Source organism: Benincasa hispida, chromosome 1 (genome assembly GCF_009727055.1).
Source record: "Benincasa hispida cultivar B227 chromosome 1, ASM972705v1, whole genome shotgun sequence".
Classification (NCBI taxonomy): Eukaryota; Viridiplantae; Streptophyta; class Magnoliopsida; order Cucurbitales; family Cucurbitaceae; genus Benincasa; species Benincasa hispida.
The window spans coordinates 85068654-85140742 of NC_052349.1; the positions used below are offsets into that span (position 1 = coordinate 85068654).

A 72089-nucleotide genomic window follows, 5' to 3' on the forward strand; every position below is an offset into this window, starting at 1 on the left:
AAATGTAACTTTGCACCTAGGTCAAGAAAAACCATAGCGTAAAAATTAATTTTGCACCGTGGTTAATAAAATTATAGTATAATGATTAAATTTGCACCACAATCAAGAAAAATTATGGTGTAAAAACTAACTTTCCACCATGGTGAATAAAAACTATGGTGTAATGATTAAATTTGCACCACAATAAAAAAAAAATTATGGTGTAAAAATTAACTTTGCACCATAGTAAAAAAAACTATGGTGTAAAAATTAACTTTGCACTACGACCAATAAAAACTATAATATAACAATTAATTTTACACTAGAGTCAATAAAAATTATAGTATAAAAAGTAACAATACACCATAGTTAATAAAAATCATGGTGTAAAAACTAATTGTACTCTACAGTCAATAAAAATTGTGACGTAAAAATTAATTTCATACTACGGTCAATAAAAATCATGGTATAAAAGCTAATTATACACTACAATCAATAAAAATTGTGGTATAAAAACTAATTTTATATCACGGTCCATAAAAACTATGGTAGAAAAACACATTATGAACTATAAGTATATAAAACCATTGTCTAAAAATCAAATATACACCATGATTAATAAAAATTGTGGTTTAAAAATCAATTATAGACTACTATCAACTTAGAAAGTCTAATATTAATTTTATACCACAACAAATGTGAATTGTAATCTATAGTTAAATTGTGTTGTTTTACTTTAAACTATAATTTGTTAATACTATAGTTGAATATATATCTTAATACTATACTTAAAAAATACTACGGTTGAAAATTAACATTTGTACCACAAAAATAAAATGGTCTCTAAATGATATGTCAAACTAAAATTAAATTTATTGGTTAAAATAGTGGTCTCATATTTTCAAATACTTGATTTTTTTTTTCACTTGAAAAAATCACACCAATTGTAAAAAAAATAAAAAAAAATAAAAAAAAAGGGAAAAAGAAAACCACCAAAGTGATTGTGGTGTTCGAGTAACCCATTGTTCAACCATTTTTATGCTAAAAATATGTGTTTTTATTTGTGGCTTAAAATCAAGACCTTTAATATTAATATTGTTGTTTTCAAAATTTATTAGAGAAATATTGTTGTTTTCAAAACTTATTAGAGAAATATTGTTGTTTTGAAACTTATTAGCGAAATATTGTTGTTTTGGGAGTTCTATACAAAGAGTTTGTATAAGATCGGACTACGAGATGACTAGACTCTGTATATAACACCGTTGATACTAGAGATTTTCATCTTACCTAAACGACCATAGGTGACAGCCTTAATCCTGAGTGTTTTGGGAACTCCTGCCTTTAAGGGCGGTCCTTTGATTAGTATAGATGAGAGTAGCCAGATTGCCATTTCAACATGCCTACCTTTTTAGGGACTTGTCTGATCTAGGAGCTGGGAACTCACTTACACAAAATGGAATTCACTCATTCCTCGAAGCAGGGGTAAGTAGAGAGATTTCTCCCTTAAGGGCTTATTCCGGGGCTTGAACTTAGTGGCCACAACTTCTCTTTGGAAGAGAGTACTCAGTCATAGTAGGACTATGACTTATATTTATTAAAGATATCAGTGGTACTTAAGGAGTTAGATGTAACTATAGTGGCATAATGGTTATTGGCCGAGCTGTACTTACGAGCGATCTGTGAAGGGTTGTCGCACTACTGATTGGTTAAGATAGACTGATAATATATCTGTGGTAAGAAGAGTTCAATTGTCGGTCTTTAGTGGAATGTCTGGCAGTTAACGGATGGTAGATCCCGTGACTAAAGAGTTTAGTCAGTTATTCACGTACCGTTGGAACTTCAAGCTACAGGTCCATAAGGTCCCCTTGGTAGCTCAATGGGTTCAAGCTAAGGATTAGTTCTTGGTGTTGATTTGAAATGTTCAAATTGACAAGAGGTAATTCGATCATATATGATATGATCAGTATGGTGTATGAGATACATCAAGTGGAGGAATAATGTAAATGAGATTTACATTAAGTGCCATGGAATAGAAAAAGAGCTATGGTTTATATGTTTCATGAGATGAAATATTAAAACTATAGGTTATAAATATATTATGGTAAGTTAGTTATCATTTATATTTATAATAATATTAATTATTGGATAATTATCTCTTTTTCTCTAAAAAAAAAACCAATTGAGTGGGAGGTTATTGGTGATTTTATGGTAACCGTGAGATAAAAGGAAAAACATTTTCTTAATTTTAGGAAGTAAGAAAAAAAGAAAGAAAGAAAAAAGAAAAGTTGTTAATTTACTCACGGAGAGTTGTCAAGTAAATTAGATTTACTAAGCGACAGCTTGGAGTAAGCTAAACGATCGTAGAGTGTTCTTAGGCGATAGACAGTAAGCTAAGCGATGAGCTAAACAATCACATAGCTTTTGCTAGACGATCTCATAGCTTTTCCTAAACAATTGGGCATCGACCTATACGATAGGTTGTTCTTTCTCCCACTTTCTCAATCGTTTATAGGATTGTAATTCCTCCAGATTTCTTCCTCAAACCAAGTCCACACAGAGCCCACCCTCTGGATTCCCACTCCGAGAATACCAAGGCAACCTTCTTGGTGGTGTAATACTCAACTCAACACTGTCGAGGTTCTGTGGAGGTTATTCGCTGTGTTCAGGGTGATCGTGACCTTGGCGATCGCTTAGTTCGAGTACGCAATGTTCGTGCAGTATAGCGGTCGTGTTGGACGGGCGTTCGTGTGTTGCTAAGATCGAGCGTTCGTGATCAAGGAACTCGAAGATGAGTCTACAAAAATGTGTTGATTCTTATCCTTGATCTTTTGTATAACATGTTGTAGTTTATGTATTTCGCATAACTGTATGTTTCCGTTTGTGATTGTAATTGTAATGTTCATATACGATGGAAATTTGAAAAGTTCATTTCGCTGCTCATAGAAATCTTCGCTTTTGATTTCCTGTAATATGTAGACGATATCCTACTCATTGGGAATGATGTAGGTTTATTGACTTCAGTTAAGAACAGACTAATGACCCAATTCCAAATGAAAGATTTGGGAGAGACTCAGTTTGTTCTTGAGATTCAGATCTTTCGAGATCGAAAGAACAAAGTGCTAGCACTGTCTAAAGCATCATACATTGACAAGATGTTAATCAAGTACTCGATGCAGAACTCCAAAAGGGGCCTTTTGCCTTTTCGTTATGGAGTTACATTTTCTAAGGAGCAATGTCCTAAGACACCTCAAGAGGTTGAGGTAATGAAACGGGTCCCCTATGCATCTGTCTTTGGTAGTTTGATGTGCGCGATGTTATGTACTAGACCTGACATCTTTTATGCTGTAGGGATAGTCAATAGATATCAGTCTAATCTAGGACAGGATCACTAGACTACTGTCAAGAACATCCTCAATTATCTTCGAAGAACAAGGGACTACATGCTTGTGTATGTTTCTAAGGATTTGATCCTTACAGAATACACAGAGTCTGATTTTCAGACTGATAAGGATTCTAAAAAATCCACTTTAGAACCAGTGTTCACTCTTAACGGAGGGGCTGTAGTATGGCGAAGCACTAAGCAAAGGTGCCTTGCTGACTCCACCATGGAGGCCAAGTATGTAGCGGCTTGTGAAGCTGCTAAGGAGGCCGTTTGGCCCAGGAAGTTTCTGACTAATCTGGAAGTTGTTCCAGACATATCTAGACCCATCACATTTTATTGTGATAATAGTGGTGCTATGGCAAATTCCAATGAGCCTCGGAGTCACAAGCACGGCAAGCATATAGAGCGAAAATACCATCTCATCAGAGAGGTTGTGCATCGAGGGGACGTGATTGTCACGAAGATAGCTTCAGAGCACAGCATTGCAGATGTGTTTGAGGGTCATAGACAGAGCATGGGTCTACGGGACCATCCACGACTAGACTAGGGCAAGTGGGAATATTATTGTACTGGGCTTTTGTGCCCTAATTTATTGTTTTGTACTTGTAATTTTCTTGTACACCCCACTAGCTTTAAGACAGGTGGGAGATTGTTGGGATTGATGCCTAAATCTCGTAAGGTTCTGTAGTTTGTGAACACTTGTATGAACAAATATTTTATGATGTAATAATATGAGATATTTTATTCACTACAATCTATGAAATATGAGATATTTTAGCTGCATTAACCATAAACCAATAAACTAAGAACCCTGGTTTTCGTTATAACTTAAGCATGTATGTGGAGACGTACAAGTGGATCGTGCTTTAAGTGATAACCTAAATGGTCTGTAGTATATGGATAAAGGAGGGAAACTTTGTCCTGATAATGCTACGAGTATGGCCCACTTTGTAGATGTTACAAGTGTTGTAAAGTGCTACAAATGGTCTAATCCTGACCATTCATGTATTAGACATGCGAGCGGGGATGCTCTATATAAAAGAGTTTGTATAATACCGGACCACGAAATGTTTAGTCTTGTTATGTAACGTCGTTCATGACAGAAACTTTTATTTTACTAGGATGACCATAGGTAACATGACCTTAATCCTAAGTGAATTGGGAACTCTTGCCTATGAGGGCGGATTTGCATAGGTGTGAGTGGCAAGATCACCGATTCAAATCTATGACTTTGGGGATTCATCTGATTGGGGAGCTGGGAACTCAGCTACACAAGAAGAAATTCACTCCTTCCCCGAAGTAGGGGCAAGTAGATAAATTGCCCCCTTAAGGGGCTGATTCCGGGGCTTAAACAATATGGCGTCGCACCTTCTCTTGGCTCGAGAAGGGTTTACTCATAGTGGGACTATGATGTATTGTTCTTTAGAGGAATCAGTGGAACTTAAGGAGTTAGATGTAATAACAGGGTGAAAACGGTAAATTGGTCCGGCTGTACTTACGAGCGATTTATGAAGGGTCATCGTACTGTTGATTGGTTATATCCAATGGACATAGAAATAAATCTGTAGCATGAAGAGTGCAACTGTCGGTCTTTAGTGGAGTGCTCGATAGTTAACAGATGGTGGATATCATGATTAAAGAGTTTAGTTAGTTATTCACATATCGTTGAAGCTTCAAGTTACAGGTCCATAAGGTCCTCTCGTAGCTCAATGGATTCATGTTGAAAATAAGTTTTTAGGTTTATTTGAAGTGCTCAAATTAACGAGAGGGAATTTGATTATATATGATATAATTAAATTAATTCAATTATATGTGATATAATTGATTTGATGTATTAGATACATTAATTGGAGGAATTAATGTTAAATGCCATGAAGGAGAAAAAGAACTATGGTTTATATATTGCATGAGATGTGATATTAAAACTATAGGTTATGAATATATTATTTATTTATAATTAAATAAATTATGGGATAATTGATTTCGGTTTTTTCTCCTAATAACCAACTTAGTGGGAAGTTGTGATCAGTTATGGTAACTGATGGATAAAACAAAAATCGGTTTCATTTTTTCAAGATCGAATGATAATCGTACGCATAAAAAGAAAAAGGCATATGATAGCTTGAGAGCATAAACGATCGTGTATCAAGTTGTTCTATATGCTAAACGATCGAGTACCTAGTCTACACGATAGACTCTTGTCTTCTCCCACTTACTCGTCATCTACATGATCATTCAATTCCTCCTTCCCTCTACCAAATCCATACAGAGCCCACAACTCCTGGATTCTCACATCGAGAATCCATGGTAGCCTTGTGGTGGTGTCTGCATGTTGTTCGATGGTCGAGTATTACTTGTTGCTATTTGAGGATATTGCTGAGGCATGACGTTCATACTGTTGAACATTTGTATTGTTAGATCGAGGGATACGAGAAGAAAAGTTTTTCAAGGGTATGTTCACTCGATCTTTAGTATTTTCCTTTAGAAGCATGCTGTAATTTCAAGTTTATGCATAACTATTGTTGTTTGATTGTAAATGTGTATGTTCTGTCACAATGAGACTTGGTACGATCTGCTTCCACTCATTGGTTCTCTTTAATCAGAGTTCCTTCACTTATGAGCTAGATTAACAACTTTAAATTCCTTCTTCCTTTTGCCTCTTTACTAAGAAGTTCTTGCCAAATGAGTACTTTCTATTCTATCTTGAGTTAATCTTTTTTTCTCTTGTACACAATAAGTGATGAGCTTATTGAGAGTCCATTCATCCTTTTCACAATTATAACTAACTTTAAATTGGTTAAACTGTATAGGAAGAGAGACCAATACTAAATGCATGAGTAAACCATAAGATAGGTCAGACTTAAGTGCTTTCAGTTTTGATGTCAGATGAGACATTTCCATAATGTACTCTCTAATATTTCCTTTTTCTTTATATTTCAGTGGAATCAAGCATTGTAACAACATGCTTGTTTGAGCCTTATCGTTTTTAGCAAAACGTTTTTCTATTTCGACAAGGAAATCTTTGGCATTGGTTATCCCTTCAGATACCGCACCCCTAAATGTCTCTGAAATGTCACATTTTATGATCATTAGACACATGAGATTTTAGTGGTCCCATTTCTAAAAACATTTTCTTTCATTACGAAACTTTCATTTGAAAGGGAAGGAGGTTGCTCAATCCTTTCTGCAAGGTCTAGATCCATACACCCTAAGACTATAAAAATATTTTTCTTCCAATCTTTGAAGTTTGAAACATTAAGAATAGAAATATTGTTGTGGTTAGTAGATATTGTTGTAATGTTAGCTGTTAAGAAAAAAACAAATTGAATGTACAAGAATGCCCACTGATACATGCTATAAAATGCATGTTTTTAGGTTTTATTTGTGCATTTTTACATATTAAAATTGACTCTTGCATGTATTTTTCCCTAAATTTAGTCTTATTTGGTTAAAATGATCTTATGAGGATTTGATTGAGCTTAAATGATATATTTGCTGATTTAGAGTTATTCTTGGGAATTTTTGCAGGAAATTTAGGCTAGACTGCTAATTTTTATCTGATGCGATCACATCAACCAAAGCACCGCGGTCACATCAGTGAGCCCTAACTTCCCACAATTCAACCCAATCAAGGGAGTTGTGATTTTTACATTCTAAGCAGTTGAGCAGCCCCAATTTCACCTGGTAAACCCTCTGAGCATGGAATTCAGCCCTTCCCAACCGTTTTGGGGCCTATATAAAAAGAACAAGACCTTCATTTCAAAAACAACTCTCCACCTCTGAATTCACCACTTTCTTCCCAACGTTTTTATTATTTGCAACAATTCTTTTGGACATATTTTCAACTTTTCAAATCAGTAGCCTTAAAAATAGAATTTCCTTTAAGGCATGATGGCTCTAGGTCCTTCACCTTGTGAAAACGTGTGGTTGGACACGATTCCACCTTGGAAAAAGGGAATCGCCCTAGGGAAAGACTAAGGAATTGAGGGCTTGTCCGAAGGTCCCCCTTGAGTTGTTTTTTTTTTCCCATTATTTTCATTTCAATCGCTCATTGTAATTATTTATTTTTTCAATCAAACGATATCTTGTAGCTATGAATTATGGTTTAATAAAAATGCTTAGTTTGTCATTTACCATGAGCTAAATTCTTCTAGGGATTCAACAATGTGGATGCCCTAGGGTTTTATAGATTAAGCAATGTTGCACTCCCACCAACATGAATTATGCATTCTCTTTGTTGAACTTAAAGTTAGAATTGGTAAATTAATTTGCCAGTTAATTTAATAGTCTAGTAGAGCTTTAATACTAAGAAGGCTAAAGTGCAAACAAATCTCACAACTGGATATGGGACTAAGAGCCTAGGAATAAAGGGTCACGCTACTTTAGTAATAAGAGACGCCATATGGTAAAAAATTGGACTTTAATTAATAAAGGATTCAGCTACCCATGGGAACATTTGGATTAGCTGCTTAGAACTCCTAAAGGAACTAGACTCCCTGAATAGGTGTAGCTTTATGCCCATGCATATTTGATTGTCTTGGTGTGATGTGGCCGCATCACTTTTAACATAAAACCCAAAAAGCTGAAACATTGTTTGCCGCTATTTGATTACTGTTATTTATCACCTTTTAAGATTCCTTCATTAATTTCAATCTAATCTATTACTTGGTTATCTCGCCATATTGATTCATAGTCAATTAACTTAAAAAGCAATAGAGTCCTGTGGGATTCAATACTTGGAATATCTCGAGTTTATTACTTCATTGTCGTGTATGCTTACACTTAGACCATATTTGTTATCATTCCCATCACTCATATACATTTGGTTGATCACCCACATTAGTAATGACTGGTATCAAAACAATATCTCTAATTCGTAAATAATGATTATTCACATTCCAAGAAATTTAATATAATATCAACATTAAGTCTTTGGCCAATAATATTGATCATAAGCAGTAGTCTGGATGAAGTCATCAAATATTGACAATAAATGCATGTTATATAATAAAACTATCTTTGGATCCATTTATTATTTAGACACCAAAAGTCCTTATAATTGTCATATATTATTGCTCTAGTATGTTTGAAATTCACATAAATATTAATCTATTTTTGGGTCGATCAGTATTTGCATAAACATATAAAACTCAACAATAAACAATCTCTTGAATAATTTCTAGAGAAGTTACTTTAGCCACATCAATATTTCAATTACACATTCTAATGTTTAACATGACATTAACCATAAAATTAAAGATAACGAAATATGAATTTATTATCTTCCTTGATTTATTTCAAAAATCAATAAAAATAAGTATTAAACAACATGAATTAGAAACGTTAATGGTTTCTTGCCATTAAAGGTCAAAATAATTATGGACAAAATGTAAATTTAATTCTTTCTTAAGTCATTTAATAAGATATAAATACAATAAGAATTAATTGCCACTAAATCAAATTCACATTACAAAATCACGTCAATATGTAATTAAGAAAAAATAACTTATTTGAAGTGAAAACGTAAGTGAGATATAAAAAGCAATAATCACATAATTTATCGAACAATGCTTTAATTAATGCATATTTCACTACAAAATTCTTGGAAGATGTTGTATTTATATATTATTATCCCGGTATACATGAAATCACCTTAGATACAACCCAAAATGCATAGATACTTGTAGTAAAAGTTATTGAAAACAAAATTTCTCAAGAATCAACGATGGGTTGACTCCAATACCACTTGATGGAAGTACTAAAAAATTCTAAATTAATAAACTTAAATCCATCGATTTATTTCTCATGTTGAATTCAAGAGAATTAAACTTTAAAAGCGAACGCCTACCTGAATCTATTACAAAACTGAAATATTAGGTAATTTTCCAGGTCTAGATAGACCATGTTTTCTTTTTATGTTTGATCTCTTTAGTTTTTCCTTCTTTTATAGGTAGAGAAAGAATTCTCTCTGATGAAATAAAAGAAAACGATATAATTTCTATATGATGTTGGGGACCATTCATACGATCTATTTAATTCTAATTCATTCTATCATTAAATTAGAATTGTTGGGTTTTATACCCTAAAACTCGTAGATAGTAAATGTAATTTTTGGCTGTTCATTAATAAATTATTATTGATGTTTTTCAATAAAGTGTTATTGTTTATATTATGTTAATCATGCTTAAATAACTCTAATTCAATAAACTAACATCTTGGGTTGTTGTTTGAGTCTTGAGATGTATGTGGAAACATATGGGGATCAATGTTCAAGATACAACCTAAATGGTCTATAGTATAAGGATAAGGTTGGGTACCTTAACCTGTAACACTATGGATACGACCTACTTTGTATTTGATACAAATACAATGATTCAACATGTTCGTGTAGGAGACATGAGAGTGGGGGTATCTCATGCAAGGAGTTTGTATGAGACTGGATTGTGAAATAGTAACCCCTAGCTGTAACACCGCCGACTAGTTAGGTTTCTATTTCACTAGGATGACCTAAGCAACTTAGTCTCAATCCTGAGTGAGTTATGAACTCCTGTTCACGAGGGATTGTCCTTTGATTTGTATGGGTAAGAGTGGCTAGCTCGTTGACTCAATAGGCCTACCATTTTGGGGACAAAACCGAGTGGATAGCTAGGAATGTAATTTCATAAGATGGAATTCATTCCTTTCCTATTTTAGGAAAGTAGATGAGTGTTCTCTTAAGTGGTGTTTTCGGGTCTTGAACATAGGGTCATGCTCACTCATTGGCTTGAGAGGGATCTTTGTTTGTTGGTTGGAGCACAAACAGGTTGTTCATTAGAGGAACATTAGTACTTAAAGATGTAGAAGTAACCCAGGGGTAAAATGGTAATTTGACACAATTGGTGTTACGAACACTTGTGAAGGACTAACTTGTTGTTATTGGTCTATATCTGTGGACATAGTAAATTATAAGATTAAATTAAATATGTGATACTTAATTTATTGATTAATTAATTAGAGAATTAATTATTTTAATTTAATTATATATTAATTAAATATGATTTGATTAAATTAATTGAATTGAAACTATAAGTGATGTGAGAGGGGTGTATTAGAATATGATTCTAATACACATATATTAAATATAGGAGATATTTAATTATTATTAATTAATTTGATTGATTAATAATTTTTTAATTTAATTTTTTAATAAATTAAATTCGATTTAATTTATTTAGTTAGATTAAATTCGATTTAATTTATTTAGTTAGATTAAATATATTTATTATTATTCAATTAATTAAAATTAGATTTGTTTATTTTAATCTAATAATTAATAATTAATAAACAAAGTTAAATAAATAAAAAATAAAAATAAGGTAACTCCCCACGTTGGGGAGTTATGTTTTTTATGGGGAGAGGGAGTCTTCTCCCTGATTTTCTCCCTTTCCCTCAGACTCATGCAAAAAGGTATAGTTTTTCACACACACACACACAAAAAAAAAAAAAAAAAAAAAAAAAAAAAAAAAAAAAAAAAAATCTCTTCTCTGAATCTGAATTTTTTTCTCCCAAATGAAGAAAGGGGATCCCACTATTCCGCCTTAGAAAACCCAATAGAGGATATCGGTGAAGGTCTTTTTGGGAGTGTCATTGATATCCAGAGATTTTTCAACAAGGTATGATTTCCTCTTTCTTTATTTTGTTGAAAATGTATGTTTAGCCTAGATTTATTTTCCAATGCTATTTTTTTTATATTAAATTAAAATTAGATCTGATTTTTTTCCGTTGTGCGAGCTTTAATCCTGGCAAGGACAGCATCAAGATGAGGCTTTCTTGGTTGAACAATAAATTGGCTAAGCTTATGGATAAAAAAGAATATGTCAGGACGAGATATAGTCAACTATAATAAACGTCCAATAAGTCTTCAATACATTGTGGCATCAAATAAAAGGGTTCCACCTTCAGAATTTAGCTTTAAATTTGGATCAAGGGGCAATTAAGCTAGTTTACATGCCAGAAGACCATTATCCTCCAAAAGTTGTAAAATGTAATTGCACTGTGATAAAACAATACCTTTTGAAGATCTTCATATTTTCAGCCCCAAGAAATATGGAAGAGAACCCAAATCTTTTAACTTGAAGGTACTGTAAAGATGTTCATTCAACTCATTCAACATAGGTAATGAAGCACCGATAATTATTATGTCATCCACATATACCAGTAAAGCTATAAAGGAATCTCCAAAGCCTCGAATGAACAACGAATAGTCTTATTTAGACTAAGAAAATCCAAGGCAAATGAGAGCCTTTGAAAATTTGAAACCACTATCTAGTGGCTTGTTTCAGCTCGTAAATAGACTTGTGTAGACGACAAACTAAATGCTCCCCCTGATTGTGAACAACATTATGTTTGTATCCCAATGGTAATTCCATGTATACTTCTTCAACTAGATCCCCATGTAAAAATGCATTGTTGATATCCAGTTGAATCAAGGGCCAATTTTTGGATTGCAAGGGTAAGGTGAACCTTGACAGTTATAAGTTTAGCAATAGGGGAAAAGGTCTCAATGTAATCAAGTCCCTCTTGTTGTGTATACCCTTTTGCTACTAAACGTGCCTTGTATCGGTCAATGCTTCCATCTGCTCTATATTTGACTTTATATATCCATCTGCATCCAATTGAGTGTTGCCCAGCAGGTAAAGGAACAATAGGCTAAGTCTTATTAGTTTCCATTGCAAAAAGTTCATCTTTCATAGCTTTGCGCCAGTATTCATGAGGTACTGTTTGATGATAAAAGGTTGGTTCATAAGTAGCAGAAACATTAAGTACAAAGTGTTTATAGGATGGGTGCAACTTATCATAGGACATGACACTTTGTAGTGGAAATTTTATACATGTTTGTGTAGGTTGCTTTTGTAATAGTAGGTTACAGTGGTAGTCACAAAGGTATGAAGACTGTCTGATTATTCTTGTAGAACGTCTAGGTTGGGAGGGCTCACTTAGGCTGTTAGGATTGGGAGGATTTGAGAGACGATTGTCTTCTACATCACTCATCTCAAGATAATTATCAACTAGGTCATTCACCTTAGAATGATTACCAGCAACATCATTCGTCTCATGATGATCATTACCTGGTTCATTCACCTCAGGCATAATGCCACTTGATGATTGATCAATGGTCTGATTAGAAAAATTCCCTGAAAAATTAAATGGTACTGGTAGAACCAAGTCAGGAAAAAGGTCAATTACTTCCTCTTGAGAGCTGATCTGATGGAAAGGAAAGATGTCTTCATGAAAAAAAAACATCTCTAGATATAAAAAAAAACTTCTTATTTTCAATATCATATAGTCGGTAGCATTTGACCCAGTAGGATATCCCAAAAAAATAGATAAAATGGCTCTTGGTTGAAACTTTGTTCTATGTGAAGATAAGGTAGAGGCAAAACAAAGACAACCAAATGTGCGAAGTGAATGATAATCAGCTTTTTTACCATTTAACTGATAAAAGGGAGTTTGTCAAGACAAAATATTGGATGGAATTCTGTTAATTAAGTAAGATCCAGTAAATATACATTCTCCCCAAAAAACAATTGGTAACCTAGACTGAAACAGAAGATATCGTGCAACATTTAACAAATGTCGGTGTTTTCTCTCAACTACTGAGGTCTTTCAACACAAGAAAATTGATGTAGAATACCTTTGGATGCAAAGAAATCAGTGAAAGCTAACTCTAGTGCATTACTTGATCGAAAGACCTTAATAGACTGACCATATTGTGTTTCAATTAGTTGGAAAAAAGTGAGGGACAATAGTAAGAGCCTTAGGCTTGTTTTTCATAAGAAATACCCAAGTATATCGAGAATAATCATCAACTATTGTTAAGAAGTATCGATATCCAACATGAGTAGGTTCATGATAGGGCCCTCAAACATCACAATGTATGATGTCAAATGCATGATCAACAAGTTTATTATTACTTTAAAAAGACAGACGTCTTTGTTTTCCTAATGGACATATCAAACATTTATTACAAGTATTATCTAATTCAACATGTAAAATACCTTTTAATGAACTAAGATGCTTGTAGGATGGATGCCCAAGATGATTATGCCAAGTAAACCTAGAATGTATAGTAGTAGAAGAGCAAACAACTTTTGTTGACACAGTAGAATTCAAAATAGGGAGATTTAGTGACTTATCAGTCTTAGCTTGCAATACGTATAGTCCTTTCCACATGCTAGCCTTATGAATCATCTTTAAAGAGAACTTGTCCTGAATTTGACAATAATCACCACAAAATTTAACTGTCACAGACAAATGAAAAATTAAAGAGCTTATGGAAATCAGGTTGAAACGGAATGTTGGTATGTTTAAAACATTCTTCAACATAATCTTTGTACTAATTTGTATATCTCCTATAAATGCAACAGAAATCTGAGACTGATTTGGTAAAGAAATAGTTGCTTCTTTAATAGGACATAAGGTAATAAACAAAGCTCTATTATAACATATGTGAGTAGAAGCGCCAGAGTCTATAATCCATTGATCAGAAGAAAGATCAATGATAGAACAAATACCTGATACATGAGCCTTAGTATTGGATGATTCTGCTATAGTGTTGGATGTCTTGGACTTGTTTCAGTGAGATTGAAGCATGGCTAATAGGTCTTGGCATTGCTCAGTTATAAGAGATGACAGAGAACCAATAGGCTTTGTCTTTGTTGATGACTCAAAGGATTTATAAAGTCTATGGCCGGGAGGATATCCATGGAGCTTGTAGCAACGATCTACAGTATGCCCTTGAAGATTACAATGGGTGCAAATTGGTTTCTCTTTCTTTTTGTGTTGATTGTTGTTGCGAAAACTATTCGAGTTATTTTATGATGTGGAGACAAAGGAATTATTTTTCATAAGAAGAGCAACACCAGAATTTGTTGACGATGCACTGAGACTAGGGGATAAGTAAAGTGCTTTCTGATCCATTTCTTGTACAACCAAAGAAAAGGCACGGTTGTTAGAAGGTTATGGTTTCATCAGCAACAATTGAGACCGAATTGGAGCAAAGGTTTCATTTGAGCCTATGAGGAACGTCATGACATATTCCATTTAAAAGTAAGTTTGTAAATTCTTAACTCCTCCATAGGTACATTTACCACAAGAGCAATAAGGGTGATATAAAACCAGTTCATTCCACAGTGTTTTCAACTTTGCATAGTATGTAGTAACAAAGTCTTGGTTCTGAGTTAGATTTGAAAGTTCACGTTTGATCTAAAAAACTCTCGATCGCTTCTTGTGCTAGTATCTTTTTTGGAGATAGGACCAGATTTCTTGTGCAGAATAAAAAAAATTGATACTTGCCGAGATTTCTTAAGAAAAGGAATTAAAAATCCAAGCGGTAACTACTCCATTGCATATGATCCAAGAGTTGAGTAACTCACCAGAAGGACAAGGAATTTCTCCATTGATGAAGTCGAGCTTGTTCTAGACAGTAAGTCCTATTTTCATCGCCGACTCCATGAATTGTAGTTTGATTTTGTAAGAAGATTGGAAACGAAAACAATACTGTTACTGTCAGAGGGATGAAGGAAATAGGGGTTGTTGTAACGTTCAAGAATAGAGGAATTTGGAGCTCAAGTATTTTTCATGGAGTTTGAGTTTTTTGAAGAGGTAAGGTTTTCATTTCCTAGAGGGGGAAAAAATTTAGAGGGAAGATTTTATTTCATTTATTTCTCTAATACCATATTAAGCAAGAGAGTAAATAAAACTTGCTTATCTTATTCATGTATCAGAATGCCTTTATATAGGCAATTACACGTGGAAGCAAGGTAACAACTTAACAACAACAGATTTCCTAACCAATCTTAAGTCTAATATTAGGCTCTATATTTAAGAGCAATGTCTACATATGGTAACAATGGGAATGCAATTGGCGAACCTAATAGTAATAGAAAGAATTATAGATTTGGTTAATAGTAGGAAGAATGGTAGGTGGTATGGTTTATAGTTTTTGGGTTAACGTGCAGCTATGATGTATAGATACAGATATGGTTACACGATACGGATATGATCGGATATGGCGATTCGTCAATTTCTAAAAAACTAAGATACGGATACGTCAATTTTTTTTAAAAAATATATATATATATATATATATATATATATACATATATATATATTTCTAAAAAACAAGGATACTAACACGTTGAAGATACATTTTCTTTTTCTTTAAAAAATCTAGGATATAGATAAATTTAGTATATAAATTAATAACAATAGCACAAAATAGAATACAAACACTGAAATACAATATAAAAAAAACATCTAAGATGTTGAAGTACAATAGTTGATGAAATGCAATAGAAAAGTGCTCATATTACAAATAAGAAGAAGATTAGAGGGAGAAATATGAAGATAAATAAAGAACTTCTTCATAGAATTGTTGAAGATATCCAAATGATTTATATTTTGGTGGACTTTGTGGGGACTCAAATGTGAAGATGAAGATTAGATGATTCTAGAGTTTGGTTATTTATTTATTTTTTTCCTTTTAGTTTTGGACTCGAGTAGTGAGATTTTTAAATAGGTTGTCTAGTTTTAGATTGGAAAAGATTAGATGAGTTGCTTGTCTTTTTTCTTTAAAAAAAGGTACGCGTAGAAATAGATACGTCAAATCACGTGTTAGATACGTATCTTATCTGGAAGTATCGATATCCGATACGTGTCTGATACGGATTCTTTGCCTCACATGAAGTATTTGTGCTTCATAGATGTGCGCACATTGTGTTGTGTTTATGGTATGAGTTTTAGTTTTTGGTATTTCTCTATTATCGAAAAGAAATTCGATTCTTTTTTTTTTTCCAATCGTATCTCTATTTTTTCTACCAAAAAATTGTTATTCGCTTTTAGTTTTTGTGCTAATATTTTTATCGTTTAGTTTGGTTTTTTAAAAGTTTAAATTTAATTTAGTTTTCAATTTATTTGATTTTTTGAAGTAGATTTCATTTTAAATACGCTCTAACAATATATATTTTCATATTTTTAATTAGGAGGGGTACATTTGTCTGTTTAAAAGTTAAATAAATTAAACAATTTATGGGTTTAGACATTTGGAAATTAGGATTAGACATTTGCAAAAGTATTTTTTCAATTTAGACATTTGTTCAATTTAATCCAAAAAGAGAAATTGCAAAGAAAAAAAAAAAACTTTAGAAGCAAGGGAATCAAATTTTGGAAGTAAATTAGAAATTTGGAGACATCACACCACAGCCCATGCCCAATCAAATGGGCCACTGTGGGATGCCTCCAAAGTAATTCTAAAATCCTACTACCCACATCTGATATGGTATACCCATTTTTAAGGGGGGGAAAAAAGATTGTACCAAAATTTTCTTGTTACACAATTTAATACAATTTTAATATATATGTTACACTTTTATAATTTCAAAACAGTTTTATCACAATTTTAGAATTCATCTAGTTTTTAATTTAAAATAGGTTTTGAATGTATATTTTATAACTTTACTATTTATAATCGTAAGAGTTTATTAAGATGTTAATATAATATTAATTTTTTTTCTAAAATATTAACTTATACTTTTAAATTGATTGTTGATTTAACAAAGTCTCAAACATATGTCAATACAAACCGATTTCTACAATTTAAAATATAAATGTATTAAAAAAACTAAACATAACATATTTTTAATAGAGTACATAATTTATGTTTTTTTACTCAGTTTATTTTATTATATGAACTATTATGGACTGTTGGATTTCAGATATTATTTTATGGATATGGATAATTAATGTTTATGTTTGAATTTGGAGGATAATTAATGTTTCGAAGTTAAATGAATGGGTTTATATAGAAACTAAAACTAAACAATTATTTAGACAAATTTAAGAGAAGTAACATAGTCATAATTAAATTTAATTTATATATTGTTATATCGATTAATTATTTAATCATTTAAAATATCAATAAATGAATATTTTTTGATTAAATATTATTTAAATTATTTTATTTAATTAAAAAATTATAATAAATAATTAAGATAACATAATATATCAATAATGCAAGTTGAATTCATGAAGTTTAAATAATATAATTATTTTAATAATTAATTAAAATTAATTAATTTCTTAATTAATCAGATTTTATTTATCTCCCTAATATAAAAATCCCACAATGGAGGATATTAAAACACATGTGATATGAATTTTAAAGTTTATTAGATAATAATATATTTGGTTTTAAAATAAATATCAATAATTTTCACTTTAAAAAAGAAAGGGAAGGAATAGGAAGGCACCGTCATTGGGTGACACGTGGCATGTTAATGTGATTAAGGGGGAAATGGCCCCGTCTGATCAATGAGAGACACGGACAAGATCCCATGTTTGCGGGGCCCACATTAGGGATTTGATTTTATTTATTTATTTGTTTAAAAATTTTTAATACTTGTGTTTAGTGTCTTTATTTAAAAAAGGAAAAAGAAAAAGAAAAAAAACGAAAAATGATAATGTCAGTATGCCCTTTTGCTCATTCTGTACGATAAAAGCCAGTCTGGTGTTTCACGCCCCCGAAAAAGATATTAATAACAAATTACCTTTATTCGTTTTCTCCAATATTATCATAATCTATATTATATAGATAGGGACCTTTCTAAATACCAAAAATATTTAAAAATATTTATATTTTTTAGCAAAAAGTTTCAAAAGTTTTAAAAGTGAAATGGGATAGTGTAATAGACATGCAAGTCAAAAAGATCGAGAGTTGGAATTTCGACAAAGAAGATCGAGTCTTGATCCAAGTAACAAAGCACAAAATCCCTATTATTGGTGTGGCAAAAAGATGATTTTAATAGCAACCAGCCTATGCACAACACTAAGGCATGGTCCCCAAAACTACCATTCATATCATCAAAACGACTAAAAAGCTTTAATAACAAGGGAAGTTTACCACATCCAAAGCAACAAAGCAAGTGAAACTAAGACTATATTACAAACAAAAGGACATAATAATTTGATCTTCCATAATGTACTATGTTTCTCTGGCTCTTAAATTCCCGAAGCTAGGTAAATTATTCTTTTATATATCTTTAGTATATTTTTGTATTTAAATTTTACTATTGTATCCATTTATTGGCATGTTCACATTAAATATGGTTAATATGTAAGTAATTGATAGTTGTTTCACCTTATGATATTATTGGTAGATATATTTGATAATCTTGATGTGCAAGTGCTAGCTAATTTCATATATGTGATTCAATGTTGTTGTCCTTCTTTAGGAATTATGGCTTCTCTGCTTTCTTTGGAACGGTGAAGTACATTTTCTACTGGGCAACAAAGTGAATAATCATGGTTGTTGGAGCAGAAAGTTTGTGCCCTCAATACAATATGGGAAGAAATAAGCTAAAGATGTTCATTGCCACAATGTGAGTAAACTATAAGTTTAAGTTCTATTTGTATCGGTATGAATTTAGGTATATTTTTATTTCAAGATCCTTATGCTCAGTTAGACTAAAAATAAGGTTTTTGTACTCGAGTAATTCTTTCTTTGGGTGTGAATGTATAGTTTAGAGATGGGATTCAAAAACAGATAGTTTGGATTTTAAATTATTAGTTGTTCTTGGAGTCACTTTTGTGTATTGTAACAACTTTAAAATTCATGTCCACTATCCCATTTTTCCTTCTTTCTCTACATTTTTTAATTTTTTTTATTTGATTTCATTTTTCCTTATTGAAAAGATATTTGTTTCTGGAACCTTTGCATATATAAGAGTTTAAATATTTACTCGTCGAATAGGTATTTGATTGGCTTTTTCCTAGTTAATGACATGATATTAAGTTTCTGGAACCTCTTGAAGACTTTCTCCAAGAAAATCCTTAAACAAGATCGTACACTACCACGAATGTTTCCTCGATATTCTCAAGGTGAGAACTCAGGAGTGGTGGACTTTGGCTATTTTAGTTTTAAGGGAAAACTAAATGTAAATGAGGAAAGATTGAGAACTCTCTCAAAAACTCAAACACACGAACTCTTCTATCGTTTTCTCCTTTCTCCAAATCGTTCAACTTCCAAAAAGAAGAAAAGATTTCTTTTCTACTTGCCAAAAATAACCACCACCCACTTGCATGAGTGGAGAGAAAAGAAGAGGAAGAGAGTTACAAATCCCTTCCTTATTATTTAAAAAAAATAATTAATATAAATATAAATATGATAACTAACTTATCATATTATACATATCTATGTTAAATTATATATTATATCAAATATAACATATAAACTATAGTTTATTTTTTCTTTTATATGATATTTAATAGAAATCATATTTATATTAAATTTAACAACTATGAATCCAATTCATAGAAATTATATTTGAATCTCAATCAAATATTTATTTCCTCCCATTAAGCTATAATATATCAAATACATTATGACAATTATATTATATATAATTAAATCAACTTAATTATATCATATATAATTAAATCCCTCTTTTAATTTGAACAATTCAAATTAATCCAAAAACTGATTCTCAATTAATCATATTGAGCTACCAAGAAGACCCTATGGACCTGTAGCTTGAAGCTCCAATGGTAATGAATAATTAATTAAACTCTTTAATTACATGATTCATCATCTGTTAACTGTTGGGCACTCCACTAAAAACCAACATGCACTCTTCGCACTACATATATATTGTCCATTGGATATAACCAATCAACAGTACGATGATCCTTCACAAATTGCTTGTAAGTACAGCTAGTCAAATTACCGTGTTGTCCCTATAGTTACATCTAACTTCTTAAGTACCACCAATCCCTCTAATGAATAATAGATCATAGTCTAACTATAACTAAACCCCTCTCAAGTCAGGAGATGGTGTGACGTCACATTGTTCAAGACCTGGAATCAACCCTTAAGGGACCAATTTATCTACTTACACCTGCCTCGGGGAAAGAGTGAATTCCATCTTGTGTAGTTGTGTTCTCAGCTTCTCAATCAGATGAATCCCCAAAATGGTAGGCTTGTTGAGTCGACGATCTGGTCACTCTCACCCATACAAATCAAAGGACCGTCCTCATAGGCAAAAGTTCACAACTCACTCATGATTTAGGTCATGTTACCTATGACCATCCTAGTGAAATGTAAGTCTTTATTATGAACAGTGTTATATAATGAGACTAAACATTTCATGGTCCGGTCTTATACAAACTCCTTTGTATAGAATATCCCCGCTTGCATGTCTATACATAAATGATCAGGATCATATCATTTGTAGCACTTTACAACAATTGTAACACTTACAAAGCGTGTCATACTCGTTGTGTCACCAGGATAAGGTACCTAGCCTTATCCATCTACTATAGACTATTTAGGTTATCACTTAAACATGATCCACCCGTATGTCTCTACATGCATGTTCAAGTTACAAAGATAACCTTGAATGTTAGTTTATTGGTTTATGGTTAATGCAATTAAAATGTCATATATTTTATAGACAATTAATAAAATATCATATATTTTATTAAATACACAATGAGTTTGTTTAATAATGTATACAAACTATAGAACTCTATGAGATTTAGGGTATCAATCCCAACACGGTTATCATATGTCCAAAAAAGCATTAAGAAATGACTATTATATAATAAAGATAGCATTGAGAGCAAACTATTATATGTTTAGCTTTATTGACTAATGTTATTGGATGTTTTATAGCCATGTATATGTGCTATATATTTATATTTTACTATAGCATCTATTATAGCTCTACAAAAAAACTATAAAAAGTCTCAGACTTTTAATAACATAGGTTGTCAGGACCTTCGAGAAAGGCGACAAAATGTCTTTTATAGTTTTTTTTCGTTAGCTATTATAAGCATTATTTCTTATAGTGTGATACTTTCATGAAAATTTAGGGACCAAAATTGTTTTTTTAACCTTTTATAAAGTATCTAAAAATTTATACAATTTAACTTTTGTGTTTAGTAAGTCTATTATTATTATTATTATTATTATTATTATTATTATTATTATTTTGTGTCTAAAAGATATCTTTTACATCTATATCTATCTATATCTATCTATACCATCTAAAAAGGGTTGTGGAGGAGAAAAAAAATTTGATTTCTTCTTTTACCCTTTTATTTTATGGTCATTGGGATCTTACATAATTTCACATTTAAATCATTAAAACAATCTAATTTTATCACTAATAAATAATTTCTTTTCCAAAAAATCTCATTTTAACTCTAAATTGTGTTTTTTTTTTTAAAGTATGTATGAGAATGAGATTTATTCAACGTTATGTGTAACACGTGCAACACACGTAGTTCCAACTAATACTATCTAAAAAGGGCTATGGAATCTATCTACATCTATACTATCTAAAAGGGGCTATGGGAAGAAACATTCGTTTCCCCTTTTACCCTTATTAGAGGATGGTTATAAGTTTATCTCGGGTAATTTAACAATTAAATCAATTAAAAAAATCTCATTTTAAATACTTTACTTTATCATTCACATGGACTTGGTTTAAAAAATCTACCAAATTTGGTTAAACATCCATTTTATTTCCACACAAAATCTAATAATTAAATACTCTTTTTGGTATGAGAGTTACATGGAGGAAATAAAATGTATGTGCGATTAGGGGTGTTCAAAAAAACGGAAGACCCGAAAAAACCAAGCAACCCAACCCAACCCAGTTGGTTTGGATTGATTAAAAAAAAATGGTTTGGTTTGGATTTTTTTTAATGAACCTGAATAGGTTGGTTCGGTTCTTGGGTTCATAGAAAAATCGTTCGGTTCGAACCGAACCGACCCAGGAAGAATAGGCTAGATAGAATTTATTTTAATTTAATTTGTATGTACTATGTAAACCCAACCCAGCTCACTGCTCAGCCCAATAACAGAAGGCCCTAACCAACTTCTCAGTTCCCACTTCTCGGTAGGCTGAAGGATGAAACGGTGAACCATTCCCTTGTCGACACGTGGCTTATGGAGATTGGATGCCTTTTTTATTTCCTTCTTCTCCACGTTTCAACTTCCCTAGACGGTAGATGGTACTACATGGCTCGGACTCAGCGCGGTCGCGACGCCATTTTTCCTTCTTCATCCTTTTTTTTCGTCACGCATGACGCACACCATTAGGCATCGGCCATTCGACTTCGTCACTCGTCCGTTCCGTTGAGTCGTCGCTCAAGCATCCCTTTCCGCTTTTCGTTTTTTGTCAATTGGCCATCCTTTTTTTCATTTTCATCACTCGGGCATCCCTTTTCCGCTTTCGATTTTCGTCACTCGAGTTGCCGTGAGTGTCATATTAAACTATTATATATATATATATTTAATTATTTTATTTATTCCTCATGCTTCACCTATGCTCACATTTTTTTTATTTTTCTCTATTTGTTAATATTGTAGATGAAAAATAGTGAGTTGATCGACATCGACAATGAATCACCACCTATAAATATTTTCATCCATGCATGTTCTAAACCATCGGAAGTCATTGGCAAGAGAAAACCAACTAGGTCATTATCTTCAGTGTGAGATCACTTTACAAAGATGGAAAGATTTAACACTGAAGGTATAAGATGCAAATGTAATTATTGTGATAAAGATTACACTTGTGACACTTCTTCATATGGAACTAGTACCTTATGGAAGCATTTACGAAAACAATGCAGAAATTATTCATTTAGAGAGAAACCTAAAGGGTAAACCATACTAAAATTTCAACCAAATGAAATTGATGCAAAAGGTGCTATCAATATGACTTTTTTGTCTACTGCCTTTAGTCAACAAAGAGTTAGAAATGCATGTGCTAAGATGCTAGTATTGTCTGAGGTACCATTTAGATTTGTAGAGACAGGGGGTTTAAAGAGTTGTAATATTTCATATCCTAAGTTTGACATTCCTTCAAGAATCACAATTGCTAGGGATATTTATCAGTTGTATGTGGATGAAAAAAAATTGTTGAAATGAACTTTAATCAAAAGTGGTCAAAGAGTGAGCCTAACAATAGATACTTGGACTTCCTTACAGAACATCAATTATATAGTTCTTACAGCACATTTTGTTGATTCATAATGGAATTTACAGAAAAGAATATTGAATTTTTGTCAAGTGCCTAATCATAAGGGAGAGACAATTGGTAAAGTAGTTGAATGTTGTTTATTATTTTTGGGTATTGATAAAAATTTTTCAATTACTGTTGATAATGCAACTTCAAGCGATTCAGCAATCTCATATATGAAGAGAAAACTAAAGATTTGGAGTTCTCTTATTTTGGATGGTGAATTATTGCATATAAGATGTATTGCTCATATTATGAACTTGATTGTCAATGATGGATTGAAAGAATTGCATGATTTGATAGCTAGTGTATGAAATGTTGTAAGATATGTTAGATCTTCTCCTAAGCGATTGAAAATTTTTTTAGATTGTGTTGGACATGAAAAGATTGAATCTAAAGCCCTTGTTTGTCTGGATGTGTCTACAAGATGGAATTCAACATATTTGATGCTTGATCATGCTTTAAAATTTGAAAAGGCTTTTCAATGCTTAGAAGAAGAGGATGAAGATTTTGTACATCACTTTATTGATGATGAGAATGGAAAGAAAAGAAAGGGACCACCGACCTTAGCCGATTGGAACCATGTTCAAACATTTGTCAAATTTTTTAAGATTTTTTTTTATCTTACATTGAAGGTTAGTGGCTCAACTTATATCACTTCTAATACATTGTTTCATGAACTTTGTGGGATTCAACGACGTTTAATAGGTTGGAGCCAAAATGTAAATAATGTGATATATACCATGGCTTCCAATATGAGAATGAAATTTGATAAGTATTGAGGATCTCTTGACAAGATGAACAAAGTGTTGTTTCTAGCTATTGTGCTTGATCCATGATATAAGTTGGATTATGTGTCCTTTTGTTTCATAAGTATCTATGGGGATGGAGTTGCTAGAACAATGACTGATGAGGTAAAAGTTAGTTTGATGCAATTGTATGAGTTTTATAAGACAAGTGATTCGAGTGGTCATGTTTTTGAACAACCATGTCACATAGTTGAAATAAGTGAGGATTGTGATGACATGGAAATGGATTTACAGTTGGAATACAAACGAAGAAGAAAAGAGAAAAATTTGAATGAAACAAGAAATGATATGGAGAAATATTTGTTAGAACCTGATGAAGATCTGATAGAAAATTTTGATATTTTGAATTGGTGAAAATTAAATGCTCCTAAATACAAAGTTTTATCATAAGTTGCTTGAGATGTCTTACCTGTACCAGTGTCAACAGTTGCTTTTGAATCAGCATTTAGTACAGGAGGTAGAATACTTGACTCTTTTAGAAGTTCTTTAAGTCCTAAGATGGTGGAGGCTTTAATATGTACACAAAATTGACTACATGCAAAGCCAACGTTATTAGATCTTACTCCACAAACTGAAGAACTGGAAACTTGTGATCAAGTTTTATCAGGTAGTGTTATCTTTTATATATTTACTCTATAATCTATATTAATATATTGAAATTATGATAGTATTCTTATATAATTTATTGTTTAAATCTTGTTTAGGGTTCTTCAAGGAGCAAGTTTTGTCAGGATCATGAATGGGTCGTTGAAATCTATTGGATTTTGAAGACTTTTGTAGACATTACATTATAGTCTTACTTATGGATTTTGTAGACATTTGAAAACATTGTTGCCTATATTTTGAATTTTGTAGACATTATGATCTTTCTTGTGAATTTTGGAGACTTGTTTTGTTATAATAGATTTTGGATATTGTTCTTGTGGCTTGTGGAATCTTATGTGTTTTTTATTGGTGATTCCAAGTTTTTTTTTTTTTAAGGGAATCGATGGGACCGAACCAACCCAACCCATTTTTTTTTTTGGGTTGGTTTGGTTTGGGTTCATAATTGAACAAGGGTTAGTTTGGGTTAGAAAAATGTACAAACCTAAGCATAGGGTTGGGCCTAAAATATCCCTAAATCCAACCCAACCCAACCCACGCACACCCTCTATGTGCGATATACCTATTGCACCCCCACCTAGGCATAGGGGACGTGCTTGAATATAAGTTTGATGAGGTTGATCACAATGTGGAATAATTGTCTTCTATGACGTAGACTCGTGGCTAGACTAGTTATGCTGGTGTGATGATGATAATGTCAGTCTTTGGTTCAAGATTGTATGATTCAGAAGCTGGTCCATTAAGTTTACCTTATTTTACTTGAGCAATAGGTATATTGTACATATAGTGTATTTTAAGAAACTTTAATAAGTATTTTCATTTTTTTTATTTCCTCATATATTAGATTTTTTGTTGTAATTTTATAATTAATATTACTTAATTTAGATATTACATCGATGTATTTAATATATAAATATTAAATTACAAGTTTAGTATCTAAAATTTCAAAATTGTATTTAATAAATCTCTAGAATTTTAGTTTTGTATATAAAAAGATATAATTATCTAACACATCCATGAACTTTCCATTTTGTATATAATAGGATATTTCCATTTTGTTGATGAAAAAATTTGTGTGTATATATATATTTTTTAAATTCATGGAGGACATGATCATGAAATTAAAAAAATAATGATATTTTGGTTAAAAAAGTTTGAAACTAACCAGATTAATAAAATTATTGAAATCCGAATAAATAAATAAATCCATAGATTTCAAAATGTTACAATTTTACCTTTGACATTTGAGTTTTCTTTCAATTGGGTCTCTAGATTTAAAATTTTATATTTTTAACATTAATTTTTCATTAAATACTTATTTTTTTCCGTCTATAGTGTTAATGTATATTAATAAATTTAAAATAATTAAATCAATTATAATTAATTAAGTTTAACTAATTTTCATCACTTTTAAAGTTGAATTTAAAATTTCACTTCATAATTATTTTAGATTATTCGTGGTTAAAAATGTAAATCGTTTAATCTAGGTACCAAATTGAAATAAAACTCAAATCTGAAGTGTAAAATTGTAATATTACTAATTTGAGCTTTTATGTTTATATAAGTATTACAAATTTAATTAGTAATTAGTAATTATTGAAATGTATATTACCGTTTATTTTTAATTGTACCAAACCATAAAATTTGTTGTATTTACAATATTTGATTAATTTTAGGTTTTGCCATAATTTTTAATTGTGTTTATTTTATGTTTAAAGGTATATAAGTAGTCTTTCTCAAAAAAGATATATAAATAAAATGGCCTAATTTGTGTTTTCTAAATTAACCTATTGATTTAAAAAAATTTAAAGTTTGACACCAATTTTTTTTTTCCATAAAACGAATGAAATTTAAAACGGACTATCATTCCCCATCAAAAAATAAAATTGAAATTAGAACTTTCACACAAAAAAAATTAGAAGTTAACAAAATAAATCCAAAGTCGATTGACCCATAATATTTGGGTTTTATATGGTTAACTTCTGAGAATTATAAATAGAGAAGTCCTAAAAATTTTTTTGTTAACTTTTGAATTTTTTGTTAGCTCCGTGTGACATCAATGGTTGAATTTGTAATTTTGAAAAAGAGATAACCAACAAAACAAAGAAAAAGGGCTTCGATGCCTAAGTCAATAAAAGAATTGTAGAATAGAGAAGAAGTTAGAAGTTCCAATTACCTCATATGGAGCCATAAAGGTCTATTTATAGGGGATTATTTGACCTTAATCCCAAGGATTAAGATATGAGATTTAACCCTCCTAGGATTAGGATATGGTTTTTCCTAATCTCAAACTAGCTAGATTAAATCTTATCTTATCTTATCTTTATATTATATCATATTATCTTGATTTATCTTATATTATTTTGATTTTTAGTTTTATTCCGCATGGGTCAAAATTCACTCCTCAACGTTAGCCTCCACTCCTTAGTTTAGTCTTGATGACCGACTACTTGCTAGTCGTGTTGATGCAAACTTAGGAGTATTGCTTTCACTTTCTACTGCTTTCCGACTTGATCCTTGCTTTAAATTTTATGACATACCTTCCTTTAACATGCTTGATTTTGTCATAACAAATTTGGTCTTCCAAGACTACCCTGGACTCTCTGGCTTTGCTTGGAGTGTCCAATTGAAACCTTTTTCCTAAAAAAATAAAATTAAGTTTCTGGCGCGTATCCACCACAATTAAGTGACATATTTACATGTTCGTCCTTTTTTTTTTTTTTTTTATGAGCATAGGTGTACGAACTAGGCTATTCATCAATTAGGGACCATTCCTCTCCTTTTGTGACACGCCTAATCGGGAGTGTTGATCTTCATTGTATCTAACTAGTTCCCCTATTTCACCCTTTTGCACTTAAATGGAGTTAACCTGTCTGTCTTTCGAACGGACTTTAACAAATGTCTTCAATCCAACCTGAGGTGGTCTTCATATTTTGGACTTTGAATTTAGTTAGTTAACTGTGGGGTGGTCAACCCCCTAGTTTTTTACCAAATATCTTTACTCAGACAATTATTCGAGTCCTAATTAGGTTTCTCATGAAAATTTTCTCTTTAGATAATAATTAAATCTCCAACTCCTAGTTGTTGTAGAATATTTCATAATCCCTGCATCCAAATACTTTATTATATAAGAAGTTGCATTGATTCACATATTCCTTTGTGCATTATTTATATATTTCAATTAATCAATAACCCATGATTTATGCAAATTGACTATTGAACTTAAATGTAATACTTTTTCTCTATACAATCCTATACTTTCGAACCATTGAAGTTGAATCTCTGTATAAAAATGGATCTTCCACTACAAGAAAATTTATTTTCAGCGACACTTTTTTTAGTGACATAGCAATTTTCGTTGGTAAAAACTGATTTATAGTGATGTGTTAAAAAAATGCCACAAAACATTATTATTAGCAACGCTACTTAAAATTGTGTCACTAAAAGATTTTACAACGTGTCACTAAAAGATTCTACAACGTGTCAATTCATGTTAGTAAATATTTATAACTTTTAGCAACATAGTATTGTGTTACTAAAAATGCATAAAACTTTATAAACTAAGACAAATTTTCAGCTCTTTTGTTTTCCGTTCACCCCTATTTTAAGAGCTCCCTCCCTTTCCCATTTTGTTTTCCCTCTCTCTTTTCGTTTTCCCCTTCCTTGAAACCTCTCCCCCTTTCCATTTTCTCCCTCCTTGAAACCCACTCCCTCGTTTAGCGCACGCGGCCCCCCTCCGAACCCATCCCCTTCTGTTCTCGCGTGGGAACCCATCGTCACCTTGGAGCAAACTGCACCTGTTGTTGTCGAGTGCCAACCGCCGCCTCTGATCGTTGCAACTGCCATGACTGTTCGGTTGACCGCTCCATCAGTCATCGTTGGTCACCACCGGCCACTATCAATCTATTCGTGGTTCTTCCCACCGCTCTGTTCGACGCCCAGATCCAGTCACGCCGTCCCCATTTTCATCATGTGCTACCGCCGATGTATGGGTTTTTAAGTAAAGAATGGTTGTTTTAGGTGAGTTTTAAGGATTTATTTGGAAAATCTTGGATACCCATGGAATTTTGGCATTAATTGGTTGTTCCCCATTGAATTTTGATTTGTAGAATTGGGTTTTGAAGGTATTTAAGGTCACTTATATGGCAAGATTCAAAGTGTTTTGGCACGTTCTTGGTAAGTATTTAAAGTTTTGAAACCCTACAGATTCAATTTGGTTGCTGGAAATTTAGCTTTGGAACCTGAGCTTATTTTAAGTTTGAAGTTGAATTTGGATCCCCACTAAATTTTTAGAGACTTTTGGGTACTAAAGTGGGATGTCCGACACCTGCAAAGGTTAGCTTCTGTGGATTTTGGTAAGATTTAAGGCTTTACAACTCTTCCGAATTGAGAATAATTTCTACAAATTAAGTTGTTAAGTTTTGTTGGTGATTTTTGCCACGCATGATTGAGTATCTAGGAGTTTGAACCTAAAGATTAAAATTAATTTTGGTTATTGTCCTAGGATCCAATTCAAAAATTGTGGAAACTAGAAGGGTTTTGTTGATTAGATTGTATTAAACCAAAACATGTTATGTTATGGTTAACATTGATGTTTAGTGTATGCTTTTATAATTGTTTGCTGAAGTCTCTTTAATGCCTTCAAGTTTGTAGGAGTAAGCTTATTCTCACAACTACTAAAATGGTATCGGGGCTATTTGGTTATGTTTAGTAAGTATCTGCTCACTTGGAACCCATTCCAACTTGTTTAAAGTATTTTAAATTGTCCCAAACATTTGGAAATTTTTGTTGGTAGGTGCAGTCTAGTTCCAAACTTTGAATTCGTTTCAAACTTATTCAGATACTTTTTAGCTAGGCCTCAAATCATTTTTTTTTTTGTAAGTTTTCAAGTGAATTTATTGTTAAGTTTTTTGAGTTGTATGTGTTTACAAGTCTTTTTTGTTTAAGTTTATATATTTTGCTAGATTCTAATTTGTTGTGTTTTCTATTAAGTTCATGAGTACCATCAACTTGTTGAGTTTATGTTTAATCATTTATGTGTGCTTTTGTGTTTATGTTTATGCATTTTGTCAAATGAATTTGGAATTTATTAGTCTTTCCTCTTAATTTGAAAACATTTAGGACGAAAGTAAGAAGACACTTGAGTTCAAGTTGGGTGTGGTGATGCTAACAACTTCATTGGAAAAAAGCTAAGTATGGTGAAATTGACGATAAGACTTCATGAAGTATTTAAGCTCAAAAAGACAATTATAATTTTAAGGTTTTAGAGTCTTGTACTTATTATAGTTGCCAATTTTGTTTACATTTGTAAGTTGAATATAGTTTATGTTGGGACGAATAATTATATTACTTTTGTTGAAGTAAATTAGTTAATTGTTATATTTGTTGAAAGTTGTGTTTACAAATATCTTATTACTTTTATTATATCTATAATGTCGGTTTTTGGCTAACATTATAGCCCAGTTTTGTGCTAGTGATAACAGATTTATATATTAAATTGAATATTATTTTTTAATTAATGAAATAACTTTAACGACGTTTACATATGTTGAAAAAGATACTTGCAATGACCATTGATCCACATTTAACAACAATCTTATATGTTGCTAAAACTTAGCTTTTAGAGACGAATTGTCGACATCACTGTATAACACAAATAGCGATAAAATAAGTGTTGCTAAAAGTACGCTTTTAGTAACGTAGTAGCATAAGTAAAAGTCATGTTTTAGTAGCGCATAGTAAGTATGTTACTAAAACTTTCGATTATGCGGCTCCATGACACTCACAGCGACATGCCTCTGCGTTGTTAATACTTTTAGTGATATTTTTTTGCTTTTAGCAATGCGTTTTACTCGCCAAAGTTATTTTTCTTGTAGTGTTCTTTTTTAACTTGGTAATGAGAAGTAGGCCATTCCAACTTTGACTTTCTTTAATTTTGCAAATATTTCTCAATTTCGTATTGGTTAATCACTCTCGTCCCTGTAGACGATGCTCAACTGTTGATGCAAAATTTTGGCCAATGAGAATTGCACATTTCCTCCATGTGACATTAACAATTGAATTAGTAATTTTGGGGAAGAGAGGACCTATAAAACAAAGAAAAAGAGCTTCAGTGCCTAAATCAATAATAATAAAAAAAAACAATAGAATAAAGAATAAGTAAGAACTTCTAGTTACCTCATAAGGAGCCATAAGTGTCTATTTATAGGGAATTTGATCTTAATCCTAGGATTAAGATATGCAATTTAACCTTCTTAAGATTAGAATATGGCTTTTCCTAATCCGAAACTAGCTAGAATAAATCTTATCTTATTTTATTTTATATTATCTCATTTTATCTTGATTTATCTTATATTATTTTGATTTTTAGTTTTATTCCGCATAGGTTAAAATTCACTCATCAAGAGATATTATTCATGTTAATGGGGGCATATTTATTTGAAAATTATCATGCATACAAGATACCATCTAAAAAATTGTTTTTATGAAAATTTAAAAGGCCATAACGTGTCTTACGATGTGACTATTTGAATGTCAGGGTCTTTTAAGTCTAATAGTACAAATAATGTCGACGGGATGCACTTGTTTGAGATGAGGCAGTTATATAACGACTCATTCTAATTGCATTCTTTAGAAGAATTTTTAGGTTGGAAATTTATTTATTATGTGTTCTGGTTTTTGTGTTCTTTTGACATTCTTTAATTTTTTGGCGATCTCAAGAAGCAATCGGTCATATCTCACTCTTTTGCAAAGACGGAGTTTAGAGCATGCACTTCTTCATAAATTGTTTAATTGATCTATTATTATGTGATAATGAAACTACCATTGTGATTGCTTCTAATCTTACCAATTCCATAAGTGCATACCAAGTACATTAAAATTGTTATCACTTTGTTCACGATTTCTCAAACTCTTGACATTTAGGACTTCCTCTCAATTGGTTAATCTTTCATTAGTTAATTAAAATTCTGTTAGCTAGTTTAGAAGTGGTCAATCATTTTTACTAGTAGCTACTGGCTAGTATTTTCATCAATTGTATTCTAATTAATTAAACTATTCTTAATTACCCAGCCTTATCTTGAACATGTTTTTCCCCATGTGTGTAAATTGATCTTTCTTTTCTCCAACATTTGAGTGTTAAGACTTCAACATAATTAGCAAAAACAAATGCTAGCTTATTGTCACATATGGAGAAAATATGTTCCACGGTTTCCTAACCCATTAAGATTAGCCTCTAGATTTAGCTTTACTATGAAATCAAACTAAAACAAAGTATAGTTTTGAGGGACTAATTTGACAATTTAACGAATATAAAGTATATCTTTTAAATATTCACATTTATATAATTTAAGAGTTGGAATATTTGGACACCAAGACACACTAAAAAGTATCTAAAAAGTGCTTTTATTTACCTTTTATTAGATAAGATTTCATGTGATTTGATGTTGTTTGTTAGTGATTTCCAGTATAACGACCCAAGTTCAGGAGGGGTACATGAATGAATTGATATTACATCCAAATGAGAGGGATCATGAAGACATAAAAGTATGGTTAAGAAAAACTTAAAAAAATTGAAAGTTACTACCAATGCCAACAAAGTGTACCTTCCTTTTCAATGGCTCAATCATAAGAACTCATGTTAGTTTGGCACAACGCTGTTGTACTGTGCCTAAGCGCTGTGACACTGCAGCATTGCGTTGTGACAGAAGAAAGCATTGCTATCCAAGAGCACCGCAACACTAGAACAATTCGTGGAATTTTTTTTTTTTACACTTTTGGAAGCTTTTGCCTATTTATTCTAGGGCTTTTAGGCGATCTCCAGATCAAATTTTGGAGTTTCTAAGGCCTAGAGGTAGGGTTTAGAGAAGAGTATGAAGTCTTCTTGATGCCGAAGAGATCAAAGATTATTCGAGGGTAAAATCTATCCAGGAGATGCACACAATGGGGAGTTGGATAACTCTGCTTTTCCCTTTTATATTCTTGAATTAATTTATGTGTCGTGGTATTCTTGATATAGTTTTTTCTATGGAAGTCATGTTAGGCTAAATATATCATAGTTTTAGGGGTAGATGAATTATTTGGTTTAATTATTAAACACTTTGTTTCTTGAATGTTAACTTGCACTTACACTTTCTAGTATGACCGTTCTTAATGCTTTTAAATGTTTGATTAATATTTGAATGATTCATGATTTAAATCTTGCTTGAACAAGTAGATTTTAGACTAGATCGTGCATGTTAGACTATCGTTTAAAAATACAGAAAGTAGTCGGATAACAGTAAAGATTGTTGATGAAGAATCTTAATATCATGTTTCTTAATTTGACGTTTCAAGAAATAAATAATCAATTACGTTTGCATGAGAAAAGATTGTTTTTGAAAGATTCAATCTAGATAAAAAAAACTTCTAGATCTAGGTGTTGTGTTAATTACTTTAAGAGTCAAAGTAAGTGTGTTTAGTAACGTCATTGATGAAATTTATCTCCTTAAACATCACTTGAGTGCTTTCTTTATTTAGTTTAATTAATTTACATGGAAGTCGGTCCCTAAATAAAATTGGAAGAATTTTTGAATAGCTAAAAGAATATCAATCTAATTTTTTAAAAACGATATTTGACCAAGACCGTTTTAATATTATATTATTACTCGACATTGCACTTGTGGTATCATACTCCCATAAAGTGTAAATTTAATATTTGTTGGGATATATTGGGGATGAACATATGAACTCTGTAAATTATTTAATGTTGAACTATAAATAATAATAATAATAATAATAATAACTGTAAATTTTAATATCTGAAATGCTTCTTTGTTGTAGAAATGGAGGAGGTGAAAGTGGCATACTAATGATTGAAATGAATGTTATTGAACACTTGAATTTTATTATGATAATTAAATGCAGGACATTGAAGAGGCTTCAATTAAGTGGTGTTAGTTGGTGAAAGAAATTAATTTTAAAAATCCAAATGTTTGTTGATTGATACATAGAGTTTAACATATAAATATGCATATAAAATTATTAGCTTTTTTTTTATGTGCCAAAAGCTAGATTTACAGCTGAATCCATGTTCTCTCTCTCCCTGTCTTATCTTACCTGTGTAATTGTGTGCATGGGCTTGTCCCTTTGTCCATAGCCAACTTCATTGGTTGGTGTACCAAATCTCAACTAAACATATGAATAAAACTTCAAATATTGATAATATTTTAAGGTATTTTTAGAAATGTTAAATTGATTACTGTAGTTCGTGATTATTATAATATATAGTGATAATACTTTATACTTAATACTCAATGTTTGGGCATAGATTATTTGAATATGAATTATTTAGTATGTATTTGAAGTGCACACTATTTTATTATGAGTAGAAAATAGTGAACATCGTCACAAAGAGAAAAGAAATTTGTGAGTGAGAAATAATAAATATCGAAAAAAAAATTGAAGCATCAGACATGGTTTGGGCACCACTTGAAGTTGGGGCTGAAGCACTCCCTAACCTTTTTACTTTGTTTCAAAAAAAAATTTGAGTTTTCAAAATTTTCAATATATCCTTTAACCTAAAAAAAAAAAGCTGAAACATTAATATTTTGTTTTAACAAATGTCTTTAGAGTTTTACACGTTTTAACAATACCTTTAAACTTTTAAAAAATGTTTTAATAAAAGAAGACTCTTATCATCAATATATGGATAGAACATCTTGTCTAAAAACAATTTAAAATTTTCAAAAGTTGATTGAGTACCTCTAACCTTTGAAACAAAGGTTTGAATATTTTCTGAGTATAGTCATTTTTTTTTTCATATAGAGATTATCATTTTCTTCTATATTTTTCTAATTTTTACACCAATAAGTATAAAATTTTACAAAGTTCCAAAATCAAAATCTTCTCTTAAAATTCAACAAAACTATGAATTCCTAAATACAAAAAACATTGATTAAAGAATATATATCATCTTCCATCACGAAGATTGAGGAATCTTTTTAACTAATCCCAACAAATAAAGGATTAATTTGAATTGTAAAAATGATCAACAAAATCTTTATTTCTACAAATTTGGTAATGTACAATTTTTTTTTCTTTTGTCTTCCACTGGTTGTCCATAAATTTTTTTTGATGCAAATTATCAACTTGTCTCTCCTTTTGTTTATTAAATTCAAACAATATTTTAACACTACAAACATACAACCACATTCAAATATTTGAGTTCTAATATCATGGTGATTCCATTTTTCTATTTCTTTTTATTAGTCTATATATCTTAATTGAATGAGACGATTTTAAAGATTGGGAAATGAAAGAAGAGTAAGATGATACCGAAAAAGGGGAAAATAGAAAAAATAGGAGAATGTTAGGACATATATTGAAGCATAAGAGGGAGATGAAATGGAAGGAAAAATAAGGGTATAGATAAATATTTTTCATTCATATATTAACGACAAAGACATCTTTTAAACTGTTTTTTTAAAGGTAAAGAGTACTAATGCAATATTTGAAAGTTCAAAAATATTTTTGAAACAAAGTACTAATATTTTTTTCCATACATGTGGAAGGGTACTTTTGATTTTTTTTTTTTTTTTTTTTTTTTTTAAGTTTAAGGATATTGTTAATTTTTTTGAAAGTTCATAGAGATTCTTAAAATAAAGTACTGACAGTTTTAAAACTACTAGTAAGAGTATTTTTTAAAACTATTTTTAGAAATTTAAAGATATTATTCAAACTTTTGAAAGTTCAGGGAATTTTTAAACAAAGTATAAAGTTCATGATTATTTTCTATAGTTTAACCTTAAATAAAAAAAAATATCGTCACAAAACAATAGTATTTTATCCATTAATCATTTTGTATACTTCAATCACACACGTTGAGGTGGAATGAAGTTTCTCTTAGCTGAGAAAACAAGTCAAAGTTAAGAGGTGTTAAGAAAATCTAACAATTTGAAAAAACCGATCAACTCATACACGTTAAGTTGGGTTAGGGCAAACCCTCGATTTGATTTGGTTGTTGAAAGTTAAAACCTAGAGACCAAATATATTTTGTCCATAGTTGTTAGTGCTCGTAACTACATATTTCTATTTTTTAAATCACGTTCTTTGATTATTTCTAATGTTTCAATAGGGATTCAAATATAATTGATATTTTTATGTGGCGGTATCTTGCTTTGTTTGTTATATCGTAGTTACATGGTTCGAATTGTCATCATACACCTCTAGAAAGATTAGAAATGGCCAAGTTCCTAAAATTAATATATATATATATATATATATATGTTGATAGACCTGACCTAATAATAAAAAGGTTAGGTTAGATTGAATTGATTTTGTCTCGCCTAATAGTGTTAGGGAGACGTTCTTTTGGTTGTCTAAAAATACTCTTAACTCAAATCAATCCACTTAAATTTAACTTGTATTGTACTTCTACGTAGAAAAAGAAAGAAAAAAGAAATTGAGGTAGTGTAATCACAATTTACCGTATCAATTAAAATATTCATAATTCTTACCATTTGAAAATAGGTTAAATTGCAAATTTGACCTCTAGAAAAAAAATAGAATTTAGTCCTTATGATTTTAAAAGTTAGAATTTAATCCTTATGGTTTGATAAAACCTCATAAATAGTATGGTTCGATAAAATCTCACCAATAGTCCCTGCCACAGAGATTATTTATGAGAGTTTTGTCCAACCATAAGGATTAAATTCTAATTATAAAATAGTAAGAACTACACTATAGGAAAAAAAAAAACCTATGATAGCTTAAAAAAATGCTATAATATGTCTTTTATAATATTTTATGCAAAGTCTTAACAGGTCATGCTATAAAAAGTCAACATTTTTAAAATACTAAAAAAGTCCCAGCATTTTTGTAAAAGTTATAAATAAAATCTATATAAAAAATAGCATTTTTAAAAAGTTATAAACAAAATTTTATAGCTAAAATATATATTGCTATTTGTCAATTATCACACATTTATTCAATAAAAGCAATAAACCTTCAAATATTTTAATTTTTTTTTCTTTTCATAGCTTTTATAACTTTTATAGCTTTAATGAATGCTCTGCATCATTTATAGCTTCTCATATATGTCTATATTGCTATTATTGTGTTTTATATCTTGCTATACATTAAAAGACAAATAAAAAACATTTATAATCCACATAGTCAAAATGTATATATCTAAATAAGCATTCATACAATATTCATAGTGCACAAAAAAAAAAAAACATAGAGTAGTGAGTACCAAATGTTTGGAGATGAAACAAAACATAAACTCTATGAATTACAAAGTATGTTAATATAAAAAATCCAAATAACTCCAAGTCAAGTTGTGTTTATGGACCACACATTGCTTTGCATTACTAATACTTCATCAACCTACAAAAAGTCATTAAGTAATAAAAGTTAAATAAAATTATTTAAATAAATAAATAAAATAATAAATAGATATACATGCTAATTAAAACTTTGATCGATCAAGGAGAATATATACATATATATATATATACATACATAGATTTCCATTCACTTTAATAATTCTAGCCTTGCATATATGTTGGTGCTTTAGATGATTATGGTTTCTATCATTTTGTATCTATAGAAGAGAGGATATGAATAAAACCACAATTATCCTTTCCCATAAACTTGCAATAGTATTTGAGTGTTACCTAAGTGGTAAAAGATCATAAAAGGCACAGACTGCACAGTTAAACTTATGACTTGATCCCGTTGAGAAATGGAATCAATCACAAGAGTTCTATGTTCCATGAGAAGAGTAGCATGCAATGAAGTCTATAAATTCACCATTAGAAACTGAAAGAGCATCATAAAGGGGTTTAAATAGAGAAAATAAATATTTCCGCACATAAACACTATGAACATAATTATATTCATATTGAAATTCTAAATCCTATAAATTCTTTGATCCAAAGATTTCTCTATTCACAACATAACAATTCTGTCAATTACAATATGGACTCTGTTAAAAAAAAAAAAAGATTTGGAAGAGAATAATGATAATTCATAGTAATAAGTTCTATTCAGAACATTCAGATATAACCCACATACCTAATCCACAATGAGAAGTACAGGTTCCCGCCTTCCCTCCAACTGTGTCTTCGAAAACTTATATAGAACACTAGTATTATCTCAGGCATCTTATATAGACAAGATGTTGTCAAGATATAAAATGTTAAATTCCAAAAAAGGAATGTTATATTTCAGGCATGGAATTCATTTGTCTAAAGAACAATGTCCTTAGACACCTCAAAAGGTTGAGGTTATGAAATGAATTCCCTATGCATCAACAGTTGGACGTTTGATGTATGCTATGTTCTGTACATGTCCCGATATATGCTATGCAGTTGGAATTGTCAGCAGGTTTCAGTCCAATCCTGGATATGATCATTGGACTGCTGTTAAAAACATCCTCAAGTATCTTCGGAGAACAAAGGACTATATGCTCAGATATGGTGCTAAGAATCTGATCTTTATTGGATACCCTGATTCTGACTTCCAGACCGATGTGAATTCGAGGAAATCAACTTTGGGGTCAATATTCACTCTAAATGGAAGAGTTATAGTATGGAGAAGTATAAAGCAAAGTTGTATTGTTGACTCCACCATGGAAGCAAAGTATGTAGCTGCATGCGAGACAACCAAGGAGACAATATGACTTAGAAAGTTCTTGACTGATTTGGAAGTGGTTCCAAATATGCACTTGTCAATCACCCTCTATTATGATAATAGTGGAGCAGTTGAAAATTCCAGAGAACCTAGAAGCCATAAGCGTGGAAAACATATCAAGCGCAAGTACCATCTCATCAAGAAGATAGTACACCGAGGAGATGTGACCATCACGCAGATAGCCTCATAAGACAACTTAGCTGATCCATTTACAAAGGCTCTCCCGACTAAAGTGTTCAAGGGTCACCTAGTGGGACTAAGATTATGAGATAGATAAATTTAGAGCAAGTGGGAGAAATATTGGGTATCTAATTGATGCCCTAGTTTATTGTATTTATTCTTTCATTACTCAATATTGTATATAATTGTATATATGTATATCCACAGAGTTTTTAGTCTAAGTGGGAGTTTGTTAGGTTATATGTCCTAAAACTCGCAATTTGTAATATTAAACATATTATATTTGAAATAAAGATGTTTCTGAGGTTTATTCAATAAATATGTTATTAAACATGTAAATTGCACTTGTAAAATCCTAAATCCAATAAAACTAAGATTCATGGCTATTACATGAGTACTTGAACTTTATGTGGAGACATAAAGATAGATCAAGTTCGAGTAAATAGCCAAAACGGTCTATAGTATACGAATAAGATTGAGTACTTTATTCTGGTAACACTATTGGTGCGGTCCACTTTGTATCTAGTACAAATGATGTGATCCTAAATCATTCATGCAGAGACATGTGACTGGTGGCATCCTATGCAAAGAGTTTGTATAAGACTGGACCAAGAAACAAGTCACCCTTACTTTATAAACGTTGTTTACTGTTCAAGACTGACTATTTCAAAGCGATGACCTAGGTAACTTGACCTTAATCCTGAGTTAACTATGAACTCCTATTTATTGGAGATTATCCTTAGATTTACATAGGTAAGAGTTGGCTCAACAACACCGACTCAATAAGCCTCTCATTTCAAGGATAAGACTGGGTAGATAGCTGAGGACATAGGGTGCAAGATGGAATTCACTTCTACCCATTTAAGGGATAGTAGAGAGGTTGTTCTCTTAAGTACTGATTCCAGATCTTGAACAATGAACCCTACCCTCTCATTGGCCCGAGAAGGATTTAGTTTGGTAATTGGATAACAAATTGTTCATTAGAGGATCAGTGGAACTTACGAACTTAAGGAGCATGATGTAATATCAGGGATAAAACAACTTTTTGACCTAAGCATTATTACGAACAACCTGTGAAGGGTCGACTTACTGATTATGGTTAAATCAATTGGACAGAAATATATCTACAGTGAGCGGAGTGCAACTACTACGTTTTAGTAGAGTGACCCGGTAGTTAACAAATGTTGATTAATTTGGTTTAAAGAGTTTAGCTGATTAATCTTGGATTTTTGGTGCTTGTGATCTGTAGGTCTATTAGGTCCCCCTACTGGCTTTCAAACGGATTAAACCTTAGAATAGAATGATGAGTAAATTTGAAGTGTTCAAATTCAAATTAAGGGAATTAGTGATTATATATGATATAATTTAATTAAACGAAATTGGAGAATTAGACAATATTTAAATTTGATTTAAATATTAATTACATGAATAAAGATTTATGTTAGGAATTGATGTTTAGTTAATTTAATATTTGATATTAAAATTAATTTATTTGAAAATTAATTGTTGCATTAATTTTGTAAAATTAATGTTTTTTTTCTATTAATATTAATTATAGAATTAATATTATGAATTTTCTGAATTAATTTTGAAAATTAAATTTAAAAATTCAAAAGTTAAATTGAATTTAATTTGGAATTCTTTTCTAATAATAAAATTCAACTAAGTGGAGATTTCCCACTTACAAACTCATCATTCCACCCAATTTCTCAAGGAGGTGGTGTCAACTCTTGTGAAAAGTAATGGCATGCTGAAGGAGAATAAAACTCAGCTCATTAAGATGAGATTAAGTGCATGCAAGAATTAGATTTTTCTGAAAAACTGAAACAAAAATTCTTCAAACTTTGAACAAAAGAACTAAACTTTTCCTCTCCAATTTTCCTTGAATCCAAGCTCATTTTGGATTCCACAATCCAATCTAAAGTCCTAGAGAATAGTAAGGAAGATCAAGTAGTGGTCTACAACAAATTGCAGAGGAAAATCAAGCTTAATTTGAAGATCAAAAAGTTCTTCAAAGGTTTGTTTCAAAACTCTCTTTTTCTTTGATGCACATGCTTACTTTGATGCTGAAATTGATGAATTAGGGTGCTTAATGATCTTGATTTCTTCAACTGATTGCATGCTAATTCCATCACATTATGTCGTAACGGCCCTTGTCAGAGTACTCAAAAGATCGGATCGTTACAGTTGGTATCAGATCCTAAGTTTTAGGTTCTATAGATTGACTTATGATGTAAGTCTTGGTTGTATCCCGTATGGCCCATTCACAGATCGTTCGTCCTCTCCAGATATGTTCTATCAATGAATGTTTTATGGAAGATGTGTTTAAAAGCATTCATGTTTAAGGTTTATGTACTGATTGACTTTTATTGCTAGTTTAATGACCTGAAAAAAGTTAGTGTGAGATGACTATTTTGTTTTGATATTATGGAAGGAAAGAAAAACTATTATGAGGCCATTTGACACTAGTTTATTTTATGGAAGGACCATTAAAAATGAACATATATTTCTATTCAAAGGCATTGAAACTTGATAAAACTATGAAGTATTATGAACTTATCACGGGAAAGAAAGAAATGGATGTATTTGATTAAGCCATAGAATAAAGTAGGCGAATTGAGAATTCACTGAGGAATAGTATTAAGTTTTGCATGAGAGAATAAAAGTGGTGGTGTTGTAAGAAACTTTATCACAAGGTGCATGTTCTTGTGTACGAGATCAAAGTTGCTTTATAAGATAAGAAAGAGGTGAAGAAAAGACTTTAGTTATGTTAAAGATGACTAGAATTTAGAGTCAAAATGTTTCAAGAGAAATTTGAATGGATTAATAGGTCATGATCACTTTCATGGAATCGAAGTTGGTGGATTGAGTAGGCTATGGTGTTTTAGTTGTTCATGTAACGTGCCTGAAAGGAAGAAGAATTACTAGATGGAGCATAAAACGATAATATGAGGAACTCGTTACAAGACCTAAATAAGATGAATTGGTCAAGGAAGGTCAAGATGGTTGAAGTTATAATTGGCTTTAAATGGGAGAAAACAAGTAGTTGGATTGAATTATTCTTAAGGTACTTGAATGTGAACCATGTTTTGTTACAATGAATAGGCCCAAGATTAATTAATGGACCCAAGATGAAGAAAAGGTATTTAGAGTTAAAAGCAATACAACTTGTGAAGGATACCTTGCTAAAGGTTGAATTTAAGAATTGGATTGTAAATAATGAAAGGGTTATAAATAGCCATATATTTGATACAGATAGATTTCACTAGGAAAGTGGAAAATGGCATATTGGATTTATTAGTCTTAAAAAAGATAAGACTAAGGTAAAATGAAAGTATTTGAGAAATATTTTGTTGTTTTTAGGAGGTAAGGGGAATTAATGTTTTGGGATTAAGGACATAGGTTTGGTTTAGTGTTCTAAGATAGGGTATTTTTGTTTACGAACCTCTGGAAATTGGTGTGAATAATCCTGTTACTATTTGGAACTTTGGATCTTAGTATTTGTTGGTTGAATGGATATATTACATAAGCTATTAGTCCTGAAACTCAGTTTTAGCATGATAATTTGATTAATCTAGACAATCACGCATTGGAAGAGTGCTTAGCAAGCTTCTTCATATTATAGTGGAGACGGAGAAAATAATGTTTTATGTGAAGATGTTTAGTAGCAATAGTTGCTAAAAGCTATGAAAATGAAAGAGTTAAGACTTTGTTAAAGAAAGGGTAAGTCGCTGAAAGGTATTAGCAAGGTTTAGAGGGTTTTTTTTTTTTTTTTTTTTATTATTATTGTGGACACGAATACTTAGAACAAGGAATCAATGAAGCCATCAATTTGATTTTAAGGTGAAAAGTAGTCTAGCTTCAAGTAAGGAACGAGTTATACGAATGTTAATTAAGGTTGAGTAAATTAGATCTCCCAGAATGACCCCTAGCACTAAAGATGAAGTTGAGTTGAGAACAACTTCTATCTTTAAGTCTCCTCATAGAAGGACTCTAGCAGAGTTGAAATAGTCTAAGCCACTTGTATAGGAACCATTTAGCAAAGTGTTCTAATGTTTTTCTTAAGAGCACTTCGATTTTGTTCATTAAGAAAGAAAAATAGATTCAAGCGACTGTGTATCAACTGTTATGGATTGAATATGATAGTGTATCTCAGATGGTTAGGGGAAGTGCGGAACTGATTAGCCCCAAGTTGAAGAAGAAGATGGTCGTTTTAACTTTGTGATTTTGGAGGCATTGCTTATATAAAGGGAAAATATGCATGGGCCATGAAAATGGAGAAGCTTCTCTATCATGATCGATGAAGGTAGTTGGGACAAAAGATCAAGGTAAAAATTTAGTATGTAGAGATTAGTTTTTATTTAAAACTTTCGAGGAAGAAAATTTTTTAAGGAGGGAAGAATGTAATATCCCGATTTTTTAGATAATTTTCATTAATTATCTTGAAATATTTAAGCATTATTTTGATAAATTGGGATTAAAAATCTAATTTGGGAGGCAAGATAATTTATTTGAAAAGTATTTGTAAAGAATTGGAATTTTAATTTAATTTAAGAGAAAATTGAATTAATTTACCTAGGGAAAGTGTGATTTTAGATTCATTAATAATTTGAAATGATGTAATTTATCTCAACTATTGGATTGTATATTCCCTTTAATTTTGATAAGTTAATTGGAGAAGTTAATTGGTTTGAGATTAATTTGATAAGAGATTTGAAAATTTTGGATTATTCTGAAATTTCAATTCGAGGTAAGTGACTTTCTACAAGTTCGCTTTCGAACCAGTCGCCCGTCCTTATCACTTGGACTGTTTACTTTAGATTGCTTGGACTGCTTTCTTGAGACTGATTGGACTGATTATTCTAGACTGTTTTGACTGTTAATTTTTCTGACTTATTAAACGATATGATTTAATGATATTGACTGAATGAACTGTTTCGACCATGATGATATGTACAGTTGACCGATGATATACTAATAATTTTACTCCTGAGATAAATGACTGTAAATATAACACAAGAGTTATATGAAAACTGATGCATGCTAAGTTATAAGGTTTTTGTTAGTTTTTCTTATATGGGTAGGTATATATATATGACTGTATACATGGACATTTATGACTAATCGTGTACTTTCGGGTACACATTATAACTGATGCGGGTTCCTTCGGGTTCACGTTACGACTGATTCGTGTATCTTCGAGATACACATTATGACTGATGCGTGTTCCTTTGGGTTCATGTTACGACTGATTCGTGTACCTTCGATATACACACAATGACTGATGCCTGTTCCTTTGGGTTCATGTTACTATTGATTCGTGTACCTTCGAGATATATACACTATGGTTGATGTGTGTTCCCTCGAGTTCACGTTATGACTAATTTGTGTTTTTTCAGGATACACACTATGACTGATGTGTGTTCCTTCAAGATCACATTTATGATTGATATGTGACCCTTCAAGATCACCACGACTGATATGATAGGTGTACACCGATGCCTAGATAGACTAGTCAACAAGTTACCTAGAGGGCCCAGTAGCGAGTTACTTACTGAGTATTGTTATGCTCATCCTTTCTCCGTTATGTTATTTGGGAAATGACAGGAATCGATTGACGAGTGATAGACGGACCTGTGACAGAGCCATATGGGAACAAGAGAAACTACTTCCGTTCAGTCTATGTTTTTTTTTAGTCATTTGAATGTTTTGAAACTAGAATTTAATGTCAGACAGAAAATTTAATGTTTTTAATGTTTTTTTTTTTTTTTTTGTAAATGGATTTAGTAGTCCCAATTAAATGTTTTTATTTATTTAATAAAATGATTTGAAATAGTCATCCCTGTTTTAATAATTTTTTGCTATTGCGGTCAAAATGCTTTGAATGTAAATGTGCATTATGTCGTAACGGACCTTATTAGAGTACTCGAAAAGTTGGATCGTTACACATAGAAAACGCATTTGAAAATTTGAGGTATGATATTTGAAAAATGAATCAAAACCTTCACACATTAGTTATTAATTTACATGAATAATGAGGTTATGAAGAATGACAGTTTATGCATACCTTGTGGATTTCTATCACAAACTCTTCAATGGTTTTTAATTTTTTTGTCAGAATGAATCTCAAAGCTTAAAGATTCAAATAGAATTTTGTAAAATCTAAAAGTAATAACTAAAGCTCGTTCAAAATTAGGACATATGTAGTATAATTTAACCTAGCATGAATTATAGGTTAAATTATATATTTTAGTTTCTAAATTTTGAGGTTTGTCTTATTTGGTCAGCAAACCTTCAAAATTATAAATTTAGTACTTAAATTTTTTAAGATTTTAAAATTCATTGATTTAATAGACACAAAATTGAAAGTTTATGGTTTTCTTAGATATAAAATTTAAACTTAAAGCCAAATTTAAAATTATATCTAATAAAGTAATTAATTTTTAAAATTTTTAAATTTGTTAAGTACCTATAAGACAAATCAAACTTAAAATTTTAGAGATTTATTAGATATTTATGAAAGTTTAGGAACCAAAAGATACAAACTTCAAAATCTCGAGACTATAAATTTGTAATTTAACTTGTTGAGGGTTGTCCAAGGGAAGACCGAAAACCCACAGGCGGGACTAAGCCCAAAAGACATCAGAAAAGAGCATAGGGGAGTGTACATCCCAAAAAAGAAATGTTAGCATCCCGGGGTTTGAGCCAAGCAATCGAGTCAATGTATACCAATCGAAAAATAAACGAGCTGAGGTTGAGTTGGCACTCTACAACCTCCAACATCGTAAACATTCCTGACATCCTTGTTGTCACACACAATTATAAGCATGCGTCAAAGGTTTGGCTTATAAATAGCCCCATTATTGAACCACCCTAAAGGAGAGGGTAAGTAATCTCCAAGAGAGACATGATCTTATTTTTTTTTATGCTTAACTAAATTAGCCATCTTAATACTAACTTAAATATCGAAGTGCCAAACTAATGAAAGCAGATCGGAGGTCAAGGCTACCAAACACATGAAACATAACGTAACCCTAACATATATACCACCCTCAAACTAATTATTAATCTTATATGATAAGAAAATAATAAATGGAAATTATTATATTTTTAAGCTTTTGAGTTTTAGAGGTGGTTGCAACTTGCAAGTCAACTAGATCCGCAGGGAAGACGTAATTTTACCGTTGTCTGTAGTCCACGTGCGGGCCAGCCAGTCAATTCTCCCAATGCTCTTTTACTTTTTTTTTTTTTTTTAATCTTTATAATAATTATTTATTTTCTTTTGTCAGAGTCTCTGTCTATCTTTTTTCCTTTTTGGGGAATATAATTTTGGTACTACCTGGCCACGTATATACCAACAGAATTTTTTTGCTTAATTATTTGAATTCTTGTTAAAAATAAGCCACATCGCTAATTCATCAATAATTAGTCAACCTTGTAGTACAGATCATAAATAAAATGCATTAACTTGTACTAAATCATCGTGAGTTAGAACTGTTTTAACTTTTAAATACAATTAGGAACTTAATACATTATTGAAACATTCCTTTTTGTCCATAAAAAGTAAACCCCCTCAAAGTAATTTACCTTTTTATAGTCTAACATCCAAAAATAAAAAGATAAACATAAGATTTTGAGTTTACAAATTTTGATATTTCTAATAAAAAAAAATACGGTTAATTTCTTGAGTTTACTATGGTTTATTTTCACTTTTTTTAAAAAAATAATTTTGAGTTTATTTCATTGTCATCACTTGTTATTAATTATATTTTTTTTCAAGATAATAATGTATGATCACACCTTATTTCATCAACTCAATATGATTAACCCACTAAAACTTTATCATATGTGGTTGATCTCATTGAGTTTTGTTTAAGTTTATCAGATGAGACATTTAAAACTCGTCGTATGACCTAGCCAAATAGTCAATACTACCTTTACCAACTTAACATACAATATAAAATCATCAATTAGCTTATATGCAAAATTAGGGTTGAGATCATTAAGACCATGAAATTGATCAATTCTTATTAATTAAGCATGTGACATTCAAATTAGATGCTATAGCTAAATGTGACATTCGAGTAAAATGGTAAGCTCAAGAGATCATTTAATAGGCCATGAAGTCTGGTGTGGTCCATTAATTATCTTGTTACATGATCGAGTTAGACTTGAAAATAGTCATACATATTTTAATGATGTGTAAATTGAAAAGACTATACATTCCATCATTGATATGAAACGATTGTTAGTATATCACTATATATATATATATAGATATAACACCGTCTCCCATTGTTAAGTTGATGTAACATATATAAGATAAGAAGTGAGTAGAAGTGAATGGGTTGTTTTTGTGAGAGATCAAGGGTGATTAGTGTAATGAAAGAACAAAATTAAGGTGGGATTAAGTTTAGATAAAGAAAAGTATGGGAATGAAAGGATGGGTCAATGGCGGTTACTTTTTGGTCAGAAGAAGAGAGAGAATAGGAAGTGAGGTGGATTTTTGGGTTAGGGTTGAACAGATCGTTGAGTTTGTCTTGATATTCGGCGACTCTGTTGTGGGCCCCATTCCCATCTGCCCACACCGCCATCCCTTCCCCATATTTCATTTTCTAAATTATACCAACTTTTAAATACTATTTTTCGCTTAATCCATCTTTCATTTATTTTACTTTTTTTACTTTTAAAAAATGACCATTATGATCTTTTTTTATTTAATTTTTATGAAACAAAATAATATAATTTATTACTAATTCTATTGAGTGTGTAGGTATATACATATATATTTGTAGGATCTCAAAGTTCATATTGATTTTAATTTGAGTGCATTTCAAGCAATCTACCATGTTCTTCTACTATACCTGACAAGTTATTTTTTTACTAAATTTCCAACCAACCATCCTTGAATATATATATATATATATTTAAAAAAACTGGTCTTTTAATACTTCTTAAAAATGACAAAATTTATTTGGTGGGCATGCATGATATATATTTGAGATTTAAATGTCTCAGAATCTTTTGTAAAAAGCAAAAAGAAATCTTACATATTTATACAAATTTACTTAACAATGAAAATTATGTATTTATTTCGTAGAATTAAAATTAATTGTTCATATGAATAGTAAATGCCACACTTTATTACTTGGGTTTAAGAGGTTGTCAATTTGGTTCCTCACACTCAAAATAATAATAATAATTAACATTATTGCTAGTTAGAAGGTTTAAACCATTCAATAACTAATAAACGGGGGATTTTCAAAAACAGAAAAATAATTAAAATTATTTAAACAAAATAATAAAATTTAATCTTATTTGATAGAGATTGATAGAAGTTTATCAATATCTATTAGTAATAGAAATCGAAGGAAGTCAATCTTTGATACTATATGATAGACGCTAATAAAAGCATATCAATATTTTTTCTTTTTTGCTATTTTTTAAAAATAGATTAATATTTTTCTATTTGTGAAATTTTTTCTACACTCTATATGTTTAATAATTAACCAAAAAAAGAAGAAAACAACAAAAATAAAAAAGCTCTTTCAGTTGGTTTTGGTGGGACAATAGAAACCCACACCCCTATGAGATATTTCTAATTCAATAATACTTACTTCTGTCGTGGTATTAAAAATCCATTTCACTCCTCAGATCCTAATAAATTTACAATTCTATATCACAAACATAACTCAATTATTTAAGACATTATTTTTTTAAGAATTGAAGGTTCGAATCATCAGCATTTGTGTTTTTACTTTAGTAATAATCATTATTACTTAAATGTAAATTAAAAAACAAAAAATTTATGTTATAAACATAAATATCATATAATAACTATCTTATAAAATTAGTCGAGATGTTTTCAAAAGATATTATTAAAAGATATTATTAAAGGAGCATTCAAATGTCCACAAAAAAGAAAAAAAGCATCATAAATATGATATTTAAAAAACATGGACATGGGAATTCCATCAAAATAGGGGAAGGAAAGGGTATTTTAGGCATAGAAGAAAAAGAAGGGGGGGTTGGTTGTCAAAAATCTCCATGTGTATGGATGTGGAAAACCCCTCTCATCACTGTCTTTCTTGCCCTTACTCCCTACAGTGGAAGAGGGTTTACCAGAGAGACTCACTATTATGATCACTCATCACTTTTACCCAAAAACAAATGGCTCTGTTTATAGTTTTTTCACTTCTTCCTTCTTCTGTCCTTCAATCCACCTTGGCCCTCCTCTGTTTACAGCTCATTTTCTTCTTCTTCCTTCCCCCATTATTCTTTTCCCAATTTTAATAGCACACTCTTTCTTCCTTCAACTCTCCTCATTTTCCTTAGTTTTGAGCTCCAAATCTTCACTTTATTCATTCATTCATCTTCTGGGTCTTTCTCTTTTTTCATATACTACTTCCCCATCTCTCTAGTTTTTAGTCTGCTTGTATACAGATTATGATCTTCTTGCTTGCTTTTTATTGGGTTTCATTTTATGACTTACCCACATAGAGTTCTACTTTTTTTTCCTTTTTTTTTTTTTTTTTTTTTTTGATTTGTGTATGTTGAATTTTGATCGAGCTTTGTCTGCCACTAGTTTCTGTTATTGACTGTTGGAATTCACTATCTTTTTCCGCTAAGTTTGGAGCTACAATTCAATGAATCCTGTACGAATTTGTAGTTTGTTCTTCCTTCTATACTTCGTTGTTCTTCTTCAAGATCATTCTCTCTGTTCTTCTTATTCCACGCCCTTGAATTGTACGGACACAACCCGTTTATGCACCTCGTTTCTGGCCTTTAAGCCTCAGCCAAATCAGACTCTTTCTGTGATCCAGAGTATGTTCGACGTATTGCCTGAAGATGTAACCGTCGAAGGGAATGGTCAGGACTATGTGTTCATCAGGAAGAACTGCTCCTGTGCTTCTGGGCTGAAGAAATATATAACCAACACCACTTTTACCATCAAATCCAATCGCGGCCGTGTATATGATATAGTCATGGAAGCGTATGATGGGCTTGCGCTGCTGCCCAACACAACCCGAATGGCGAGGAACGGCGCTGTTGTGTCTTTGAGACTGTTCTGTGCCTGTTCAAGTGGGTTGTGGAACTATTTGATGAGCTATGTGATGAGAGATGGTGACACCATAGAGTCTTTGGCTAGCCGATTTGGGGTTAGTATGGATAGCATTGAGTCGGTGAATGGAATTGACAATCCTAGCAATGTTACTGTGGGTGCTTTGTATTATATTCCCTTGAATTCGGGTTAGTGGTTCTTTTCTGATTGCAATTTTATTGTGTCATGATTCTACGGATGATCGCCATTGTTCTTTTAATCATTTAACTGGTGAATTTTGTAGTGCCTGGCGATCCTTATCCGTTGAAGACAGACATTTCTCCTGCTCCTACTCCAGCTCCTTCTTATACTCTGAACAATTTCTCAGGTGGGTATGAACAACTTTGACACTTAACATTCAGACAATATATACTCTCTTGTTGCATACTTTTATGAAAATGTTCATAAAGTCAACGAGTAGTTGATGTAGTTGTGTCTGATAACAATATTGAGATAGATGGTTGTTTGTTTTTGAGTCAAGTCAAATCTACACATGTAAGGCAACCCAGTTTGAAACTGACGATTGTATCTAGTGATCCTTCAGAAATGAAATTTTAGTTAGGAGGTCGAAACTCGGTTTAAACTTCACACTATTTGGGAGGAAGAGTTGTAATTCTTCTAGATCCTTTAGGTTGTCTGTTTCCAGATTTACATTGTTTGCTGCTGCTTAGTTTTAAAATTTCATCACTACTATGGAAGCCTTCCCCTCAAGGATTAACCTTATAGTCCTTGCCTTCTGAGTTCTAATTACTGCTTACTTTTGTTATGATCTTAAGAAAAATTGTAACTTTATTGCGTTATGAATTGCAGATAATAATGCTCAGAACCCCAAGCGTCATCCTCCATATATATGGATTGTTGGAAGTTTGGGAATTATTCTTGTTCTTATTTTGGTCGGCATAGTAGGTTATGCTTGCTTCAGGTGGCTGAAATGCTTTTCTAGATCAAGGACTAGCCGGTCCAAAGATCCCGGTGGCAAGGTTTCCCACAAGTTCCATATTCTTGGGAAGTCAAGTTTCTGCTGTGCTTCAGGAAGATATATTTGCTGCAGTTCAGCAGATTGGAAGCAAGCCAACGGGGAATCTACCGACAACCAGAGAGCAATTCCAAAAGGTACAACTGTTCAGTACTTGGCCTTATTTTTCCCGCTCAGTTGCCCATAAATGATGAGCATTCTTGGCTTAGTTTGTCCACTTGGGTTCATTGGAGGAGCCCACTAACATCTACTGGGACAGTAATATTTTGCTTAGTTTTAAAATGAAATTGCCTATTGACCAGTGTGGTGAAAACCCGGTCAACTAACATCATGATAGTTGCCAATTTCTTCCTCTGGCTCTTCCATTTTCATTATGTGGTTTTGCATGCCAGTTACCCCTCCAATATTCACGTTGTACCATAGCTTGCAGAAGTTTCTGTTGAATCATAGCTCCCAGATTCATGTTGTACTAATTGTTCTCTACACACTTTGACGTTAGAGCTGATGAATTATGAACCATAGCCTATGGTACAAATGGGACTAACTAAGATCCAAACTCAATAATTGCATTCATTCTTTTTGTTAGTTTTGAGCTTGCAACTCTTAGTCTAGACTCGGTCACATACTTTTGGGTGTTATGTTTTGCCAGGCTAGCTCTTTTGAAGATTGAAATTCACCAATATCTAGAAGCACGGTTAATAGCATAAGCAGCAATTCATTATACTTCAGATGCCTTCAACCTCAGTTTGCTAAATTATTCAAGAAATGTCTAACTATTACTTGAATTTTCTTTCATGTAGCTATCGAGAGTAATGTATTTGATGTAGACAAACCTGTGGTTTTTTCATGCGAAGAAATTTTTTCCTCGACTGATAGTTTCTCTGATTCAAGTCTACTTGGCCATGGAACTTATGGTTCAGTGTACTATGGCATCCTGCGTGACCAGGTTTGTGGTCATCTACCTTGACATGTTCAAGAGATTTTATTGGATTAAGGATATCAGTTTTGTTGACTGCCCTAACTCAATGAATCTGATGTTTTAGGAAGTTGCTATAAAAAGAATGACTGCTACAAAAACTAAAGAGTTTATGGCAGAGATGAAAGTCCTCTGCAAGGTTCATCATGCTAACCTGGTAATCATCTATTTTCATAAATACTGATGTATTTATTTGCCCAAGCAAAAGCATACAATTTGAAACCATGACTTCTGTTTGGTTTAACTTTTTCAAGGTAGAATTGATTGGTTATGCAGCCAGTGAGGAGGAGCTGTTTCTTATTTATGAATATGCTCAAAAAGGTCCACTTAAAAGCCATTTACATGATCCTCTGAACAAGGGTAAGACTACATTTTTACTCCATTAATCAAATCATTTGCCAAAACTTGTATTTTTTTGGTCAACTTCGCTAATTCTTAAGATATTGCAAGACAATCTGTTTACTTTAAATGAAAAAGTTCGGAAGCTTGTTTTGTCTATGCTACCTGGCTACATAGAATTATAGATTAACATTGTAAGCTTAGGAAGTCAGATGTTTACGAGGTAAATTGAGCCCTGGATAGAAAAATGTTGCTTGTTGTCTGAACGACTGTATTCAGAGCAATGCCTCATGTATATTGAACAATGTTGCTTTCTATTCATGTTGGTTTTCTAATTACAGGTCATACACCACTATCTTGGATTATGAGACTCCAAATTGCTTTGGATGCTGCGAGAGGTCTCGAATACATTCATGAGCATACTAAAACTCATTATGTCCATAGAGATATCAAGACGAGCAACATCTTACTTGATGGTTCTTTTAGAGCAAAGGTGATGTTTAAAGCATCCTACTAGTTCTGCCTGTTTAATTAGGCAAAGTACCTTCCACTGAAATCCTCCTCCCCTTCCATGCTTAGATTTCTGACTTTGGGTTGGCCAAACTTGTTGGCAAAACAAATGAGGGTGAAGCTACAGTTACCAAAGTTGTTGGTACATACGGTTATTTGGCTCCTGAGTAAGTAATGAGAGTTCGATGGCTGAATATTTTTCAACAATTTCTTTTGAACTGTTTTTCTCTAACCCTCACTCATTCTAGATATTTGAGTAACGGTCTTGCGACAACCAAAAGTGATGTGTATGCTTATGGTGTCGTTCTTTTTGAGCTTATATCTGGAAAGGAGGCAATTATACGAACTGAGGGAACAACTATGAAAAATCCTGAAAGACGTTCACTAGCATCCATTGTAAGTTCTATCATGCTGAAAATGTGCAACTTTGGAGAATTTATGTTATTTCTCAAACAAAAATACACATTTCTTGCCTTATGTTGGGCTTTTTGAGCTAATTATCCTTATAGTTCTTGTATATTTCAGTTTTCTTAAGAAATATGGCCATTTGGTGCTAACTTTTTGATACTTACCGTGTGTCTGACATAATGCAGATGTTAGCCGTTCTTCGGAATGCACCTGATTCTATGAATATGGCAAGTCTGAAAGATCAAGTTGATCCGAGTATGATGGATTTGTATCCTCATGACTGTCTATTTAAGGTACATAATTTACCTTTTCCATCCTATTCTAGGTTTAGGACGGCTTCTGGAAAAGCTTATCAGAAAGTGTGTTTTGACACTTCAGGTAGGATTTTGAGTTTTTAAAACTCCTGATTGAATATTAGAAATGACAAACAAAAAGAACCATAAGTCTACATTCAAGGGAACATAGCATACGATGGTTACTGAGTGCTTCTGTTAGTGGAAATCAACGAAAATTGAACATTCGGACATGTTTCTCAACATTTGTCCTAGGAAATGTTTTTGAAAATGGTCTACTACAATACATACATATTTAAAAGTATAACAAACATGTCCAGTCTCTTTTCTTGTAGTAATATCAAAAAGCTCTTTCATGCTGTTATTGATTTGAAATTTTGTGATTTTGTTACTTGTTTTCTGATAGGTGGCCATGTTGGCAAAGCAGTGTGTGGATGAGGATTCAATCTTACGACCTGACATGAAGCAAGTCGTAATATCCTTATCACAGATCCTACTCTCTTCGATCGAGTGGGAAGCGACTCTAGCCGGTAACAGTCAAGTTTTTAGTGGTCTTGTCCAAGGAAGATAGTTGTGAAACTACATGGGCTCAACCATCATTCTGCCATATGCCATCTACTATTTTGTCCATTGAACCTCTCCTGATTCGTCTTCTCTAATTGTCTAGCAGCAGCAGCAGTAGCAGCCGCCACCCCTCGAATGCATTCAGTAAAGTCAATGTCTTTAAGCGGTAATTGTTCCATATTGTTGCACTGTCAATTTTTGCCTACGATCTTCGCATCCTCCGTTGCCTATTTCTCGGGATAGGGCTAAGTTGGAGCTTGTTTGAGCTTTCCTAGTACAAGTAAAGAACACTTATGTTGAATAATCTCCCTCTGGCTTTCTGAAGAGCCACAAATGCATCCAATGCACATAATTGCATTTATTATCATTGAGATGATTTATTTGAATGTTTGTCATAACTCATCAGGAGTCAATGCAATGCAGAAAGGCTGCTATATAATGTGAAGTGTGGTAGAGAAAATATTCAATGTACTTTACTTCTCTTATTTTGGATGTGCACTAAATAAAAAAGAAAAGCCAGGTTGGAAGGTAATGAAAGAATAATGTATAAACATGGTTTAACTCAGAGAAAGACAAAGGAATTATGCTTCTCTTTAGAAACATCATATCCCCATGCCCCACATTCAACATGTCTTTTTCTCCCCAGGTTGGTCTTTTATGAGAAAGAGTGAAGTGATAGAAAAATGTTAAAAGAATATATTAAGGTGTTAGTTATGAAAAATGGTCAGAAATATAAAATTTTCATCTTTCAAAACTAACACCATTTTTAAAAATTCGTTGAAATAGTTTTTCTCAGTGCATCTTGACTGAGATTGACCACCAAAATTTGTATAAAAAGTTAACATTTTCAACTTATATTCAAACTAACGATTCTTTTGGACTCACTACAACAAATTGATTATTTAGTGACAAACTTTTAGCAGCGTGTGCAATTTTTGTCACTAAGAGTCGATTTTTAGTGACGCCTTATAAAAACATTACAAAAAGTTCTATTAGCGATGCATCATAAATCAACATAACTAAAAGAATTAGTAACGTATCTATCCGCACCACTAAATATTGAATACTTTTAGTATGATGTCACTATATATATATATAATTTCATACAAAAGTTAAAATGTTAGGTTTTTTTCTCCTCCTTTCTTCCTCCCCAATTATTTTCCTCTTCCATTTTCCACCCCCACTCTTTTCACTCCTCATTCTCTCGCTCTTTCCCTCTCTCTTCACTCAACCTCACTACCGGTGAAGAGAAGAAGCTTCACTGTGAACAAATGGACGCGAAAGGACTTTGGCGACTATTGCACTGTGAACGGACGGACGTGAATGGACCCCAACGACCCTCTCTCCACAGAACTCCAACAACTCGAATGGGCGAATGGAAATGAACAGAATCTCACTGCTGCACACGTTTTGGACAGAATGCTGACAAATATGAACAGAACGCCACCAAACAGAATGGAACTCTCGTTAACGCGAACAGAACAAGAGAACCCATTTATCTTTTTAGGTGTTTTTGTGTGAAATTTCTATCCATCAGTACATATTTAACCTCGAATTCTAAACTCACACAACTTTTCAACAATTTCCACCTTTGACAAACCATAAGCCACTTATTTTCAAAGAACCCACTCATTTTTAGGTGATTTTTTGTGTGAAATTTTCATCCATTAGTATATATTTTCTTATTATCTATAGCCAATAAATTTTTCATCAATTTCTAAACGACTTAACAGGTTAACTTCTAAATTCAAGAACATATGAATTTACTTTTTTAGATTAAGACTTTTTAATTTCTTTATGATAAATGCTTCTTGTATGTAGAAGAAAAATGATGAAGATTTGAGAATCTTTGTACAAAATTCCTAAAATTGAAATTAAGTTTAAGAATTTATGGATATTTTTCAATCATTCTTTATTCTTCCATGGAAAATAGAAAAATTGGTAAAGTTAAGTTTAAGCATTAGGAGTTATTAAATCTACTTTCGTTTTCCAACCCTTTTTCTTTTTAAAATGTATTTATTAGTTCTCCTTTTTCTTTTTTGTTTTTTGGTGTTAAATGCACAAGAAGCCATAATTGAAGAAATCTTAAGAAGGTTGATAAGTCAAGAAGTTACATCAACACAGAAAGAAGTTCAGAACAATCTAATGACAACGAACAGGTAATTTTTACAAGTCAAGTAGGTGTTTTGCTTGAAATTCTAGTTTGATAAGAAGTGTTGGATTAGATTAGTTTATGCAAACTTAGTATAATTGAATTGCTATGACTATTTTGTAGTTATAGTAGTCGTAGATTAATTTTTAGTACATTATTGCTCAAGGTTTTTCTATCGTTTGAGCTCTTGATATAAATGTTTGATAGTATTGAATTTTCAATGTCTAGTTACTTCCATAATTTTTTTTCTTGATAACATGTTCATGGAAAGGTATAGGAGCAGTTTGGTGTTTGTTTTAGAACATGGTTGTGCTTTTGACCATCTCCCCCAAATCATATTTGAATACTCATTTTGATTAGTCCCTTTAGTATGATTTAAGAAGTCATTACTTAAGTTTTTGGTTTGTTTGAGTTACTTTGACGGTAATTATTCCTATACCCTTTTGAAAGGAGCTTCCATAATTTGTTTTCTTGGCAATGTGTTCATGGCCATGTGTTGAATATGTGTTTTGCTTCTATATTATCGAAATTTCTTAAATTTTAAAGGTATATGAATAGTTTGGTGTTTGTTTTAAGACATAGTTGTATTTTTTTATTTCCTCCCCCCAAATTGTATTTAGGATGCTCACTTTGATTGGTAATGACTTGGGGAAGGTCCTAGATTTAGAGAAGTGGTGGAAGGTCCTACATTCTAGAAGGAACAGATATAAGGTAATGATTTGGGAAGAGTTTAGGAAAGCATTCGAAGATAAATACTATCTTAGCTCGTTTAGAGAAGCAAAGAGGAATGAGTTTTTGAAGCTGGTTCAGGCTGGATGACAGTAGCTGAATATGAGATGAAGTATACCAAGTTATCTCAGTATGCGTCCATTATTATTGCTGAAGAGAAAGACAGGTGTAAGAGATTTGAGAATGGCCTGAGGAAAGAGATTTGTACCCTAGTAACCTCCACAACTAACTGGATGGACTTTTTCTAGTTAGTTGAGACGGAGATAAGAGTTGAAAAGAGTTCAACAAAAGAAGAACAGGTATAGGAAGATAGAAAAGAACGACAAAAGTTTACTCCCGAGGTATTAGGGAGGCAGAATTTCAAGCCCCGTTTTAGTGGGCAATCGACCACTAGAGGTAGTGGAGTTGGGAGCCAGCAGAGATTGAGCATGAGGAAGTCTAGTGGGCCAGCTCGTTCAGCTGGAGGATCGAAGACAAGACGCGCTGGTGAGTCTATTGCTAGTTCTGCCAGGAAACCCTCGTGTCCGAGTTGTGGTAAGAACCACTTAGGGCCATGCTATAGTGGAAACAATGTGTGTTACCATAGTAGTCAGATTGATCATTTTTAGAGGGAATGCCCTCAGTTAGTTCATGAGACATATGCCGAGCAAAGAGCGACCTCTTAGAAAGTTAATTAACCTAGAGCAGTCGAGGTTGGTGGATAGGGTACTAATGGAGCCAAACAAAAGGGAGTAGTTGATTGACCACGACAACAAGGTAGAGTTTATACTGTGATTGACCAGGAGTCTGAAAAGGCTCCAGATGTTGTAACTGGTGTGGCTATGTGACCACCCTACATATGTATTGTTAGATCCCAACGATACTCATGCATTTGTTTCTATCATGTTTGCATTACATGTTAATAGGATGCTAGAGGTCATGCCTGATGAGTTATTTATTTCTACTCCTGGTGGTGAGATATTAGTAGTAAATGAATTTATGAAGTAGTGATTGAGGGACAAAACATGTTGATTGATTTACTTCCTTTAGAATTGCTTGAGCTTGATGTTATACTAGGCATGGATTTTCTAAGTAAATATCATACTTCTGTTAACTACTATAAAAAGGAGGTAGTGTTCAGGAGACCTGGGGAAATTGAGATGGTATTTACAGGGAACTGAAGAGTTATTCCTAGTAACCTAATTTTAGCAGTTAAGGCTAGGAAGATATTGAGTAAAGGATGTATGGCCTACCCGACCCATGTAACTGTTTCACAAGACAAGAAGTTGGGACCAAAGGATGTTTTAGTGGTGCATGAGTTTATTGATGTATTCCCTGAGGAACTGACAAGCTTACCACTTGACAGAAGTGGAGTTTAAGATTGATTTACTTCTAGATACAACCCCTATTTCATAAGCCTTTTATAGGATGATTGTCACACCCCCCTCCCAGACTACTCTCTTAGCCTAGGCAAGGACATGACTGCAATAGTTATCAACCCTTTTATGACACTTACTGTCTATTAAAACTTTTAAATAATATGATAATAACATGCAATCTCAAACACAACGGCTGCCACTAAGGTCAAATAAACATTAACCATTAAACAAAAAACATTTACAGAGATTACAAGTTTCATATGTCCCAACTCCCAAACTTAGTTCCTACATGAAACAACTACAACATGTGTACAAGTATTTACAGTAACCACCTAGCTGACGGGTTACTAGAACTTCTGACTTTAAATGGCAGAGCAGATGCAGAGCTATCTTCGGAGGATTTGACTACTACCTGGGGAAAGAAAACATTTGAAAAATGGAGTGAGCTACTAGCCCAGTGAGTGACTTAAGAAAGAAAATATGTTCTCATGCATTAGTCTCAATAAAGAGATCATACTGAAACATAAGTCTTTATAGTAACTTTGTACTGAAATATAAACTTTCCAAGCATTAAACATGTAAAGTTGTTTTCATCATAAAACATTAAATTGATCCTTAGTGGAGAGTAACCTTGCTATGGTTAAATCCCAATGTCATTTCCTTAGTCAAGAGAGAACCCTTTTGCTCAGTTCTTCGACGTCGAACTACCTATGTGCACGTGGTTATAACTAAGTATCGTCATGCCTTAGGTACTATTACTCAGATACCTTCTCAGTGTCCTTCAGTATCGAGCTGCTTGGATACCTTCTTTGTGTCCTTCAATATCGAGCTTGAAGTAATATTAGTCATACTGAGGCTTATTCTTTAAAGCATGTAAAGCTAAACACATAGAAACATGTTTTTAAAGGCTCTAACGCATGCTTTGTGCATATGAATACACATAAATAGTTTTACAGCATACTTTCTTACATGGCATGCTTTTGGAAAACATAAACTCATAGTTTGCTTGGAAAAACTACTTTGTAAACTAGCTGGCATGAGATAATCTTTCTTAAAATCATGGATTCTTAAAACATTATAAATACTTAGTCACTTACAACTTTAGGGCTACTCCTTAAAGGTTGATATACTTCTAGCAATAGTGTCAATCCTATGGATACAACAACATATATTTAGCTACTAGTTATGGTCTCCTTTTTTAGACTAACTCTTAATTAAACTTGCATTTAGCCTTCCTCTAGAAGACCTTCACTCAAACACATACCTGGCTATTGGTCAAGTACTTAGAAATTTCCTTGAGATTTTGGCTCTTGCTATGCGGGCAACACACCTCACAACGCATTCCCACTATGCAACCAACACTTGCTCAAAGTGTTCCTTCAGCCGCACATGGTTATTAACAAAGGCATCTATGTGTCCAAGACTTCAATGCAAGCCTCTTAAGCCCAAACAGAAGGTTAAACACATAGGGGTGTTCCACACTTAGTCTGTCAGAGCACCTACTGTGAGCTGCCAACTTACTCGATCCAAGTAGCTGCCTGCTTCTTCATAAAATTCCAGATTCGAGTTACTACGAACTACTTCATTAATAACTCAAATTCTAGAGCTCATCTCAAGAAATTTCCTTCTACACACTTGTTTAGAATTGTCTTATAAAGCTTATCTTAAAATTTCAGCTTCAAACTCTTCGTGGTTCGTCCTAGAGCCTAAATTCTTCATCAACGGTTCGAATTCACCGGTGAACTGAACCTCTTGTCACTTTCTTCCTTCTCCGGCCTTATTCCGGTGAGATCTTCTTCTGGAAATACTGCCTTTGAAACTAGACTCACAAAGCTTTTCAATCACACCAAGAGTTTTCAATTTTCACAGAGGAAGTGTTCAAACTAACCTTTTGAAGTTCATCCTCCCTTTTATACTGCCTCCCACCATTTATCATAAATACTTAGCATGACACCTCCAGCTCAAGTGGAATTAATTTCGGAGCTTAGGACAGCTCGTGACCCTAATCAGTCATTTAAGATTGATTACTTCACAATTATCAATGCATGCTTCTGAAGAAAATCATATATGAGATTTTCATGAGCAGCGGAACAAGATTATTCCAAATCACAATCATAAATGAACAATACATTTATAGTTGACTTCAAACAAGCAGTTATACAATTCATACAAAAATTATAGCATGAAAAACTACAAATGCTCAAAGGGAAAACTATACGAACATTTGCAGATGCGTCTCCACACTCTGTTGCACATGACCGCTCAAAAAACAGCAACCTCAAACGCTCGATCTACACGATTGCAACACAGCAGCATGAACACCGTGCTCGTCCTCAACGATTTCCTCGGCCACGAACTCCTCAGCAACACGAACAGCCTCCACAGCACTACAAACGGCCTCCAGAAAACCTCGACGGGTCGAGTTGAGTCTGACACCACCAACAAGGCTACATTGGTATTCTCGGTGTGAGAATACAGAGGGTGGGCTTTGTTCGGACTTGGTATGAGGCAGACACCGATCGTGTACACGACTAGGCAAGTGGAAGATTGCGGAGATCTATCGTATAGGTCGATGCCCAATCGTTTAGATAAAGCTATGCGATCGTCTAGCAAAAGCTATGTGATCGCTTAGCTCGGTCTGTCGCCTACAGACTCTACACGATCGTTTACTTAGGGCAAGCGATCGTCTAACAAAACTATGCGATCGTTTAGTAAATACTGGATGATTGTTTAGCTCGCCACTACACAATCATTTAGCTCGCCTAGTCTTCGTTTAGTAAATCCGTATTTACTTGACGACTACAGTGAGTTTCTTTTGCGCGAGAGAGAAAACTCAAAAAACTTTTTAGCGTTTGTAAAACTTCTTTTTCAAAATAGGAAAACCACTTTCCTTTTAAAACTCACGATTACCATGAATCCAATAACCACCCACTCATATGGTTATTTAAAAGAAAAAGAATTAATTATCCAATAATTAATATTATTATAAATATAAATGATAACCAACTTTATACTATATTTATAACCTATAGTTTTAATATTTCATCTCATGAAACATATAAACCATAGTTCTTTTTCTTTTCCATGATACTTAATGTAAATCTCATTTACATAAATCCTCCACTAGATGTATCTCATACATCACGATTATATCATATATAATCAAAATACCTCTTGTCAATTTGAATATTTCTTATCAACACCAAGAACTGATCCTCAACTAAATCCATTAAGCTACCAAGGGGACCTTATGGACCTGTAACTCGAAGCTCCAACGGTATGTGAATAACTGACTAAACTCTTTAGTCATAGGATCAACCATCTATTAACTGCCAGGCACTCCACTAAAGACTAACAGCTGAACTCTCCTTACCATAGATATATTATGTGTCCATCTTAACCAATCAGCAGTATGACAACCCTTTATAGATCGCTCGTAAGTACAGCTAGGCCAATAACCGTTATGCTCCTATAGTTACATCTGTCTCCTTAAGTACCACTGATCTCTCTAATGAACATAAGTCATAGTTCTACTATGACTGAGTCTTCTCTTCCAAAGAGAAGTTGTGGCCACTATGTTCAAGCCCCGGAATCAGCCCTTAAGGGAGCAATCTCTCTACTTATCCCTACTTCGGGAAAGGATTGAATTCCATCTTGTGGATTGAGTTTTTAGCTCCCAGATTAGACAAGTCCCCAAAAAGGTAGGCATGTTGAGTTGGAAATCTGGCCACTCTCACCCATACTAATCAAATGACCGCTCTCAAAGGCATGAGTTCCCAAAACACTCAGGATTGAGGTCGTGTCACCTATAGTCGTTTAAGTGAGATGCAAGTCTCTAGTATCAACGGCGTTATATACAGAGTCTAGTCATCTCGTGGTCCAGGTCTTATATAAACTCTTTGTATAGAACACCCCCGCTCACACATCTCTATATGAATGGTCAGGATCAACCATCTGTAGTAGTTTACAACACTTGCAAACCTCTATAAAGCGGGTCGTATCCGTAGTGTCACCAGGATCAGGTATCTCACCTTAATCCTTATACTACAAACCTATTTAGGTTATCACTTAAGGCATGATCCACTTGTATCTTACATATACATGCTTAAGTTCATATAAGATAACTAAGGAGCTTTGTTTATTGGATATGAGTAAATGCCAAAATTAAATAACAATTATTTTATTCATTAAACAATGTGTATCTTTATAAAACAACGAGACTCCGGAAGAATTAGGACACCAAACCCAACAATCTCCCACTTGTTCTAATGACTCGGGAGACTAATGTACAATACAATATAAAAATATACAATATACAATAAACTAGGACATACCCCAGTATCATCCCACTTGCCCTAGACAAGATGCCACATGTCCCATAGACCCAAACTCTCCAGGTGACCCTCGAATACTTTAGCCGTGAGGGTCTTTGTAAAAGGATAAGCAACGTTATGCTCCGATGCGATCTTCGTGACTATTACATCACCTCGATGCATAATCTCCCTGATCAGGTGATATTTCCGTTTGATGTGCTTACCCCAACGTTGACTCTGAGGTTCCTTCGAATTTGCCACAGCCCCACTATTATCACAATAAAGAGTGATAGGCAAATCCATATTTAGAACAACTTCTAAATCTNTATTATCACAATAAAGAGTGATAGGCAAATCCATATTTAGAACAACTTCTAAATCTGAAAGGAATTTCCTCAGCCAAACAGCCTATTTAGTTGCTTCACAAACCGCTATGTATTTGGCTTCCATAGTGGAGTCCATGATGCATCTTTGTTTGATGCTTGGCCAGACTACAGCCCCTCCATTCAGGGTAAACACTGACCCCAATGTCGGTTTACGAGAATCTTTATCGATCTGAAAGTCGGAGTCTGTGTATCCTGTAAAGATCAGATCCTTATCTCCATACACAAGCATGTAGTCCCTCGTTCTCTGAAGATACTTGAGGATCGTCTTGATCGCCATCCAGTGATCAAATCCTGGATTGGACTGATACCGACTGACAATCCGTACTGCATAGCAAATGTCGGGTCGAGTACACAAGAACTCGCAGTTCATGTTAAACATAACAAATGTCGGGTCGAGTACAAAAGATTCCTACAGCAGAAGCATAGGGAATTCGTCTCATATCCTCAACTTCTTGAGGTGTCTTAATGTTGAGAATGTCCTAGAACTCGCAGTTCGTGTTAAACATTCTATTTAATCCATAATAATGACTTGTTGATTTTGCATCTTATTATGAAAATCCAATAAATGCATCCTTGGCTATAGTCTGAATGCTGTAACTTTATGTAGTGACATAAACAGGACCAAGTTGATAGTATATAGTCCAAATGGTCTAATAAGTATATGGATGAAATTGGGTATATCATCCTGGTAACACTATTGGATGCGACCCACTCTGTAGTTGTTACAAGAAGTTGTAAGGTGCTACAAACGATGTGACCCACAAATCGTTCATGTTGAAACATGAGAGTGAGGGCATCCTATGCAATGAGTTTGCATATAGACTGGACCACGAAAATAGTCACTTTTCTTTATAATGACCATTTACTGTTAAAATTAATTATTTCATTTATTATACAACCTAGGTTAACTCGATCTTAATCCTGAGCTAGCTATGAACTCTTGTTTGTTTGGGATTATCCTTTGATCTGCAAATGGTGAGAATAGTCCAACAACACTGCTCAATAAGCTTACCATTTTGGGGATAAGACCCGATGAATAGTTGGGGACATAGCCTTGCAAGATGGAATTCACTTCTATCCTATTTAGGGTTAGCAGATAGGTTGTTCTCTTAAGTACTGACTTCAGGTCTTGAACAATCGGGGCCCCACCTTCTCATGATAGAGAAAGGATTTGATTCATAGAGATTATGAATCAGAATTGTTCATTAGAGGATCAGTAGGAACTTAAGGAACAAGATGTAGTCACAGGGATAAAATGGTATTTTTGACCTGGCTGTGATTACGAACAACCTGTGAAGGATCGACTTACTGATTATGGTCATTAAGTGGACATAATATATCTACAGTGAAGGGAGTTTAAGTATGGGCTATAGTGGAGTGTCCTATTAGTTAATGAATGGGGGTTAGATCGGACTAATGAGTTTTGTCGATTAATCTCGAATCGTTGGAGCCCATGATCTGTAGGTCCGCGAGGTCCCCCTACTAGCTCGAAAATGGATAAGCTTTAGGGTAGCTTGAGAGATTAATTTGAAACGTTCAAATTAAATGGAACAAGAGAATAAATATTTAAATATGATTTAAATATATAAAGATGATTATTGTGCAAAAATTACTTTAATATTTGATATTAAATTAATTTAACAAAATCAAATTTTTAATTAAAATGATTTAATATCATTTTTTAAAAAAAAAAGAAAATGGAAAATCAAAATGGAAAATGTGTATTTTCCATTACCATCATCTTTATGCTCACACAAGATGCATTATCTTCTTGATTTTGATTCTCCAAGTATGAGCTGCAAGCCATGCACTCCATCTCTTTGTATGTTCATCAATTATAAATTAATAAGAGTGGAGTTATTGGAGAGAAGGATAATCAAAGAATTTCGAGAGAATTTTTTCTGAAGAAGAAGTTGTCTTCTTCAGTTGTGCTACTGTGAGTTTCTCTGGTTTCTTCACATCTTCAAGCTGTTCTTGAGTCTCACAACTCTTCCTAAATCTCCAAGAGCATAGTAGGGAAGGCTTTGGGGTGGTTCACGTTGATAACAAGAGAAGACAACAGCTAAACATGCGTTTTTTGGAGAGTTCATCAAAGGTATGTTCAGAAAACCCACTTTTTGAGAAGAGCATATTTTAGTTTTTGCTAAAATTAGTGATTAGAAAGCTTATGGATCTTTGATACTTCCGCTATATGTTATTTTACTCTTTCAATTGGTATTAGAGTATCTTTTAAGCTTTCAATTCTATCTAATTTTGGCAAGGTGCGTGTTTTTTCATGAGATATATGAAATTCATGCACTGCTATAGTTTTCTCTGTTTTGGCATTTTAATTCTCTTTAATTTCTCAATTAAATTTTTAATTGGCTCTTGTTTGATGAGAATTTATGTATTAGCAAGAGTCTGTAATTTATTTGGAGTCATTAGAGTTGAAATTAAGATGTAATTGAAGAAACAAGCAAAGAAGGTCGAGCTACTGTTCGAGTTTTTTCAACTTTTGTGTAAATCCGTTGATGAGGTCCAGTTGCTAAATGATCGTTTAGCTTCAGACATTACATGATGAGAAGAAAAGCTAAATGATCGTTTAGTAATATGCATTGGTCGTTGTGATGTTGAATGCTAAACAATCGTGTACCTGCGGGAGCTAAGCGATGCGTTCATTTGCTATATGATAGCATTACGCGATCATTTAGTTTTTGTCGTGGGAATTAGACGATTCGTTGATTTTGCTAAACGATGGCACTGTACGATCGTTCAGCAACGATGTGTGCTAAACGACGCAATAAAATGCTACGCGATAGCACTGAACGTTCGTTTGGTCGCGGAGCTAAGTGATCGTGTAGATAAATGCTATGCGACGCGATGATGTTCTATACAATGGAGCTATGCGATCGTTTAGCTATGGGCGGATACTAAACTACGACTTGAATGCGTTGGGCAATGGTGTTATGCTATCGTTTAGTGCTATGCGATAGAGCTAAGTGATTGCACTGCGATGGAACTAAATGATCGTCTAGTTCTATGCAGTAGAGCTAAACGATTGTTCAGGTTTTAGGAAACACTATACGATCGTGTACTTCCTCACAACCCCAAGTGATGACACTAGACGATTACATCTAGGCGTTACACGATCGGATTTAGCAGCATATCGAGGTTGGACCGAGAGCAACCGATTCGACTGGTTTACTCAAGGTTCAATCCGGTTCAGGCTTTATTGGTCTAGTTCAGACTCGTCCAGCCCAGTTCAAGTTGTTTTGGATTCGGTTTGGAGCGGTTCGAGCGGTTCAAAGACGGTTTTGAAGTTGTTTGTAATAGTTAGTTGTCTGTTTGCTTGTTTATGCCAAAACGAAAACCATAACAGTTAGTATGTAATTGTTTATGTATGAGATGTATGTGATAATTAAATAAATTCATGTATATGCATACAGTATACCATGTAGATTTAAAACCCCACCGTAGGAAGCATGTTACATGCATTGACAGTATGTTATAATCGTTATAATATATAGTATGCATGTTAGGGTTATGTTTAATATAATAGTTATATTAGATATCTTTGTTGAATGTTGTGGATATTTAAGCATGTCTAAATTTTGTAAATTGTTATAAAATTGGTTAGACATTTAAAATCCATAAAAAAGAACAGTTGCATGCTCACTTAGGTTAACAACTAATTTTAATCGTTAAAATAGATTGTTGCCTTATAAAATACGGTTACAAACTCATATTGGTTCATAAACCTGTCTAAGGTTGGGGGTACTTAAGTTGACGATTTATAGAACACCTCCAACCTGGGGATTATGACCGAAAAATTAAGAGTTGTTAGCTAATTTTATGAGCTTGCGTGAGTGATGTGAGGTAATAAAATGGTTTAACACCTAGACATTATAGGTTAAAACCAATTATAGGAATTATATTTGGATAAACCACTTAGACTTAGGTTGTATGAAATTAGTCGTCATGCCTAAGTAAATTACTCAAACATTTAGAACACTTCAGTGGGAGATTAACAATATATTTGATATATAGTTATTAGCTCTCACATCCTCAAGAGTTCACACCGTGAGATCCATGCTCGGCTTCTTGTCGATTTTACCTCGACTGCTCTAACGAAAAGTATTTGCATGGGTCAATAACAAAGTGAATGAGCGAAGTGGTTCATAGTAAGTGGGTGAAGGAAATATGTCAACATTGTCCTATGGTCTCTTCCATTAGTTTGAACCGTGAGATTTCTATGTTGCGCCTACTGTCGTTTTTATGCGGCACTAGCTAGTCGTTAACCGCGGCTATCCCTATGGAGGGTTGTAACATAGGATTCGAAACAACCTAAGCTTCAGTAAAATGAATAGGGTCTTATAGTTCTATCTTGATATTGTCTTCTCTCTCGGAGGCATATTCATATCGTCTTAAAGATCTGAAAATGGCGGGTCACACTTACAAGAATTACTAAGTGTTAGTAAAGATCTTGACTGAAAACGATAACCAAAAGAACTATTGGGATATGAATTATTCTAGATAATAGTATTTGGTCAAGAACAGTCTTGCTTCTGTGAAGGAATTTTTGACTGCCCTACGGTAGCACTTGTTCTAAATCACTTAAGTATCGTTGCAAATAAATAAAGATTTATTGGGTACTTTATTAGTTTTTCTAAAATGGATTTAGATGCATATTTAATAGAATTTGTTTAAAATGTTTCAGCAATGTTGAACTCGATCATACAACTACTTTCTTCTGACAAATTTAACGGAGAGGGTTACTCCAATTGGAAATCAAATATCAATACAATATTAGTAATAGATGACTTGAGGTTTGTGTTGACGGAGGAGTGTCCTCCAGTTCCCAGTTCAACGGCGACCCGAAATGTTCGAGATGTTTATGATAGGTGGGTAAGGGCGAACGAAAAAGTCTGGGCCTATATCTTGGCGAGTATATCTGATGTACTTAATAAGAAAAATGAGGTCATGCCCACAGCTCGTGAGATCATGGCATCATTAAAGGAGATGTTCGGGCAACCGTCATTATCTGTTAGACATGAAGCCATTAAATATGTGTATGTGACACGTATGAAGGATGAGACCAACGTGAGAGAACATGTTCTTGACATGATGGTCCATTTTAACATCGCAGAGGCTCACAGGACTATGATAGACGAAACAAGTCAAGTGAGTATGATACTGGAATCTCTTCCTGAGAGCTATCTGCCATTCAGAACAAATGTTGTCATGAACAAAATCACTTATAACTTAACAACATTGTTAAATGAATTGCAAACTTATCAATCGATGATGAAACTCAAGGAAAAGGAAATAAATGTTATTTCTAAACCGAAAAAGTAATACAAAGGGTCTACGTCTGGTACGAAACCCATTGATGATAAGAAAGCTGGTCCTTCTTCTTCTTCTTAAGATAAAACCGTATAGATGAAAAATAAAGGAAAAGGGAAAAAGAAAACCGCTACGAAGTAAAACAAAAACAAAACTCCCATGGAAAAATGTTTCCATTGTGGAGAGGTTGGGCATTGGAAGCATAATTGCCCAAAATATCTGGCGAAAAAGAAAGCAGAAAAGAATAAATAAGGTAAATGTGATTTACTAATTGTTGAAACATGTATAATGGAAAATTCTCACCTTACTTGAATATTAGATTCAGGCACCACTAATCATGTTTGTAATTTTCTACAAGAAACTAGTTCTTAGAGAAAACTTTCTGAATATGAGATGACTTTCAAGGTGGGCACAGGTGAAGTCATTTCAGCCGAAGTAGTGGGAGATGTGAAGTTGTTTTTTGGAGATTCTTTTATCTTACTCAAGAATGTGTTCTTTGTACCTAAGATGAAAAAGAATATAATCTCCATTTCTTGTCTTTTAGAAAATATGTACAGTGTATCTTTTGAATATAATGAAGTGTTTGTTTATTCAAGAGGTGTTCATATTTTTTCTACTAGACTTGCCAATAATTTATACATATTACAACCAACGGAAGCAAAAGCTATTTTAAATATAGAGATGTTTAAAACGGCTAAAACTCATAATAAAAATCGAAAAATTTCTCCTAACGCTTATCTTTGGCACCTCAGGCTTGGTCACATTAATCTCAACAGGATTGACAGATTGGTAAAAAATAGTCATCTAATCAGTTAGAAGATAGTTCCCTACCTCCATGTGAATCATGTCTTGAGAGAAAAATGATGACAAGATCTTTTTCTGACAAAGGTCTTAAGAACCTTTTGAAATTATACATTCAAACCTTTGTGGTCTGATGAATGTTAAAGCTCAGAAGGATATCAGTACTTCTGAGTCTTATTGACGATTACTCTCGATATGGCTATATTTACTTAATAAGTCACAAGTCTGAAACTCTTAAAAAGTTCAAAGAATTTAAGACTGAGATTGAAAATCAGTTAAGTAAAAGAATTAAAACACTTCGATCTGATCGAGGTGGTGAGTATATGGATTTACAATTCCAGAACTATCTTGTAGATCATGGAATTCAATCCCAACTCACAGCACCGGAACACCACAACAAAACGGTGTTGCAAAAAGGAGAAATCGAACCTTGTTGGTTCGGTCTATGATGAGTTATGCTCAATTACCTCAATCCTTTTGGGGATATGCAGTATAGACTGTAGTTTATATTCTGAATGTTGTTCCATCCAAAAGTGTTTCAGAAACACCATATCAATTGTGGAAAGGACGCAAAGCAAGTTTACATCATTTTCGCATCTGGGGTTATCCAGCACACGTGTTGGTATAGAATCCTAAGAAATTAGAAACACGTTCGAAATTATGCCTATTTGTAGGATATCCCATGGAAACAAAAGAAGGATACTTTTATTATCCCCAAGAAGATAAAGTATTTGTATCGACAAATACAACTTTCTTGGAAGAGGATCATATTAAGAATCATCTACCTTGCAGTAAACTAATATTGCAAGAACTGTCTAAAGATACTACAGATAAATCAATAAGAGTTGTTGATCAAGCTAGTCCATCAACAACTGTTGTTGTCTCTTCACGTCCATCCCAAGAGTTGGGAATGCCTCGTCGTAGTGGGAGGGTTATTCAACAATTTGAACGCTACATGGGTTTAACAGAAACTCAAAACATCATACAAGATGATGGTTTAAAGGATCCATTAACCTTTAAGAAGGCAATGGAAGATGTTGACAGGGAACAATGGATAAAAGCCATGGACGATGAAATGGAGTCTATGTACTTCAACTCATTCTGGAAACTTGTAGATCAACCACAAGGTGTTACAGCTAAAGGTTGTAAATGGATCTACAAGAGAAAACGAGACTAAACTGGCAAGGTACAGACCTATAAAGCCAGGCTCGTGGCAAAGGGTTTTACCCAAAGAGAAGGAGTTAATTATGAAGAAACTTTTTCTCTTGTTACCATGATTAAATCAATAAGAATAATTCTTGCCATTTCTACATATTATGACTATGAAATATGACAAATGGATGTCAAGACAGCTTTTTTGAATGACTATCTTGATGAAAGTATTTTTATGTCTCAATTAGAGGGGTTCGTCGAAACAGGATAGGAACAGAAAGTCTGTAAGCTTAATCGATCCATTTATGGATTGAAACAAGCGTCCAAATCCTGGAATATAAGATTTGACATTGCGATCAAATCTTATGGCTTTGAACAGAACATTGACAAACCTTGTGTATACAAAAAGATAGTAAAAAAAAACTGTAGCATTTTTAGTTCTGTATGTTGATGATATCTTGCTCATTGGGAATGAGACAAGCTTTCTTGCTGACATAAAGAGATGGTTAGCATCACTGTTCCAAATGAAAGATTTGGGTGATGGTCAGTATGTTCTAGGAAAACAGAGCTTTCAAGACCGAAAGAATAGAACATTAGCACTGTCTCAGGTATCTTATATTGACAAGATGTTGTCAAGGTATAATAAGTAAAATTCCAAGAAAGGTTTATTACCTTTCAGGCATGGAATTCATTTGTCGAAGGAACAATGTCCTAAGACACCTCAAAAGGTTGAGGAGATGAACAAAATTCCATATGCTTTTACAGTTGGGAGTTTGATGTACGCTATGTTGTGTACACGTACCGACATATATTTTGCAGTTGGAATCGTCAGCAGGTTCCAATCTGATCCTGGACACGGTCATTGGACCACTGTAAAAAATATCCTCAAGTATCTTAGGAGAACGAGGGACTATATGCTTGTGTATGGATCTAAAGATTTTGTCCTTAGGGGATACACTGATTCAGATTTTCAGACTGACATAGATTCCAGAAAATCTACTTCAAGATCAGTTTTCACTCTTAACGAAGGAGCTATAGTTTGAAGAAGCATCGAGCAAAGTTGTTTGCTGACTCCACCATGGAAGCGGAATACATGCTACATGCAAAGCTGCTAAGGAAGCAGTATGGCTACGTAAATTCTTAACTGATTTGGAAGTCGTTCCAAATATGCACTTACCTATCACAATGTATTGTGACAACAGTGGTGCTGTTGCTAACTCAAAGGAACCCAGGAGTCACAAGCGTGGAAAACACATTGAACGAAAATACCATCTCATCCGAGAGATTTTACACAGAGGAGATGTGCTCGTCACAAAGATAGCCTCTGAAGACAACCTTGTTGATCCATTCACCAAGGCCCTCTCGGCTAAAGTTTTCGAAGGCCACCTAGTGGGACTAGGACTCCGAGTAGTGTAATCTAGGGCAAGTGGGAAAATGTCTATGGTATTGTAGATTCCCTAGTTTATTGTATTTTTTCCATTATATATCTCAACATTATATTGTATATATTTGTTCTCACTAGAGTTTTAGTCCAAGTGGGAGATTGTTGGTAATGTTCTAGAACTTGCAGCTTATGTTAAACATTATATTTAATCAATAACAATAACTTATTGATTTTGCATCTTATTATGAAAATCCAATAAACGCATCTTTGACTATAGTTTGAATGCTGTAACTTTATGTAGTAACATAAACAGGATCAAGTTGACAGTATATAGTCTAAATGTCTAATAAGTATATGGATGAAATTGGGTATCTCATCATGGTAACACTATTGGATGCGGCCCACTCTGTAGTTGTTACAAGAAGTTGTAAGGTGCTACAAACAATGTGATCCACAAATCATTCATGTTGAGATATGAGAGTAGGGGCATCCTATGCAATGAGTTTGCATATAGACTAGACCACGAAAATAGTCACTTTTCTTTATAATGACCGTTTACTGTTAAAACTGACTATTTCATTTATTATATAACCTAGGTTAACTCGATCTTAATCCTAAGCTAGCTATGAACT

General features: G+C 32.9%; 1 protein-coding gene across 1 annotated transcript; it reads left to right on the forward strand.

Moving 5' to 3' along the window:
- The first annotated feature begins 48725 nt into the window (after positions 1-48725).
- LOC120086567 (lysM domain receptor-like kinase 3) lies at positions 48726-54389 on the forward strand. The gene is made up of 11 exons (XM_039043285.1): positions 48726-49943; positions 50039-50122; positions 50605-50907; positions 51571-51716; positions 51814-51903; positions 52001-52106; positions 52427-52578; positions 52665-52762; positions 52844-52991; positions 53189-53296; positions 53703-54389. The coding sequence occupies exons 1-11, from the start codon at positions 49340-49342 to the stop codon at positions 53865-53867; spliced, it is 2004 nt and encodes a 667-aa protein (XP_038899213.1). The 5' UTR covers positions 48726-49339; the 3' UTR covers positions 53868-54389.
- The last annotated feature ends 17700 nt before the right edge of the window (positions 54390-72089 follow it).

Bases quoted from the DNA above. Each gene is read 5' to 3' on its own strand.
- LOC120086567 (XM_039043285.1), top strand. From the start codon at position 49,340: ATGAATCCTGTACGAATTTGTAGTTTGTTCTTCCTTCTATACTTCGTT. The intron at 50,908-51,570 runs GTACAACTGTTC...TCTTTCATGTAG, and splicing joins CCAGAGAGCAATTCCAAAAG to CTATCGAGAGTAATGTATTT. The intron at 52,992-53,188 runs GTAAGTTCTATC...GACATAATGCAG, and splicing joins GACGTTCACTAGCATCCATT to ATGTTAGCCGTTCTTCGGAA.